Raw genomic sequence first — 72,089 nt, 5'->3', positions numbered from 1 at the left:
GTCTCACGTAAGTGTACGTGTAAGGTCGGTCTGGGCCGCTTCATCTCACAATACCGTCAAAACAAGATAGGACTAGTAACGGTAAGCATATTGAACAAAATCAACGCCCACAACTACTTATGTTCTACTCGTGCATAGAATCTACGCAATAGACCTAGCTCATGATGCCACTGTTGGGGAACGTAGCAGAAATTCAAAATTTTCTACGCATCACCAAGATCAATCTATGGAGTAACTAGCAACGAGAGAGAGAGGGGAGTGCATCTTCATACCCTTGAAGATCGCGATGCGGAAGCGTTGCAAGAACGCGGTCGGTGGAGTCGTTCACTAAGCGATTCAGATCGTGGCCGAATCAGATCTAAGCACCGAACAACGGTGCCTCCGCGTTCAACACACGTACAGCCCGGGGACGTCTCCTCCTTCTTGATCCAGCAATGGGAGAGGAGAAGTTGAGGGAGAGCTCCGGCAGCACGACGGCGTGGTGGTTCAGCTTGCAGTTCTCCGGCAGAGCTTCGCCAAGCACTACGGAGGAGGAGGAGGTGTTGGAGGAGGGAGAGGGCTGCGCCAGGGGAGAGGTGCGGCTGCCCTCCCACCCCTCCACTATATATAGGGGCAAGGGGAGAGGGGGAGGCGCCCTAGGGTTTCCCCTAGGGGGCGGCGGCCAAGCAGATTGGATCTCCCTAGCGAAAATCCTAGGGAGACTTGCCCCCAAGCCGAGCAGGTGGAGGATTGCCTCCCAAGCCAGGTGGAGGCCCCCACCTCCCCAACTAACGTGGGAAAGGGTGTGGGGGCGCATCACCCCTTAGTGGGCTGGTTTGCCCCTTCCCCTTTGGCCCATGAGGCCCTCCAACACTTGCCGGGGCTCCCGAAACACCTTTCGGTCATGCTGGCCATAGCCTGGTACCCCCGGAACACTTCCGGACTCCAATACCCTTCGTCCAATATACCGATCTTCACCTCCGGACCATTCCGGAGCTCCTCGTCATGTCCGGGATCTCATCCGGGACTCCGAACAACCTTCGGTAACCACATACTATTTCCCATAACAACTCTAGCGTCACCGAACCTTAAGTGTGTAGACCCTACGGGTTCGGGAACCATGCAGACATGACCGAGACGTTCTCCGGTCAATAACCAACAGTGGGATATGGATACCCATGTTGGCACCCACATGTTCCATGATAATCTCATCGGATGAACCACGATGTCAAGGATTCAAGCAATCCCGTATGCAATTCCCTTTGTCAATCGGTATGTTACTTGCCCGAGATTCGATAGTCGGTATCCCAATACCTCGTTCAATCTCTTTACCGGCAAGTCACTTTACTCGTTCCGTAATGCATGATCCCGTGACTAACTACTTAGTCACATTGAACTCATTATGATGATGCATTACCGAGTGGGCCCAGAGATACCTCTCCGTCTCACGGAGTGACAAATCCCAGTCTTGATTCGTGCCAACCCAACAGACACTTTTGGAGATACCCGTAGTGCACCTTTATAGCCACCCAGTTACGTTGTGACGTTTGGCACACCCAAAGAATTCCTACGGTATCCGGGAGTTGCACAATCTCATGGTCTAAGGAAATGATACTTGACATTAGAAAAGCTTTTAGCAAACGAACTACACGATCTTGTGCTATGCTTAGGATTGGGTCTTGTCCATCACATCATTCTCCTAATGATGTGATCCCGTTATCAATGACATCCAATGTCCATGGTCAGGAAACCATGACCATCTGTTGATCAACGAGCTAGTCAACTAGAGGCTCACTAGGGACATGTTGTGGTCTATGTATTCACACATGTACTGTGGTTTCCGGTCAATACAATTATAGCATGAATAATAGACGATTATCATGAACAAGGAAATACAATAATAACCATTTTATTATTGCCTCTAGGGCATATTTCCAACAGCAGTATGATAACATGGGCCAATAACAGGCCGCATTATGGCCGTAAACGGGCTACAGTTGGAATCGTCCGTTCATGGGCCGACCATAACGGGCCATCGTTAATAGGCCGTATTTCATGACGCTATGAAAACGGCCCAACGTATTAACGGACCACAAACGGGCCGACTGTAACCACGGGCTGAATTTGGCCCTCAAGCAGAAAATGACAGTAACGGGCCGTAAGTAAACGAATGCTGGAAATGAGCCCAAGAATAAATGGGCTCCGAGAAGGCCGAAAGATAACATGGGCTGGAAACGGCCCAACGGAATAACGGGTCGTTAATGGGTATAAAGTGATACACTGTTCATTACGGACCAGCTTCACCACCTGCCGTTAATGGGTGTAAAGTGATACACTGTTCATTACGGGCCAGTTTCACCACGGGCTGTTAATAGGCAAAGAGTTACATAGGGCCTCATATGGGCCGAAAGACGTCATGGGCCATACATGGGCCAGAAGTGAAAACGGGCTGGAATCATATTGGGTGGCCCAGATGACGCTACTGGGCCTAATTCGGATAGGGCGTAACGGGCCTTGGGTTAGCGGGCTGTAAATGGGCTATATGCGAACAGGCCGTTAACAGGCTTTCCATGGGCCGGCCCGCCACCTTTTGACCAAGTCAAACGGGCCGGCCTTTTCACAGGAATGGGCCTCTGTTGGGCCGTGCCACGTGTCGACGTATCATAGGCGCCTTCTGTCCAATGAGTGGATGACATCTGTCCCAACGATGAGCCGACACGTGTTTCCTCCAGCCAATGATGATTTTACACGTGGAAAATCCCCATTGGTCGAGGCTGTTAACGGGTTATCGGATCCAAAACCCGACCCGATAGCTTAGCGGCGTTCCGTTACGGTGGATGCCACGTGTCAGTCACCCTTGATGAAAGCACTTCTGTGACGCGGGATTTATCGTCATGGAAGTGGACAATTCTGTGATGATAATTTTGGTAATGTCATGGAACACTTCTACGACAGCACAGGTATGACTATCTTGATTCTGTCATAAAATCATCATGGATGTACATGCATGACAAAAAACACGACCTACTGTGACAAACACGTATCATCACGGAAGTGTATTTTTTTGTAGTGGTTGGATGAGATTTATCATGTAATCGAGTTAGTTTTGTTAGGGTTTGATCCCTAGTATCCACTATGTTCTGAGATTGATGTTGCTATGACTTTGCTATGCTTAATGCTTGTCACTAGGCCCGAGTGCCATGATTTCAGATCTGAACCTATTATGTTTTCATGAATATATGTGAGTTCTTGATCCTATCTTGCAAGCCATTAGTCACCTACTATGTGTTATGATCCGGCAACCCTGAAGTGACAATAATCGGGACCACTCCCGGCGATGACCGTAGTTTGAGGAGTTCATGTATTCACTAAGTGTTAATGCTTTGGTCCGGTACTCTATTAAAAGGAGGCCTTAATATCCCTTAGTTTCCAATAGGACCCCGCTGCCACGGAAGGGTAGGACAAAAGATGTCATGCAAGTTCTTTTCCATAAGCACGTATGACTATATTCGGAATACATGCCTACATTACATTGATGAATTGGAGCTAGTTTTGTGTCACCCGATGTTATAACTGTTGCATGAGCAATTGCATCCAACATAATTATCCATCACTAATCCAATGCCTACGAGCTTTTCACATATTGATCTTTGCTTAGTCACTTTTCCGTTGCCACTGTTACAATTACTACAAAACTGCTACTGTTACTTTTGCCACTATTACCGTTACTTCCATACTACTTTGCTACTAAATACCTTGGTGCAGATATTAACTTATCCAGGTGTGGTTGAATTGAAAACTCAACTGCTAATACTTGAGAATATTCTTTGGCTCTCCTTGTGTCGAATCAATAAATTTGGGTTTAATACTCTACCCTCAAAAACTATTGCGATCCCCTATACTTGTGGGTTATCAAGACTATTTTCTGGCGCCGTTGCCGGGGAGCATAGCTTTCTTCTTTGAGTCACTTGGGATTTATATCTGCTGGTCACTATGCGGAACTTGAAAGACGAAAAAACCAAGATTTATCCCTCAACTACGAGGGGAGGTAAGGAACTGCCATCTAGCTCTGCACTTGATTCACCTTCTGTTTTGAGTAAACTTGCGACACCTAAACCTGCTTCCGCTATTAATTCTGATATGTCGCATGTTATTGATGATGCCACTTCTACTTTGCATGATACTTATGATGAAACTACTTCTATGATTGATAATACTGTGCCACTAGGTGAATTTCTTGATGAACAACTTGCTAGGTCTAGAGAGAATGAAATTATTGAAACTGATAATAATTATGAAAGTGATGATGAAGATTCTCCCCCTAGATATGAATTTCCTATTGTGCCTGAGGGTTATGTTATGGATGAAGAAACCACTAGAGATTTTCTTGCTTGCAATGATAGATCCGATCTTAAAAATTTATTAGCTAAGCTGAAAGAAAAGTCTTTGAATGCTAGAATAAATATGACCCTACCTTTGCTACTTCACCTATCTGTATTACTGATAAGGATTATGATTTCTCTGTCGATCCTGAGATAATTACTTTGGTTGAATCTGATCCTTTTTATGTCTATGAATATGAAACTGTTGTGGCACATCTTACTAAATTGAATGATATAGCCAACCTATTCACTCATGAGGAAAAAATTCATACTACTATATCCTTAAGCTATTTCCGTTCTCATTAAAGGGTGATGCTAAAACATGGTTTAATTCTCTTGATCCTGGTTGTGTGCGTAGTCCCCAGGATATTTCCCTGCTCATAAGAAACAAGCTGCGTTAAGAGAAACATATAATTTTGTGCAAATTGAAGAAGAGAGTCTCCCACAAGCTTGGGGGAGGCTTCTCCAATTACTTAATTCTTTGTCTAATCATCCTCTCAAGAAAAATGAAATACTTGATATCTTTTATAATGGACTAACCGATGCTTCCAGAGACCACCTGGATAGTTGTGTTGGTTGTGTTTTCAGGGAAAGAACTGTTGATCAAGCTGAATTACTACTGAATAATATGTTGAGTAATGAAAATAATTGGACACTTCCTGAACCATCTCCTAAGCCAACTCCGAAGAAAAGGGGTATTCTATTTCTCAGTCCTGAAGATATGCAAGAGGCAAAGAAAACTATGAAAGAAAAAGGTATTAAAGCTGAAGATGTTAAGAATTTACCGCCTATCGAAGAAATACATGGTCTTGATAACGCGAAGCAGGTAGTAAAGGTAAATTCTCTCTATAGATATGATAAAGCTGAAATCCCGTCTACTAAGTTTGCTAGCCAATGCTTGGATGAATTTGATGACTTTATGGTTAAACAAGAAAACTTCAATGCTTATATCGGTAGACAATTGAAATGTAATGCTTATATGATTGAACACTTGAGTGATTATATGCCTAGAGTTAAAGGTGAACTTAAACTTATTAGTAAACATGCTTCTATGGTTACCACTCAAGTAGAACGAGTGCTTAAAGCACAAAATGATTTGCTCAATGAATTAAATAATAAAAAAATGATAATGATGTTAGAGTTATGACTAGAGGGGGTAAAATGACTTAGGAACCTTTGTATCCTAAGGGCCACCCTAAGAGAATTGAGAAAGATTCTCAAAGAACTAATGTTGATGCGCCTAGTCCTTCAAAGAGGAAGAAAAAGAAAAATGATAGGACTTTGCATGCTTCTAGTGAACTTGTTGTTGACACACCTGAGAATCCCAATGATATTTCTATTTCTGATGTTGAAACACAATCTGGTGATGAACATGAACCTAGTGATAAGGTTAATGATGATGTTCATGTTGATGCTCAACCTAGCGATAATAATGATGTAGAAATTGAACCTGCTGTTGATCTTGATAACCCACAATCAAAGATTCAACGTTATGATAAGAGAGACTTTGCAAATGCTTGCTAATTATACTTTTAAAGGTGGAATACCTAAGAAACTAGGAGATACATGAAAGATATTGTTACAAATAAAAGAAAGATACCGGAAGCTGAAATTTCCACCATGCTTGCTAATTATACTTTTAAAGGTGGAATACCTAAGAAACTAGGAGATCCAGGAGTACCAACTATACCATGCTCCATTAAAAGAAACTATGTTAAAACTGCTTTATGTGATCTTGGAGCCGGTGTTAGTGTTATGGCTCTCTCTTTATATCATAGACTTGATTTGAATAAGTTGACACCTACTGAACTATCTTTCCAAATGGCCGATAAATCAACCGCTATACATGTCAGTATTTGTGAGGATGTGCCTGTTGTGGTTGCAAACGTTACTATTTTAACGTACTTTGTTATTCTTGATATTCCCGAGGATGATAGTATGTCGATTATCCTTGGTAGACCCTTTTTGAATACTGCAGGGGCTGTTATTGATTGCAACAAAAGGCAATGTCACTTTTCATGTTAATGGTAATGAGCATATGGTACACTTTCGGAGGAAACAACCTCAAGTCCACAATATCAACTCTATTGGAAAAATTCCAACGATTATTATTGGAGGTTTTGAATTTCCTCTTCCTACTGTCAAGAAGAAATATGATATTCTTATTGTTGGGGACGTGCATATCCACGTTGAGGTAACCTAGTGCTATTTGAAAATTCTCCGGTTTCATGCGATTCGGAATGAGTTTGTTAACAAGACTTGATCAACCTTGTTAGTGGATTCCTTTTGATGAGCATGAGATGGATGAAGTTAGAAAGCACAACCCTCTGTACCCTCCTTTTACTTTCTGTTATTTAGATTAAATAAAGAAAAAATAGTATTTTCTGTCTGTTCTCTGGATGATCCGTGCAATAAAAAAATACCCCGAAAATAAAAGTTCTCCAAATGCCCTGAAATTGAAATATGATTTTTTGTGGAATATTTAAGAATATCTGGCACTAAGAACAGACCACAGGGAGCCACCACCTGGTCACGAGGGTCCAGGGCGCGCCCTACCCCCTGGGCACGCCCCCTGCCTCGTGGGCCCCACGTGGCCCCCTCCACTTATTCCTGCACCCAGACACTTCGTCTTCCTCCAGAAAAAATCACCATACAACTCAAACTCGTGTTCTAGCTCGTTTTGCTGCGATTTTCGATCTCCTTGCTCAAAGCTCCTCTCACAAAACTGCTTTGGGGGATTGTTCTTCGGTATGTGACTCCTCCAATGGTCCAATTAGTTTTTCTTCTAGACTTCTAGTGCTTTATTTATTGCAAATTTTTGCTACTTAGGTGACCATGTTCTTAAGCTTGCATGTCAAATTTATATGGTCCCAAGTAGTTCTAATGCATGATATAGTCTCTAGGCACTTGTGGGAGTAGTCTCTATCAATCTTGTTGAGTTTGGTTCGCTTTTATTTTGAGTTACTAAAGATTTCAGAAATTTTTCAGAGAAAGAAAATGATGAAGAGATTGTTGAGAGGCTCTTTGAGCCGAAGTTCGAAGGATAAGCAAAGTGAGGAGAATAAGAAGCCCAAATATAATCTCCCTCGCACTGTGGAGGTTCGGCCGTGTGAATGGCCTTGTGATGAGTTCCTGAAGGCAGCCGGGATTCATGATGATTTTTATTATTTGGCTGAGAATGCGGGCCTCACCGACTTCCTCCACGACCAGCATGAACTGTATCTCCTACTCACTAATATTTTCGTGTAAATTTTTTACTTTCATGCTAGGAAAATCACCACCAACGGTGGAGTTTCATTTATATGATGAGGTTAAGGAGATGCCACTTAGTGAATTTTGTCGGGTATGCAAGATACCCTTTGAGGGCAGCATAGAGGAACCACACCGTAATGATGTGGAGGGATTTGTTAATGAAATTGCTGTAGGGGAGACGAGGAAAGTTTCAGGTGCAAGAATTACTAGCATACATTTTCCTGTTCTACGCTACTTTGCAATATTTGCTAGTAGATGCTTGATTGGTCACGGGAACAGTGGAAATCTTAGTGCTCCTGATATTGTTATTTTGCGCCATGCTTTGTTTCATGATGCAACTTTCAGTTTGGGCGCTATTATTGCTAAACGGTTGAGTCTGAACCATACAAAGGGCCCCATTCTCGGTGGCATCTTTGCCTCGCGCCTTGCTCCACACTTTAATATACCTATTAGGCATTATGAGAAAGAAGAAAAGTTGTTGCCTCCTGTCTTTCTAGATTATAAGAGTATGATGGCACATGACTTTATTGTTAAAGATAAGAAGAAGATGCTTAAGTATAAACTGATGTTTGATAAACATTATTGTGAGATTATTACCTTGCATGCGCCCTCTTTGTTTAACATATTTTCAGGCACGTACCTCATCCTGCCGGAGGCTATTTATGCATACTGGAGCCTGACACCAGTTCCCGAGCCTAAGCCGGAGCCACCCCTGGACCCTTATCAACAGTCTGTTTATCAGTGGGATCCGGAGGAGCTCGGTAACCAGTGGCACCCCGAGGATCCTCCGCAGTACACTGGAGAGAACCACTTTGATCCTTGGGCATAAACCAACTTAGGCCAAAAGCCTAAGCTTGGGGGAGTACGTATTTCTCACTGACATTACATTCATGTTCACACACTCATTCTAGTTATCGGTGCTCATACTTTTTCATTGTACTTTCCATGCTAGTTTATTTTCCTTTTTCTTGCTTTCTTCTTGTGTGCTTGAAAAACCTTAAGAAAAACCAAAAAAATAGTCATAGCTTTTAGTTAGTTTACTTTCCATGCATGTAGTAGTAATTAAAAGAAAACCCAAAAAGATTTCTCGTTCTTCTTTTGCTTGCTGGGAGCTTTCCCGTGTAAATAGTTTTATTTCCTTTCTTTTCTTTGGGGGTCGAGAGGAGAAGACCATGATGAAAATGTTAAAGTGGCTTTTATATGCATTATTGTTGATTTAACCAAGAGCCCATATTACCTTGTCTTCTCCCTCGTATTAAATGCTTGCAGATTCCAGGTTAGTCCAATGCACGTGCACTATTATTATTATCCACACCGTTCGGTCGTGCAAGTGAAACGAAATAATGACGATATATGATGGACTGATTGAGATGGGAGAAGCTGGTATGAACTCGATCTATCTTGTTTTTGTAAATATGATTAGTTCATCATTCCTGATTCAGCCTATTATGAATGAAACATGTTTGCAATGAAAATTAGAGATTATAGTTGATCATGCCATGCTTAATTTGCTAGGAGTTTATAATGGCTTACCTTGCGTGCCAATATGCTATTAAAATGGTTGTGATGTGGTATGATAGGGTGGTATCCTCCTTTGAACGATTCGAGTGGCTTGACATGGCACATGTTCACGCATGTAGTTGAAACAAAATCAACATAGCCTCTACGATATTTACGTTCGTGGTGAATTATATCCTACTCATGCTTGCTCTCAGTGTTGATTAATTTTAATGCGTGTTCATGACTGTTGTCGCTCTCTAGTTGGTCGCTTCCCAGTCTTTTTCTAGCCATCACTTGTACTAAGCGGGAATACTGCTTGTACATCCACTTCCATAAACCCCAAAGTTATTCAATATGAGTCCACCATACCTTCCTATATGCGGTATCTACCTGCCGTTCCAAGTAAATTTTTATGTGCCAAACTGTAAACCTTCAAATGAAATTCTGTTTTGTATGCTCGAATAGCTCATGTATCAACTAGGGCTGTCTGTATCTTCCATGCTAGGGGGGTTATTCTCAAGAGGAGTGGACTCCGCTCCTCACTCACGAGAAAATGGCTAGTCACCGGGATGCCCAGTCCCATGCTCAAACCAAATCAAAATAATTGCAAACAAAACTCCCCCAAGACTATTGTTAGTTGGAGGCACCCGTTGTTTCGGGCAAGCCATGGATTGATGCTTGTCGGTGGTGGGGGAGTATAAACTTTACCATTCTACTTGGGAACCGCCTATAATGTGTGTAGCATGGAAGATATCGAGATCTCTCGGTTGTTATGTTGACAATGAAAGTATGCCGCTAAAAATATTATTTATCTCTATTTCAAAAATCGAGCTCTGGCACCTCTAAAAATCCCTGCTTCCCTATGCGAAGGGCCTATCTATTTACTTTTATGTTGAGTCATCATCCTCTTATTAAAAAGCACCAGTTAGAGAGCACCGCTGTCATTTGCATCCATTACTATTTTATATTGATTATGACTATGATTGGATCTCTTTTACCATGAATTACAATGTATAGTCAGTCCTTGATCCTCAAAGGTGCTCTGAATTTATGTTTTGCGGTCTCAAAAGGGCTAGTGAGATACCATCTTGTTATATCATATTATGACTGTTTTGAGAAAGTGCTGTCATCCGAGATTTATTATTATTGCTCGCTAGTTGGTTATGCCATTGATATGAGTAAATATGAGACCTAAATGTTATTGTGAATATGGTTAGTTCATAATCTTTCCTGAAAACTTGAATGCTGGCTTTACATATTTACAACAACAAGAGCAAACAGAGTTCATAAAAGTTTTTCTTTATCAGTTTCAGTTTGTCAACTGAATTGCTTGAGGACAAGCAAAGGTTTAAGCTTGGGGGACTTGATACGTCTCCATCGTATCTACTTTTCCAAACACTTTTGCCCTTGTTTTGGACTCTAACTTGCATGATTTGAATGGAACTAACCCGGACTGGCGTTGTTTTCAGCAGAATTGCCATGGTGTTATTTTTCTGCAGAAATAAAAGTTCTCGGAATGACCTGAAACTTCACGGAGAATATTTTTGGAATTTATAAAAAATACTGGTGAAAGAATCAAGACCAGGGGGCCCACACCCAGTCCACGAGGGTGGGGGGCGCGCCCCCCTGTCTCGTGGGCCCCCTGAGGCTCCACCGACGTCAACTCCAACTCTATATATTCACGTTCGGGGAGAAAAAAAATCAGAGAGAAGGATTCATCGCATTTTACGATACGGAGCCGCCGCCAAGCCCTAAACTCTCTTGGGAGGGCTGATCTGGAGTTCGTTCGGGGCTCCAGAGAGGGGAACCCGTCACCGTCGTCATCATCAACCTTCCTCCATCACCAATTTCATGATGCTCACCGCCGTGCGTGAGTAATTCCATCGTAGGCTTGCTGGACGGTGATGGGTTGGATGAAATTTATCATGTAATCGAGTTATTTTTGTTAGGTTTTGATCCCTAGTATCCACTATGTTCTGAGATTGATGTTGCTATGACTTTGCTATGCTTAATGCTTGTCACTAGGGCCCGAGTGCCATGATTTCAGATCTGAACCTATTATGTTTTCATGAATATATGTGAGTTCTTGATCCTATCTTGCAAGTCATTAGTCACCTACTATGTGTTATGATCCGGCAACCCCGAAGTGACAATAATCGAGACCACTCCCGGCGATGACCGTAGTTTGAGGAGTTCATGTATTCACTAAGTGCTAATGCTTTGGTCCGGTACTCTATTAAAAGGAGGCCTTAATATCCCTTAGTTTCCAATAGGACCCCGCTGCCACGGGAGGGTAGGACAAAAGATGTCACGCAAGTTCTTTTCCATAAGCACGTATGACTATATTCGGAATACATGCCAACATTACATTGATGAATTGGAGCTAGTTCTGTGTCACCCTATGTTATAATCGTTGCATGAGGAACCGCATCCGACATAATTATCCATCACTGATCCAATGCCTACGAGCTTTTCACATATTGATCTTTGCTTAGTTACTTTTCCGTTGCCACTGTTACAATTACTACAAAACTGCTACTGTTACTTTTGCCACTATTACCGTTACTTCCATACTACTTTGCTACTAAATACCTTGCTGTAGATATTAAGTTATCCAGGTGTGGTTGAATTGACAACTCAACTGCTAATACTTGAGAATATTCTTTGGCTCCCCTTGTGTCGAATCAATAAATTTGGGTTGAATACTCTACCCTCGAAAACTGTTGTGATCCCCTATACTTGTGGGTTATCATGCATGGTTGGAGATGCAACGGTGGAGTTGGAATGGTCCTGTCGGCGCAGTGCCCGCATGTCGAGCCACCTGCGGAGGCCAGTAGGTGAGCCGAGGACCTGGTGCTGGCTCCGAGCGCATGTCGAGGCAGTTGTACCAATCCAGACCGAGGAGCTAGCGCTGGCAATGGCGCGTGGTAGTTTCTCGCCGCCACAACCTCCATGGCCGCCATGGCGCTCAGGGTGTGGAGCTTTGAAAGCACAAGTGCTCCCTAGGTGGTTTTGGTAATTAATGTCAACATATCTCTTGTTGGACTAACACTTTTATCTAGTATGTTTCAGATAAGTTCAACAATGGAGTGGCATGGACTAAAGGATGTGGGAACTCCTTCAAGATGCTAAGGACAAAGGATTGGCTCAAGCTTCAAGCTCAAGACTCTTCATTTTACATTTTAGTGATCCAAGATCACATTGAGTCTATATGAAAAGCCAATACTATCAAGGAGGGATGAGGTGTTGCTTAATGAGCCCCTTGCTTCAAGTGCTTAGTGATATGCTCCAAATACCCTCAACTACTTTCCCATTTCCACACATATGTCCTAAACCTAAAGTCAAACTCGGCCCCACTGATTCTTTCTATCCGGCGCCACCGAGTTTTGATGTCTTAGCCACTGCCACAAACCCTAGGCAAATCGGTCTCACCGATAGGGATCTCGGTCTCACCGAGATGGGATTGTAATCTCTCTGTGTATGTCCATTATCAAAATCGGTCTCACCGAGTTTGAGCAATCGGTACTACCGAGATTACAATGCAAACTTTCTGGTTAACTTATTATCAAAATCGGTCCTACCGAGTTTGATAATCGGTTCAACCGAGTTTGCCTGACCAACTCTCTGGAAAGCTTATTACCAAAATCGGTCCCACCGAGTTTGTGTAATCGGTCCTACTGAGATTACGTTATGCCCTAACCCTAACCAAATCGGTCCTACCGAGTTGCATTCCGGTCCCACCGAAAATCCCTAACGGTCACATTGTTTACTAAATCGGTCCGACCGAGTTTAACGATCCGGTCCCACCGAGTTTGGTAGATTGTGTGTAACGGTTAGATTTTGTGTGGAGGCTATATATAGCCCTCCACCTCCTCTTCATTCGTAGAGAGAGCCATCAGACTAAACCTACACTTCCAACTTACCAGTTCTGAGAGAGAACCACCTACTCTTGTGTTGAGGCCAAGATATTCCATTCCTACCATATGAATCTTGATCTCTAGCCTTTCCCAAGTTGCTTTCCACTCAAACCCTCTTTCCACCAGATCCAAATCCTATGAGAGAGAGTTGAGTGTTGGGGAGACTATCATTTGAAGCACAAGAGCAAGGAGTTCATCATCAACACACCGTTTGTTACTTCTTGGAGAGTGGTGTCTCCTAGATTGGCTAGGTGTCACTTGGGAGCCTCCGACAAGATTGTGGAGTTGAACCAAGGAGTTTGTAAGGGAAGGAGATCGCCTACTTCGTGAAGATCTACCGCTAGTGAGGCAAGTCCTTCATGGGCAACGGCCATGGTGGGATAGACAAGGTTGCTTCTTCGTGGACCCTTCGTGGGTGGAGCCCTCCGTGGACTCGCGCAACCGTTACCCTTCGTGGGTTGAAGTCTCCATCAACGTGGATGTACGATAGCACCACCTATCGGAACCACGCCAAAAATATCCGTGTCTCCAATTGCGTTTGATTCCTCAAATCCCTTCCCTTTACATTCTTGCAAGTTGCATGCTTTACTTTCCGCTGCTCATATACACTTTGCATGCTTGCTTGCTATATGTTGTGAATGTTAAACTTGTACCTAAACTCCACTCAAACTTTAAAGAAACCTAAAAACTGTAACTTTGGCTCTTAGTGTCTAATCACCCCCCCCTCTAGACACCTCTTCTCAAGGTCCTACAAGTGGTATCAGAGCATTTGTCTCCATTGCTTTGGTTTAATCACCATTGGAGGAAGATGGATGAGTCTGCTTTGGGGAGTCTTAGACATAGAGTGCCTATTCTTGATGGAGAGTATTTTCATGAGTGGAAAAATGAGATGCTTGCAATTTTCAATCAATATCATTTGAACAAGTACATTGCTAGTCCTTGTGCACCTCATGTTGATCCTATGCATCCTACCCTTGATGAATCTATTGACATGACTAGAAATCTTAGAACTGTTAATCTCATCACTAGAGGCTTGCCTAGAAACTTGATTAGAATCTTGCCTACTTTTGAGTGTGCCTACACAATATGGAAATTTCTTGAAGAACGATTTCCTGATTATTCTTTGAAAAATCTTGATGAAATTCTCTATAAGTCTATTGCCTTGAGTAAGATGAATACTAGTGATCCTATGTTTGGTGATCGTCTATTTGAACTCACCGTCCTCATGCGTGCCAAAGGAGATGTTGGAATTATTAGTGATATTATTTCCGAAGCTATAAGAATTCATAAGCAAGATCATTGTCGAACTCACTCTAACGAATTACCCTCTCTAGCACTTGATCCACCACATGACGATGTTGAACACGGATACTATGATGAGGATGATGATAGTGACTTCGATCTTGACGATGCAATGAGACATTTTGGTCTTATGGCAAATCTTCGGGGATATATGTCAGGAGGAAAGGAATGGGTCCTTGACAGTGTATGTACTGATCACATGACCGGAGATAAAGACATGTTTCGTGAGCTTGCTGATAATGATAGTCCTCGAAAGTATGTCACTTTCGGTGACAACTCAAAGGGTAAGGTGGTTGGCCTTGGTAAGGTGGCCATCTCACATGATAGCTCCATACAAAATGTCATGCTCATTGAATCTCTTCGATACAACTTACTTTCAGTCTCTAGACTTGCTGATTTCGGTTTCAATGTCCTATTTACTGAAGTAGATTGCCAAGTGTTTCGTCGAGACAATCATAAAATGGTCTTTGCCGGTGTGCGTAGAGGTGATCTATACATTGTTGATTTCTCTAAAAAGGCACAACCTAAAACTTGCTTCATTGCTAAATCCTCAAAAGGTTGGTTATGGCATAGACGATTAGGTCACGTTGGCATGAGAAACCTTGACAAGCTTATTAAGGGAAATCATATCCTTGGAGTTAATGATGTCATATTTGATAAGGATAGACTTTGCAGTGCTTGTCAAGCAGGTAAACAGGTTGGAGGAGGGCATTCCATGAAGAACATCATGACCACGAAGTGGCCACTCTAGCTACTTCACATGGATCTCTTTGGTCCCAACTCTTACAAGAGTCTCGGTGGAAATTCTTTTGGTCTAGTTATAGTTGATGATTTTTCCAGATTTACGTGGGTGTTCTTTCTCGATGATAAATCGCAGGTTCAGAAGATCTTCAAAAACTTCGCTAGGAAGGCCCAAAACCAATTTGAAGTGAAGATCAAGAAGGTTCGCAGCGACAACGGAACGGAGTTCAAGAACGCAAATGTGGATACCTTTCTTGACAAAGAGGGGATTTCGCACAAGTTCTCGGCTACGTACACACCTCAACAAAATGGAGTTGTTGATAGGAAGAAATGGACGCTCATCGAAATGGCGAGAACGATGTTTGATGAGTACAAGACGCCAAAGCACTTTTTGGCAGAAGCGGTTGAGACAGCTTGTCATGCAACAAATCACTTGTATCTTCACAAGTTACTCTGCAAGACGGCATACGAGCTCCTCACCGGTAACAGACCCCAAGTTGGATACTTTCGAGTATTCGGCTCAAAGTGCTACATTCTTGATAAGCATCGTCGTTCTAAATTTGCTCCTAAGTCTCATGAAGGTTTCCTACTAGGTTATGGCTCAAACTCTCACACATACCGTGTCTACAACAATTTCACCCGAAAGGTTGAAGAGACGGTAGATGTGAAGTTTGATGAATCTAACGGCTCGCAAGTAGAGCAATTGCCAATTGATGTAGGAGACAAAGATCCTTCGGAAGCAATCCAAGACTTGTCTATTGGCAAGGTCCGTCCAACGGAGATGAAGGAGAGTACCTCGTCCGTCCAAGTGGAAGCTTCTACTTCACGACAAGGTGAACCAAGAGTTGATACGGAAGCATCCACAAGTGGGACACACCAAGATGAAGAAAACGAGGAAGTGCATCAAGATGAACGTCAACAACCTCCTTCTCCAACACGACAAGAGAACAACAACGCCAACAATGAAGAAGGCCAAGAAGAAGAACAAGATGAAGAAGATGTTCAACGAAGATCCAAGCAAAAGCTTTCACGAGTTCGAGCAAGAATTGCTAAAGACCATCCCGTCGAACAAATCTACAATGATATTCAAACCGGGAGAATCACTCGCTCTAATACTCGTTTAGAAAACTTTTGTGAAAACTATTCTTTCATCTCTAGCATTGAACCTATGAAGGTTGAAGAAGCATTGGAAGATCCGGATTGGATAAATGCTATGCATGAAGAGCTACACAACTTTGAGAGGAACCAAGTTTGGACATTGGTTGAGAAGCCCAACAACAACCACAACATCATCGGTACCAAATGGGTGTTTCGCAACAAGCAAGATGAAGATGGACAAGTAGTTCGCAACAAAGCACGTCTTGTCACCCAAGGCTACACACAAGTCGAAGGTATGGACTATGGTGAGACTTACGCCCCCGTTGCTAGACTTGGGTCTATTCGCATCTTACTTGCCTATGCTAATCACCATGATATCACCTTGTACCAAATGGACATTAAAACTGCTTTTCTAAATGGTGAAATAGAGGAGGAAGTTTATGTTAAACAACCTCCCGGCTTTGTCAATCCTAAGAAACCCAATCATGTTTACAAACTTCACAAAGCTCTTTATGGTCTTAAACAAGCTCCTAGAGCATGGTATAAATGCTTGACCAAGTTCCTTATTGAAAAAGGCTTTGAAATTGGGAAAAATTGATTCTACACTTTTTACTAAAAGGGTTAATGGTGAACTATTTGTGTGCCAAATTTATGTTGATGATATTATATTTGGTTCAACTAACCCTCATTTTAGTGAAATGTTTGGGAAGCTAATGTCGGAGAAGTTTGAGATGTCTATGATGAGTGAACTCAAATTCTTTCTTGGGTTGCAAATCAAGCAAACTAAGGAAGGTACTTTTGTCTCTCAAACGAAGTACACTAAGGACTTATTCAAGAAGTTCAATATGCAAGAATGCAAAGGTATGACTACACCCATGCCTACTAGTGGACATCTTGACTTAACCAAAGATGGTGAACCGGTTGATCAAAAGGTTTATCGCTCTATGATTGGTTCATTATTATATCTATGTGCTTCACGTCCCGATATTATGCTAAGTGTGTGCATGTGTGCACGATATCAAGCTGCTCCTAAAGAATGTCATCTCAAGGCCGTGAAAAGGATAGTGAGATACTTAATCCACACACCGAACTTTGGCATTTGGTATCCTAAGAGGGCCTCTTTCGATCTTGTTGGCTATTCCGACTCGGACTATGCCGGGACAAGGTTGATAGAAAGTCCACTTCGGGTACTTGTCAATTTCTTGGTAGATCTCTTGTGTCTTGGTCTTCCAAGAAGCAAAACTCTGTATCCTTATCCACCGCCGAAGCCGAATATATTGCTGCTGGATCATGTTGTGCTCAATTAATTTGGATGACCCAAACTCTTAAAGATTATGGGATATATGTGAGACATGTTCCATTGCTTTGTGATAATGAAAGTGCTATCAAAATTGGTCATAATCCTGTGCAACATTCTCGAACTAAGCATATTGAAGTTTGTCATCATTTCATTCGAGATCATGTTGCTAAGGGTGACATTGATCTTAAGCATGTTCGCACCGAAAAGCAATTAGCGAATATATTCACTAAACCTCTTGATGAGAAAGTGTTTTGCAGGTTAAGAGGAGAATTGAACATCATTGATGCTTCGAACTTGGAGTAAAAACTCCATTTGATACATGCAAGACATGAGCTTATGACTAATCCCTGATATTTCTCTTATGATGAAAAACTTATGTCTTGGATATATTTGTATCTTGCATGTTATCTAACCCATGTAGGTACTTGGTTGAATCAAATTTCATGAGATTGTAACCTACTCACATCCTGAGCATTCTCTACATCACCAAGTCTCTATATAAAGGTGGTTGAAGACAAGGAAGCACGAAACCATTCGAACATATCCTTTGACAAATTCTATGTTAAGTTTCATGATTGTCATTTTTGGATATACAAGTGCTCTTCCTTGCAAGAACTAACCCATGTAGGTAGATGGACTCAAATTCCAAGTGGTGCTCCAAATTCTTGATGAGCTACATCAACCTTGAGCAACTCACACAAGTTCAACTACATGGACAACACCACCAACCAAGGTATGTTAGTCCATCTTAGAGAAGCTTTACTCCGAGTCATGAGCTAAAGCAACTCGACAAGATGTGAATACATCAAGATGCTTAAATGAAAAATGGCAACCCCATTTTGAGCTTAAACGAAGAGTATGACCTATGATCAAGTGATCTCACTTGACTCCTAAGTCAATATACTCTAACATAGGTGACTTTGTCACCGACCATCTCTAGATGAAGTTCTCTTGTGTTTTCTTCTGTATTTTTGCATTTGTCTCATGCATAATTGTTTCCCCTTTCAAAAAAAAACTTCATCTAGATTTCTTTCTGTTTTCTCTGCATTTTCTGCATCTAATTCCTTGCATATCTTTCAGTTAATTCCTTGCAAATCTTTGTGAGTTCTTACTAGTCTAGTGAGCAGAGGTGACAAGTGTTTTCCCTGCGATGAACTCAGTTCCACCGATTTGTTATTTTCGGTTCAACCGAAAACTCTCGGTACCACCGAAGCATACCACTCGGTGCAACCGATTTCACAATAGGAAAAACAATTTGCCACTTATTCTGTGTTTCTTCTGATCCAGCTCCACTCAATGAATCCTGTCCTCTACAAGCATCACATTTTTATCATTGCTTTATGTTGTGACTCAAGGATCAAACCCATTCACGTCAAATTCCAGAGGGAGAAAGAGATTACATCTTTATCAAGCCCTTCTTGGAAATTGATGTCAAAGGGGGAGAGAGAGATCACATCAAAGCTTATCATTCAGAGAGAGAGAGAGATCACATCTCAGAGGGAGAGAGAGATCCTTCAGGGAGAGAAAGAGAGATCTCCAGGGGGAGAGAATACTAGTAGAAAGTATTTCTCAAGGATCCCAGATGCTTGGTGTTCAAGAGGAGAGATGTCACATGTCTTCTTGAGGGGAAAGACATGTTCATATGTGCTTACTTGCATTAGTTTACTTTAGCTCTGATCATCATTCATATTTTTCAGCTCTGTTTTCTTTCAGCTCTGGTTTTCTGTTCCCTATCTTCTCCCAGTATCCCATGTTAGATTCAGGGGGAGCAAGACATCTAAGGGAAAGAGATCATTTAAATTCATTGCATATCTTTACTCTTGGGGACATGTCTAATCCAATGTGGTACTCAGTACTCACTCTCTACATGTCATCCCAGTCTTGGTATTCTTTTGGTTTCTTTTGTTTGCTCTGGCTAGTAGATGCATCTGTGTTATCTAACCTTGTTTTCACAGGTTCATTCCATCCTAAGCCAACTCAAGACCACAAGGTAAGTATATGCATCACAATCATGTGTATGAGGAATTCTTGCTGATGTACATACTGTTTGCAAGAAGGACTCATGGGCATGAAGGTATTCTCTCTAATACTTTTTGCTCTGATGCATATAGCCAAGATACATGTAACACATTGCCTGCTCTATCATGGTTATGCTATCACATGCTTCTATATTTCATATTCACATGATTGCATACATGTAGGGGGAGCCTATGCTTGTTACATGTCTTTCCAAAGCTTTACTTGCTATTCTTTATATCTTTATCTAAATCTTTGATGTATGTTGCCATCAATTACCAAAAAGGGGGAGATTGAAAGCACAAGTGCTCCCTAGGTGGTTTTGGTAATTAATGTCAACATATCTCTTGTTGGACTAACACTTTTATCTAGTATGTTTCAGATAAGTTCAACAATGGAGTGGCATGGACTAAAGGATGTGGGAACTCCTTCAAGATGCTAAGGACAAAGGATTGGCTCAAGCTTCAAGCTCAAGACTCTTCATTTTACATTTTAGTGATCCAAGATCACATTGAGTCTATACGAAAAGCCAATACTATCAAGGAGGGATGAGGTGTTGCTTAATGAGCCCCTTGATTTAAGTGCTTAGTGATATGCTCCAAATACCCTCAACTACTTTCCCATTTCCACACATATGTCCTAAACCTAAAGTCAAACTCGGCCCCACTGATTCTTTCTATCCGGCGCCACCGAGTTCTGATGTCTTAGCCACTGCCACAAACCCTAGGCAAATCGGTCTCACCGATAGGGATCTCGGTCTCACCGAGATGGGATTGTAATCTCTCTGTGTATGTCCATTATCAAAATCGATCTCACCGAGTTTGAGCAATCGGTACTACCGAGATTACAATGCAAACTTTCTGGTTAACTTATTATCAAAATCGGTCCTACCGAGTTTGATAATCGGTTCAACCGAGTTTGCCTGACCAACTCTCTGGAAAGCTTATTACCAAAATCGGTCCCACCGAGTTTGTGTAATCGGTCCTACTGAGATTACGTTATGCCCTAACCCTAACCGAATCGGTCCTACCGAGTTGCATTCCGGTCCCACCGAAAATCCCTAATGGTCACATTGTTTACTAAATTGGTCCGGCCGAGTTTAACGATCCGGTCCCACCGAGTTTGGTAGATTGTGTGTAACGGTTAGATTTTGTGTGGAGGCTATATATACCCCTCCACCTCCTCTTCATTCGTGGAGAGAGCCATCAGACTAAACCTACACTTCCAACTTACCAGTTCTGAGAGAGAACCACCTACTCATGTGTTGAGGCCAAGATATTCCATTCCTACCATATGAATCTTGATCTCTAGCCTTTCCCAAGTTGCTTTCCACTCAAACCCTCTTTCCACCAGATCCAAATCCTATGAGAGAGAGTTGAGTGTTGGGGAGACTATCATTTGAAGCACAAGAGCAAGGAGTTCATCATCAACACACCGTTTGTTACTTCTTGGAGAGTGGTGTCTCCTAGATTGGCTAGGTGTCACTTGGGAGCCTCCGACAAGATTGTGGAGTTGAACCAAGGAGTTTGTAAGGGCAAGGAGATCGCCTACTTCGTGAAGATCTACCGCTAGTGAGGCAAGTCCTTCGTGGGCGACGGCCATGGTGGGATAGACAAGGTTGCTTCTTCGTGGACCCTTCGTGGGTGGAGCCCTCCGTGGACTTGCGCAACCTTTGCCCTTCGTGGGTTGAAGTCTCCATCAACGTGGATGTACGATAGCACCACCTATCGGAACCACGCCAAAAATATCCGTGTCTCCAATTGCGTTTGATTCCTCAAATCCCTTCCCTTTAAATTCTTGCAAGTTGCATTCTTTACTTTCCGCTGCTCATATACTCTTTGCATGCTTGCTTGCTATATGTTGTGAATGTTAAACTTGTGCCTAAAGTCCACTCAAACTTTAAAGAAACCTAAAAACTGCAACTTTGGCTCTTAGTGTGTAATCACCCACCCTCTAGACACCTCTTCTCAAGGTCCTACAAGATTCCCCGCCTCCCCTCACTGCTCTTCGTCGTCCATGGAGGGGAAGGGTGTTGGGCCACCGGCGTCGTCATCCGGCAGAGGTGGAGCACCATCGCGAGACCAGGGCGTGCCGGTGGCCTTGAGTTGCTTCCTCCGCCATCTCCTACTTCAACGGAAAAAATATGTGCTGACCGCACGCACCAGTGGTCTTGACGACGAAGAGCTTCAGGTCCAGGCCTAGGTTGAGGGGCATCCCTATCTCGCCAACGCCTAGCCCCATGCAAACGCAAACGCACGCATGCGGACAGCAAGGGAGCTTCACGTCCACGCACGGCCGTCGCTTTTTTAGATAAACAGGGAGGCTCCTCCCCGGCTCCATTACTTGAATGAAACCACCAACAGTTCTCTTACACCGTCTCACTAAGAGGAGTAGTTCATGAAGTCGATAGCTAGGGAAAACAAAGTACAAACTAGAGCTAAGGCACGCAGGCCCAGAAAAAGAACAACTAGTACACAACTAAAGATCCACACCGGTGCATCACACCATGGCCATCTCACTGGACCTCCTGAACTTGAACGGTGGCGCCGTAGTCGCTTGGAGTGGGGAGGGGGGATAGTCGCTTGGGGAGGGGGGCAGCAGACAGTCATGCTTGACAACAAGCTACTTGTTGTGTTCTTGTTCCCTGGATCGTTCTTCTTAATTGGAGATTGGAAGCTTTCGTCATCCTCTAAGATTTTGAGTTTGCCCCACTAATCAGCCGCCCCATCTTTGGTGGCCAGCCACTCGAGATCCGCAACGGTTGCTGGGAGAAGGCCGTCGGTGCGTTTAGGAAATCCTCCAATCTTGCCTTGCCACTCGCTGGAGACAAGATCGTCCGGAACTTAAGAGTTTTGAGGATCAACCTCCATACCTAGATAATAGATGTCCAAATGGTGTTGTTAAAAATCATAGAATTCCTATATTTTCACAAACACCACAGGACAGCTGAACTAATGGTATTTAAAGCAGAATTTTTCTTATTAGAGACCCCAAACCTAGCAACAGACTCAAAGTCTGTTCCTATGGGGATCTTCAAGTGGTTACAGACAAAGGACCAAACATTTTTTGCTATTGTGCAGCCAAAGAACAAATGGGAAGTTGATTCATCTTCAGCGCAAAAGACACAATCAAGGCACACCCGTCGGTTTCGTTAGCTTGTACGAAGAAGGCAAAAGGGGCGCGATGAGGATGGGCGAACGCGGCAGCCTGGACTCGCCGGCCGGGGAGAGGCACTGGAGTGGCCGGGTCGGGTGTGGGACCGAGCTGCTGCTGCTCGAGGGGTTGGGGTGCTCAGGATCCAAATCTGAAAAAATGAGGAAGGAGGAAGAAGAAGACCAAGTCAATTTGCCTACGTGGTATTTTGTCGGCCAACTCATCCTGACGGGTGGGCCCGGTCGATTAGTGATGTCACCAAAGTGCTTAGCATCTACAATTAGTGTTTTTTCCACTGTCAACGATAGCATTCGTTTCATTGTGCCATGAATGGTAAAGTAATGGTTTTTCGATAATCATGACACAAATGTGGTGGTTTTGTGTATTTAATTCTTGAGAGAGGAAGAGAGATAAGCAAAATATCGGGAGAAATCACCACCTACACAACGCAGGATGAAACGAACTAAACTCCAGAAAAATCGCAATGACCACACACATATCCTACACCTCGTCCTCCCCAAAATTAGACATGTAAATTTTAGGTAAATCTGTAAGCGGTAAAAAAATCCCCAAAAAGCGAGAAAAGGGGATCCGATCAAGGTATATGGTTTTATTTATATGAGCCGAATTCAGGCATCTCAACTTGTCATACACATCCACCTAGACAATCAAGAAAAAAAAGGAAGTGCATGGTTACCTCCTGCCCACACCTTTTTTTAACAAGTGACCACATCCTTTTAATCATGCATACTGAACTTACTGCCACAAGCAACTCGTGGGCTATGGCTGAAAGAGTCAACTGCTCAAGGTTGTAGTGATCTCGGTCACATTTGTGTGAACTATTTGATCAAAATCAGACTATCTGGTTTTCTTCCCTTTTTTATCTCCCTGTTGCAATCCTAGAAGGAACTATACGCCTCCTACTCGAAGTACCTCGCTGCCAAACTCGACTCCTTGTTGTCTTAGCGAGTAGAAGAAGCCCCTCCCCTGAAGTCATGATGTCGAACATTGTCGAGGTGCAATGTGAAGTAGGAGATTGATGTATGACACTTCTTGGGCTAAGGACCAACCAGTACAAAGTTAGTTCAACTACCATATTGACACGTCTTTCTTGGGCTAAGGACCAACTAGTACAAGGCGAGTTCAACTTCCATATTGACACGTCTTCTTGTGGCGAATGTTCACAATAGAAATTTGCATGGGAGTAAGTAGATGTGAGTGCAATATAGCCATTTTCTTACAAGTTGTGAGTGTGGAACTAGATATATATACTTTCCTTGATGCCTCTAATTTCACCATACACAAATGAAATGGATAAAGTATGCTCTCTCCTAGGTTTTTTATTGAGTATGATGTCCATTCAACATTCCATCTTATGTTTTGCATTCAGACATTTGATTAAATAAGAGAAGAGTCCTACAAATAAGGGTGAGTGGATATGGTTGAATAAATGGGCATGTGCTAAATCATTCGAGATGTCAGTAAAGGAAAAAAATCAAGAACAAAAAGTAATCTAAATCTTAAATAAAACTAATAAGTAGCTATAAACCAATTGTGACACTATCATTGTTGGGGAACGTTGCAGAAAATTAAATTTTTTTCTACGGTTTCACCAAGATCCATCTATGAGTTCATCTAGCAACGAGTCATGGGAGAGTGATTGCATCTACATACCACTTGTAGATCGCGTGCGGAAGCGTTCAATGGAACGGGGTTGATGGAGTCGTACTCGCCGTGATTCAGATCACCGATGACCTAGTGCCGAACGGACAGCACCTCCGCGTTCAACACACGTACGGAGTGGATGACGTCTCCTCCTTCTTGATCCAGCAAGGGGGAAGGAGAGGTTGATGATGATCCAGTAGCACGACGGCGTGGTGGTGAATGCAGCAGAACTCCGACAGGGCTTCGCTAAGCAACTACGGGAGGAGGAGGAGGTGTTGCAGGGAGGAGGGAGGCGCCAGGGCTTATGGGTGCGGCCACCCCTCCCTCCCCTCCCTTTATATAGGTGCAAGAGAGGGGGGAAGGGCGCAGCCTTGCCCCTTCCTCCAAGGAAGGGGTGCGGTCAAGGGGGGGAGGAGTCCATCCTCCCCAAGGCAACTAGGAGGTGCCTTCCCCTTTTAGGACTCTCCCCTCTCCCTCATCTCTTGGGGCATGGGCCCCTTGGGGCTGGTGCCCTTGGCCCATATAAGCCAAGGCGCACCCCCTTCAGCCCATGTGCCCCCCCGGGGCAGGTGGACCCCTGGTGGACCCCCGGACCCCTTTCGGCACTCCCGGTGCAACACCGATAACGCGCGAAATTTTTCCGGCGACCAAAATAAAACTTCCGATATATAAATCTTTACCTCCGGACCATTCCGGAACTCCTCGTGACGTGCAGGATCTCATTCGGGACTCCGAACAACTTTTGGTTTGCTGCATACTCATATTCATACAACCCTAGCGTCACCGAACCTTAAGTTTGTAGACCCTACGGGTTCGGGAGACATGCAGACATGACCGAGACGGCTCTCGGGCAATAACCAACAGCGGGATCTGGATACCCATGTTGGCTCCCACATGCTCCTCGATGATCTCATCAGTTGAACCACGATGTCGAGGATTCAAACAACCCTGTATACAATTCCCTTTGTCAATCGGTATTTTACTTGCCCGAGATTCGATCGTCGATATCCCAATACCTCGTTCAATCTCGTTACCGGCAAGTCACTTTACTCGTACCGTAATGCATGATCCCGTGACCAAACACTTGGTCACTTTGAGCTCATTATGATGATGCACTACCGAGTGGGCCCAGTGATACCTCTCCATCATATGGAGTGACAAATCCCAGTCTCGATCCGTGTCAACCCAACAGACACTTTCGGAGATACCTGTAATGCACCTTTATAGTCACCCAGTTACGTTGTGACGTTTGGTACACCCAAAGCACTCCTACGGTATCCAGGAGTTACACGATCTCATGGTCTAAGGAAGAGATACTTGACATTGTAAAAGCTCTAGCAAAACGAACTACACGATCTTGTGCTATGCTTAGGATTGGGTCTTGTCCATCACATCATTCTCCTAATGATGTGATCCCGTTATCAGCGACATCCAATGTCCATAGTCAGGAAACCATGACTATCTGTTGATCAACGAGCTAGTCAACTAGAGGCTCACTAGGGACATATTGTGGTCTATGTATTCACATGCGTATTACGATTTCCGGATAATACAATTATAGCATGAATAAAAGACAATTATCATGAACAAGGAAATATAATAATAATACTTTTATTATTGCCTCTAGGGCATATTTCCAATAGTCTCCCACTTGCACTAGAGTCAATAGTCTAGTTACATTGTGATGAATCGCACACCCATAGAGTTCTGGTGTTGATTATGTTTTGCTCGCGGAAGAGGTTTAGTCAATGGATCTGCGACATTCAGATCCGTATGCACTTTGCAAATTTCTATGTCCCCATCTTGAACATTTTCACGAATGGAGTTGAAGCGACGCTTGATGTGCCTGGTCTTCTTGTGAAACCTGGGTTCCTTGGCAAGTGCAATAGCTCCAGTGTTGTCACAGAAGAGTTTGATCGGTTCCAACGCATTGGGTATGACTCCTAGGTCGGTGATGAACTCCTTCACCCAAATTGCTTCATGTGCTGCCTCCGAGGCTGCCATGTACTCCGCTTCACATGTAGATCCCGCCACGACGCTCTGCTTGCAGCTGCACCAGCTTACTGCTCCACCATTCAACATATACACGTATCCGGTTTGTGACTTAGAGTCATCCAGATCTGTGTCGAAGCTAGCGTCGACGTAACCCTTTACGACGACCTCTTCGTCACCTCCATAAACGAGAAACATGTCCTTTGTCCTTTTCAGGTACTTCAGGATATTCTTGACCGCTGTCCAGTGTTCCTTGCCGGGATTACTTTGGTACCTTCCCACCAAACTTACGGCAAGGTTTACATTAGGTCTGGTACACAACATGGCATACATAATAGATCCTATGGCTGAGGCATAGGGGATGACACTCATCTCTTCTTTATCTTTTGCCGTGGTCGGGCATTGGGCTGAGCTCAATTTCACACCTTGCAAAACAGGCAAGAACCCTTTCTTGGACTGATCCATTTTGAACTTCTTCAAAATCTTATCAAGGTATGTGCTTTGTGAATGACCTATGAGGCGTCTCGATCTATCCCTATAGATTTTGATGCCTAATATGTAAGCAGCTTCTCCAAGGTCCTTCATTGAAAAACTCTTATTCAAGTATGCCTTAATGCTGTCCAAAAGTTCTATATCATTTCCCATCAAAAGTATGTCATCTACATATAATATGAGAAATGCTACAGAGATCCCACTCACTTTCTTGTAAACGCAGGCTTCTCCATAAGTCTGCATAAACCCAAACGCTTTGATCATCTCATCAAAGCGAATGTTCCAACTCCGAGATGCTTGCACCAGCCCATAAATGGATCGCTGGAGCTTGCATACCTTGTTAGCATTCTTAGGATCGACAAAACCTTCCGGCTGGATCATATACAGCTCTTCCTTAAGGTAACCGTTAAGGAATGCCGTTTTGACGTCCATCTGCCATATCTCATAATCATAGCATGCGGCAATTGCTAGCATGATTCGGACGGACTTAAGCTTCGCTACGGGAGAGAAAGTCTCATCGTAGTCAATCCCTTGAACTTGTCGATAACTCTTAGCGACAAGTCGAGCTTTATAGATGGTAACATTACCATCCGCGTCCGTCTTCTTCTTAAAGATCCATTTGTTTTCTATCGCTCGCCGATCATCGGGCAAGTCTGTCAAAGTCCATACTTTGTTCTCATACATGGATCCTATCTCGGATTGCATGGCTTCAAGCCATTTGTTGGAATCTGGGCCCACCATCGCTTCTTCATAGTTCGAAGGTTCACCGTTGTCTAACAACATGATTTCCAGGACAGGGTTGCCGTACCACTCTGGTGCGGAACGTGTCCTAGTGGACCTACGAAGTTCAGTAGCAACTTGATCCGAAGTACCTTGATCATCATCATTAATTTCCTCTCCAGTCGGTGTAGGCACCACAAGGACATTTTCCTGAGCTGTACTACTTTCCGGTTCAAGAGGTAGTACTTCATCGAGTTCTACTTTCCTCCCACTTACTCCTTTCGAGAGAAACTCTTTTTCCAGAAAGGATCCGTTCTTGGCAACAAAGATCTTGCCTTCGGATCTAAGGTAGAAGGTATGCCCAATGGTTTCCTTAGGGTATCCTATGAAGACGCATTTTTCTGACTTGGGTTCGAGCTTTTCAGGTTGAAGTTTCTTGACATAAGCATCGCATCCCCAAACTTTTAGAAATGACAGCTTAGGTTTCTTCCCAAACCATAATTCATACGGTGTCATCTCAACGGATTTAGATGGTGCCCTATTTAAAGTGAATGTAGCTGTCTCTAGAGCGTATCCCCAAAATGATAGCGGTAAATCAGTAAGAGACATCATAGATCGCACCATATCCAATAGAGTGCGATTACGACGCTCGGACACACTGTTATGCTGAGGTGTTCCAGGCGGCATGAGTTGTGAAACGATTCCACATTTCCTTAAGTGTGTACCAAATTCGTGACTTAAATATTCTCCTCCACGATCTGATCACAAGAATTTTATCTTTCGGTCACGTTGACTCTCTACTTCATTCTGAAATTCCTTGAACTTTTCAAAGGTCTCAGACTTGTGTTTCATCAAGTAGACATACCCATATCTACTCAAGTCATCAGTGAGAGTGAGAACATAACGATATCCTCCGCGAGCCTCAACACTCATTGGACCGCACACATCGGTATGTATGATTTCCAATAAGTTGGTTGCTCGCTCCATTGTTTCGGAGAACAGAGTCTTGGTCATCTTGCCCATGAAGCATGGTTCGCATGTGTCAAATGATTCATAATCGAGAGACTCTAAAAGTCCATCAGCATGGAGCTTCTTCATGCGCTTGACACCAATGTGACCAAGGCGGCAGTGCCACAAGTATGTGGGACTATCGTTATCAACTTTACATCTTTTGGTATTCACACTATGAACATGTGTAACATTACGTTCGAGATTCATTAAGAATAAACAGTTGACCATCGGAGCATGACCATAAAACAATTCTCTCATATAAATAGAACAACCATTATTCTCGGATTTAAATGAGTAGCCATCTCGTATTAAACGAGATCCTGATACAATGTTCATGCTCAAACTTGGTACTAAATAACAATTATTGAGGTTTAAAACTAATCCCGTAGGTAAATGTAGAGGTAGCGTGCCGACGGCGATCACATCGACCTTGGAACCATTCCCGACGCGCATCGTCACCTCGTCCTTCGCCAGTCTCCGTTTATTCCGCAGCTCCTGCTGTGAGTTACATATATGAGCAACGGCACCGGTATCAAATACCCAGGAGTTACTACGAGTACTGGTAAGGTACACATCAATTACATGTATATCAAATATACCTTTAGTGTTGCCGGCCTTCTTGTCTGCTAAGTATTTGGGGCAATTCTGCTTCCAGTGACCCTTCCCTTTGCAATAAAAGCACTCAGTCTCAGGCTTGGGTCCATTCTTTGACTTCTTCCTGGCAACTGGCTTACCAGGCACGGCAACATCCTTGCCGTCCTTCTTGAAGTTCTTCTTTCCCTTGCCCTTCTTGAACTTAGTGGTTTTATTGACCATCAACACTTGATGCTCCTTCTTGATTTCTACCTCTGCTGATTTCAGCATTGAAAATACTTCAGGAATAGTTTTCACCATCCCCTGCATATTGTAGTTCATCACAAAGCTCTTGTAGCTTGGTGGGAGCGACTGAAGGATTCTGTCAATGACCGCCTCGTCCGGGAGGTTAATGTCCAGCTGGGACAGGCGGTTGTGCAACCCAGACATTTTGAGTATGTGCTCACTGACATAACTATTTTCCTCCATCTTACAACTGTAGAACTTGTCGGAGACTTCATATCTCTCGACCCGGGCATGATCTTGGAAAACTAGTTTCAGCTCCTTGAACATCTCATATGCTCCGTGTCGCTCAAAATGCTTTTGGAGCCCCGGTTCTAAGCTGTAAAGCATGCCGCACTGAACGAGGGAGTAATCATCAGCACGAGACTGCCAAGCGTTCATAACGTCTTGGTTCTCTGGGATGGGTGCTTCACCTAGCGGTGCTTCTAGGACATATTGTTTCTTGGCAGCTATGAGGATGATCCTCGGGTTCCGGACCCAGTCCGAATAGTTGCTGCCATCATCTTTCAGCTTGGTTTTTTCTAGGAACGCGTTGAAGTTCATGGTGACATTAGCATTGGCCATTTGATCTACAAGACATTTTGCAAAGATTTTAGACTATTGTTCATGATAATAAAGTTCATCTAATCAAATTATTTAATGAACTCCCACTCAGATTTGACATCCCTCTAGTCATCTAAGTGATACATGATCCGAGTCGACTAGGCCGTGTCCGATCATCACGTGAGACGGACTAGTCATGGTCGGTGAACATCTCCATGTTGATCGTATCTTCCATACGACTCATGTTCGACCTTTCGGTCTCTTGTGTTCCGAGGCCATGTCTATACATGCTAGGCTCGTCAAGTTAACCTAAGTGTATTGCATGTGTAAAACTGTCTTACACCCGTTGTATGTGAACGTAAGGATCTATCACACCCGATCATCACGTGGTGCTTCGAAACGACGAACTTTAGCAACGGTGCATAGTTAGGGAGAACACTTTCTTGAAATTGTTATGAGGGATCATCTTATTTACTACCGTCATTCTAAGTAAATAAGATGCATAAACATAATAAACATCACATGCAATTATATATAGTAGTGACATGATATGGCCAATATCATATAGCTCCTTTGATCTCCATCTTCGGGGCTCCATGATCATCCTGTCACCGGCATGACACCATGATCTCCATCATCATGATCTCCATCATCGTGTCTTCATGAAGTTGTCACGCCAACGACTACTTCTACTTCTATGGCTAACGCGTTTAGCAATAAAGTAAAGTAATTTACATGGCGTTCTTCAATGACACGCAGGTCATACAAAAATAAAGACAACTCCTATGGCTCCTGCCGGTTGTCATACTCATCGACATGCAAGTCGTGATTCCTATTACAAGAACATGATCTCATACATCACATATATCATTCATCATTCATCACAACTTTGGCCATATCATATCAAAAACACTTGCTGCAAAAACAAGTTAGACGTCCTCTAATTGTTGTTGCAAGTTTTACGTGGCTGCAATAGGGTTCTAGCAAGAACGTTTTCTTACCTACGTGAAAGCCACAACGTGATTTGTCAACTTCTATTTACCCTTCATAAGGACCCTTTTCATCGAATCCGCTCCAACTAAAGTGGGAGAGACAGACACCCGCTAGCCACCTTATGCAACTACTGCATGTCAGTCGGTGGAACCAGTCTCACGTAAGCGTACGTGTAAGGTCGGTCCGGGCCGCTTCATCCCACAATACCGCTGAAGCAAGATAAGACTAGTAGCGGCAAGAAAGTTGACAACATCTACGCCCACAACAAATTGTGTTCTACTCGTGTAATAGAGAACTACGCATAGACCTAGCTCATGATGCCACTGTTGGGGAACGTTGCAGAACATTAAATTTTTTTCTACGGTTTCACCAAGATCCATCTATGAGTTCATCTAGCAACGAGTCATGGGAGAGTGATTGCATCTACATACCACTTGTAGATCGCGTGCGGAAGCGTTCAATGGAACGGGGTTGATGGAGTCGTACTCGCCGTGATTCAGATCACCGATGACCTAGTGCCGAACGGACAGCACCTCCGCGTTCAACACACGTACGGAGCGGATGACGTCTCCTCCTTCTTGATCCAGCAAGGGGGAAGGAGAGGTTGATGATGATCCAGCAGCACGACGGCGTGGTGGTGGATGCAGCAGAACTCCGGCAGGGCTTCGCTAAGCAACTACGGGAGGAGGAGGAGGTGTTGCAGGGAGGAGGGAGGCGCCAGGGCTTATGGGTGCGGCCACCCCTCCCTCCCCTCCCTTTATATAGGTGCAAGAGAGGGGGGAAGGGCGCAGCCTTGCCCCTTCCTCCAAGGAAGGGGTGCGGCCAAGGGGGGGGAGGAGTCCATCCTCCCTAAGGCACCTAGGAGGTGCCTTCCCCTTTTAGGACTCTCCCCTCTCCCTCATCTCTTGGGGCATGGGCCTCTTGGGGCTGGTGCCCTTGGCCCATATAGGCCAAGGCGCACCCCCTTCAGCCCATGTGCCCCCCCCCCGGGCCGGTGGACCCCTGGTGGACCCCCGGACCCCTTTCGGCACTCCCGGTACAATACCGATAACGCGCGAAACTTTTCCGGTGACCAAAATAAAACTTCCCATATATAAATCTTTACCTCCGGACCATTCCGGAACTCCTCGTGACGTCCGGGATCTCATCCGGGACTCCGAACAACTTTCGGTTTGCTGCATACTCATATTCATACAACCCTAGCGTCACCGAACCTTAAGTGTGTAGACCCTACGGGTTCGGGAGACATGCAGACATGACCGAGACGGCTCTCGGGCAATAACCAACAGCGGGATCTGGATACCCATGTTGGCTCCCACATGCTCCTCGATGATCTCATCGGTTGAACCACGATGTCGAGGATTCAAACAACCCCGTATACAATTCCCTTTGTCAATCGGTATTTTACTTGCCCGAGATTCGACCATCGGTATCCCAATACCTCGTTCAATCTCGTTACCGGCAAGTCACTTTACTCGTACCGTAATGCATGATCCCGTGACCAAACACTTGGTCACTTTGAGCTCATTATGATGATGCACTACCGAGTGGGCCCAATGATACCTCTCCGTCATACGGAGTGACAAATCCCAGTCTCGATCCGTGTCAACCCAACAGACACTTTCGGAGATACCTGTAATGCACCTTTATAGTCACCCAGTTACGTTGTGACGTTTGGTACACCCAAAGCACTCCTACGGTATCCGGGAGTTACACGATCTCATGGTCTAAGGAAGAGATACTTGACATTGTAAAAGCTCTAGCAAAACGAACTACACGATCTTGTGCTATGCTTAGGATTGGGTCTTGTCCATCACATCATTCTCCTAATGATGTGATCCCGTTATCAGCGACATCCAATGTCCATAGTCAGGAAACCATGACTATCTGTTGATCAACGAGCTAGTCAACTAGAGGCTCACTAGGGACATATTGTGGTCTATGTATTCACACGCGTATTACGATTTCCGGATAATACAATTATAGCATGAATAAAAGACAATTATCATGAACAAGGAAATATAATAATAATACTTTTATTATTGCCTCTAGGGCATATTTCCAACAATCATTTACCATGTCTAAGTCTCGAAGCGACGACCTATAGGTTCCTATTATGCTTAATTAAATGGGTGAATACCTTTGTCACTGGAAAGTATCTCAATGCTTTCTAAGCCATTGACCAAGGTTGTATTCCCTACATTTTACTGGAAAAAGGTTTTGAATTACCTCTATGCTATTTTGTTGACCTCCCCTTAGTATGTGTAAAAATATGTTCTTACCCTTGTAGTGAACTTGTAATACAAGTTCATCTATGACATTCTTGCAAAGAGCATGATCAATGAACTTATTTTGCCGGTACCAAGATAACTTAGGTCGGTATGAAGTTAGATTTGACACTGCTAGAGGGGTGTCGTATTTTGGGAGGAGTACATGTTGCAAAGAAATTACTACTTAACTCTCCAACGACGTGGCAGTCCTGTAGGCTGGGTACAAGATCTTCACATTGTTCATGTTCTAATGCTTCCCTTTGTTTACTTAGTATCCCTGTAGTGACCCTCTGTTTAGTATCCCTTTAATGACACTCTTATTGCAGTCTCAACTTGGTAACTGATATGAAATCAAGAACTTTGTGGTTCAAGAACATGCTTTCCTTTTGCACAACTCCAATGATGTGCTCCCAGTTGTTGCATCCACGCATGTTGGGAGAGGACAGTCGAGGGTTTAGGAAATACCAAATGTTAGTCTTAAGGAGTTACAAGAGTTTTAGTTCCTTTTTTAGTGAGTACGAGGTAGTTTGAATCGACCAAGAATTTAGGAATTAAACACAAATTAAATATTTTAGACAGTGTGAACATTAGTGGGTACAATTTTTCGTATTGATGTGATGACAATTCTTATCCCAGATCTAACATACACACATATCACTGTGCATGGTCTACTTACCAGGGTAAGAACTAACAATGGTAGCAAGATGCCAAGTAGCATCTGACATGGTTGATGGTAGCCCAACCAAGATGATTCCACGTACCTGACAAGTATCACCTTTGTCTTACTTCCTATGACTACATCTTTGCTCTTTGGTCGTAAAACTAACTCCCGGACTTCTAAAATTGTAGTTCTTGATGCCTCCTACTTGCATATGAACAAAGAAGCTCGGGTTGGTAATTTATTAAAAGATAAATGAAGATTGTACTCTTCCTCTAACTAGTGATGGAGGGGCAGTATCCCCCAAATCACAATACTCGTAGGTGTTCCTTCTTGGTTACCTTTTCTCTTTTGTTGCATCATGCGCATTAGGAAGTTTATATGGATATGAAGGTGCAAGAAATGTGGAAAAGGGTATGAGCTACAATGATGAGGCCAACTCATGGCACCAGCAAGGTGGAGATTTTAGGGGACAAAAATAAACATCAAATAGATGATAGGAATGAATGCTTGGATGCTACGTACATCGATTGTTAGTGATATGTGTCCAATAGTCCACCTAATATTTGAGTTGCATATGTACAATGATGCATTGCATGTGATTTTTTTATGTATCCTTTGGCACATTTGCACGACACCACCGATTTAGGCACTTTCATCTGAACACTATTTAGCCAAATCTCTATAGGAATCTATTGATTGCACCCATAGTCCAGGCTTAACTTACGATCTGGACAGTACATGAATGGAGAGACATACCAACAAGATTATAGCTTATGAAGTACATGGTTTTGATTTGCTTCCCCTTTCTAATTAAGGGTCACTGAATAATATATATCTTGAACTTTTGTTTTACATTGACCCTTGCAATTTGAAACTTCGAAGAATCAATGAATCAAATAACAACAATTGGACAATAATCAGACTCTAGCTACTTTGTTATTGCCTCTAGGAATAAAGTTACTACAGTTTGCATCACATTGTTATCATCGACCATTTTAGAGAACATAACCCTCAAAACATCTTTATGTTATCCCACATTTTTCTTACTCAATGTAATCCAACCTACCGGACAGCCATATCGAGCACAACATGTATAACCAAAGTGCCATCACATAGCTGAAGTGGTGATTCCAATGAGATCACTGACACAACATGCTAAAACTTATATTTTTTCATAGCAGTGCTAGCAAGCAAGTATGCAACACCACATCACCCATTTCATATATACAAAGTAACTTGTACGAGTCAGTACATGTCGAACCGCTCTCAATGTTTGTAACCTCATAAACTACTGTAACAAGGTGATAATGCTACTAGATTAAATTAGGCATGATATGTATTGAGTTAATGGATTTGGGGCTTTGTCTGCCTAAATCTTTCATCTTATTCAAGCATGCAGATTGGTACAAACAACATAACAAGGCTCCAGAGGAACCAAAGCAACCCAAGGAAAATCTAATGTTGCACCTTTTGAGAGTGTTCAACCCATCCTCAAGATCTGGACTTCACTATTTGGAGAGTAGCATTTTTTTTCTCGTTTGCCTTTTTCATGATGAAGTTGTCACTTCATAGTTGAGGAGGCAAACGGTTTTCAAAGACTCATTCTCTTGCGCGCCAAGGTGATGATGCATCCCAGATAGTACGTGGACTTTGGGCCACCTCGTGGTTACCATGCTCCATCGTCCATTGTGACTATACCTCGTGGGCATGGCATCATCAGTATAGCTTATGAAGCACATGTTTTTGATGTCCAATGAACACCATATATCTTGAAGTTTTTGCTTTGCATTGGCCCGTGAATCAAATACCAAAAGTATTGGACAATACCCAAACTCTATCTAGTTTACCATTGCCTCTTAAAACAAACTCACTACAATGTGCATCTAGTTGTCATCGTCACCCATTTCATATATATACACACTGACTCGTACGACTCGGTGCATGTCAAACCGCTCTCAATGTTTGTAACCTCATAAACTATTATAACGAGGTGATAATGCTAGTAGATTAAATTAGGCATAATATGTATCTAGTCAATGGAGTTGCCGCTCTAGTTGCCTTCCTCTTTCATATTATTCAATAGGAACGCTCACACTTCTAGCAAGCAGATTGGTACAAACAACTAAACAAGGCTCCGGAGGAGCCAAGGCAATCCCAACATAAATCTAGTGTTGCACATTTTTTAAGCATCGGCCTTGCTCAAGGTCTGAGCTTCGCTGTATGGAGATTGGCATTTTTACTCCTTTGTTCTATTGATGATGAAAGTTGCCACTCTACAGCTGAGGAGGCAGACAATTTTGTTGATCGTGCGATATAAGTTCTTTGGTTTCTGCCCGCCAGCTTTGATAGTCATATATGTGATTTGTCCTACAGTTTGCTTAATATTCCTGAAACAGGCACATGCGAGGATGTCAAGCAACTTGATGTGGAGTGTGTTGTATGCTATAATATGGTTAAAAGGTTTTTTCTTCTCAAGAAGGATACTTAGCATACTAAATTTATGAGAGAAGATGGTAATATAGATGATTACTTATGGATCTGACAATCTTCCCAACATCTCTTTCTACTAATACCTCCTATTCCCAAAGACATAGAATTAAGATAGTGAAAATGGCAAGAGATAGTATACTCTCCAATGCTATATGGTTCTCTTTCACTTTAACACATCCTTGCTTTTTGGCTGTGTGTGCTTCTGTTTGTTTCACATTTCGAAGTCTATATGTAATGGGCATAATCAAGAAGGGGACAAGTGGTAGGTGTTGTATTTAAAGTTGGCCCCTGCTAGTCTATAGTGTCAGACACTCATAAACACCACTGAATATTTCAAGATTCAACTCCCACCCATTGTGCTCTACATATTTCTACCTTTCCAGAACCGAAATCCTTTCTAATCAATTGATGAAAACAAATCTCCGCCAGTCTAGTATTTCCTTCCAATCTTCAGCAAACACCTCTCTCATATCAAGCATCAACTCCACAATCTCCTAGCCCCAATGCATTATCCCTTGCTACAATCCTATTTCCATCATGTCCACACGCCATCCAACACCGCGTGAGGAAGCATGTAAGACAACCCTCCTAGAACTCCCAAGGTCAATCATTGTGGACAAGGATAATATAAATGAGAAAGACCAAGCAAAACCAAGACATATTGTGCATCAAAAACTTGCAATTGCTCAAAAAATAGTGAACACACAACTAGATGTGTCCCACCATAGTCTCTACCCATATAACCAGGAGACATACATATGTGAGAACTACATAAATAGTCGAGCATATAGACATGAGATAAATAGAAGAACAAAATGCTAAGGGTGATAAGCTTGGGCATATGATCAACTCCCAATAGGATCTAGAATCAATTTTCACCAATTGATGCCTAAATGGGATATAGTCTTGAGATATTTGACACGAACCAAGAATGAAGACATAGCAGTCACATCAACTACATCATGCGCAATGTGTGGAACTAAAGGAACTGATGCATCTTCAATGTCACAAGAATTATATATATCGAGGTAGCCCTCCCCGCCTTTGATGACATCATCCAGAGGGGCATAATCATTAACTAAAGATAATGTCATCCAAATTTAGGAGTAATCTGCACCCTTTCCTGTCTAATTATTTTCGACATGTCCTCTATCAAACTATGACCACTTTGTACAAATTATAATTTCTTCTTCTTATTGAAAGGGTAACACTCATGTTGTTTGCGGCCAATATTAAGCATAGTTTTTTGCCTAATCAACGTTCAACTAATGGATATAGGCAGACTACAATGGTGAAAATGGTCAGGACCAAGGTGGTGACTTGAGACTATATATATCACACTTCTAAAGATTAATCAATTTGATTAATCCAAGTAGCAGTTTAGTATCATATTGATTTTTTAACTGACCAATGCTAATTGTAACTCTCCTAAATCAAAGATATCATATGATTTAGCCTCAACTGAAGCCATTGATATACCACTTACTGATATGCTATTTATTAATGAATGCATTTTTCTTCTACTTTGCCTATTTATGGTTCTCTGCTAGACTATGCATATTTGTGTTAGTGGCAATATAGTTTAACTATATCATATAACACTAGTCATCAGTAGAAGGAGGTCGCTAGTGGCAAAGAGCGAAACAAGAGGATAAGGCCATTAGGGTCAACCCCATTCTATGGTGTAATTTTCAATGACGAGCAATAACAAAGACTTAATTAGTGAATCATTTATGAATGATATTGTGTGATCACTTGAACTCAACAGTTGTATGCTATATTCATCCACCTTAGTGGTTGGCGTGGGATGTTGTTGGAGGCGGATAAAAGTGATAGTAGTGAGGATGTCATAGGGAGCGCACACAGAAACGCTGGAAGTTGACCAAAAATGTTTAAACCAAGACGGAGCAGAAAAGGCCCATGCTTAGCGCAAACTAAACCTGATCATACCCTGGTCGGGCTGTGTTTCGGGCCGGGCTTGAAAAAGCCCGAAGTGAAAATCCCAAGCTCGAGCCCGGCTCGGAAGCCCGAAAATATGTGCACTCCCAAGCCCGAGCCTGGCCCGAATGCAAGCCTGAAGCACGAAAGCTTGGCCTGAATGCAGTTTTTCAGTTTACACACGTGTATGCCTGGCCCGAAGCCCGAAAGCCTGGCCTGAAAATGTGAGAAATGGAATCCCGAGCCCAGCCAGAACATTGTTTTGAGTTGTAAAATGAAGCCCGAGCCCACCCTGAGAGACAAGATGACCGGGCTCTGGCCAGATTGTCAGGCCGGGCTTCCCATGAACAGGTTTACCACAAACCACGAGGACATTATAACTCTAAAGGTGGGGCATGTATCTCACATTCATTACTTTTTACACTGATGTTAAGGACACAACTGTAGGCAAAACACGTTATTACCACAACACGAATATTGTAGCTAGTTTGCTAAATATTACTATGTTCTTTCTACCTATTTTGGCCAATCTGATACTATCATTAGAGCATCTCTAGCAGATCCTGTAAAATGTCGTACCATAAATTTCAGTTAAGAGATCTGGCGGCTCCTTCTCATGGGATGACATCTCACGGCGGGATTTGGGAAGGTAGCCGGAGCCACGACCCTGATTTGTGCCTGCGATGGCGTTTCAGGGTGCGACGGGTCTGGGGAAGTTCTGGGGTTTCCCGTGCTTCGATTCAACGCTGAATCCTTCAGACCTTATCGTGGCGGCATCAATGGCCTCTTGAGCTGCAGTTTGCGGTGATCACCGAACTGTCTTCATGAGGGTTTCTCTCCAGATTTGATGGCCATTGCCGGCAACTCAAACTGGTGTGATTGTGGGATGAGTCGGAATGCCTGTTGTGGGTTTGACGGTTCCCACTTCAATCGGTTTGCTTTGGACAGTGATGAGAGCCAATCTGTGGATGATGACTTGACGCAAAAGATATGATTGTGCAGCACAGACGATGGGAATTTGCCCATGACATGTAGCCGCTCGGGCAGTGGAAAAGTGGCGGCGACAACATAGGTTTGACTTTGATTTGGTGGTGCTTCTTGAGTACCCGGTCTCGAGCTCCGGGGTGAAAACCCTAGGTATGACACGAATTGGTTATACCTGACAATGACGATGTATTTCTGTTGTTACCTTGTTGAAGGCATTGCTCGGAATTGCTTGGATCTGTTTCTTCAGGGTGAAAACCTAAAATCTAGCCTATAGTGGTTTGATTCGATGATGGCGGCGCTTAGGCGTCGTTCCCTTCCTGAAGGCATTGCTGTTGAAGAACATCGTTGTCCTTGTGGTGTCAAAAGATGGTTGGTGCGGATAAGGTCGTTGATGTAGTTTGTTGATCGTTGTTTTGATCGCTTCGAGTTATTTTCTTTTTTCGTCGCATGGGCATAGCTTTGGTCTTATATGACTTTGCCTTTTTTCAGCGTGTTCATTACTGTGTGACTTGATGTTGGATGTGTGCATCTTTGTTATGCAGAGGCCGGATGTGTGCTCATCGTGTTTGTATCCACTTGATGCTTCATTTTGAGTTAATAAAATCCACCCTTTGTAAAAAAAATTTAAGAGATCCTCTAAAATGAATATGCGGTACCGCGGAACGCACGGCAGAACAGATCTGGTATATGATACTGCATAATTTAAACTTCAACTTCGCACCACCATAGTTCACCGGAGTTCATCTCACACACTACACACAAACTTAAAAACATACTCCCTCCGTCCCATAATGTAAGAGTCTTACATTATGGGACGGAGGGAGTAGTAGATAAACTTAAACCTAAACCTAAAACTACCAGCATCTACTCCTCGCCTGATTCGTCGTCATCGCTGTTGTCGCCCTCGTCGCCGGAGATGGCCTCACGGGGCGGGGGCTCGTTGTCGTGCAGCGTGTGGTAGATCAGCGTGCCGGAGAGGGTTTATTGGAGCTGATACTCATCCCGGAGCGCCGGTAACTGCGTGGTTGCAACCGCATCTCCGGCAGCGGCGGCGGCCTTCGCCTCCTAGCACACACGCTCGGTCGCCCGGAGGTGCTCGATGGCTAGGTCGGAAACTCACCCACGTCCGCGAGCCGGCGCTGCGGGACTTCGCGCCGCGGGTGCGCGCCTGCTCCCTGCGCTTCTCCGACATGGAGGGCCGAGGGAGGAGCTGGAGGCCTTGTCATCGTTGCGCCGCTTGTGACCGACGAACCCACCACGGCCGCCGAACCCCCCGCGGCACCCGAACCCACCGCGCCCGCCGAACACCGTCGCCGCCACGCCTTGCACCCGCGACGCCATCACCGCCAAGATCCGGTGGCCGGAGGCGCCGTAAATCGCTGCTAGAGAGGTGAATTTTGCGGCGAAGATGGATGCGGGGAATGACGGATAGGAACCCTAAATGACCACACGCCCGCATATATATATATATATCAAAAAGCTGGTCGGTTCACGGGCCGCTCCTCAATTGCAGGATCTGCGCAGGCCTTTTTTTGGCTGTCCCGTATAACGTCTGAGAAAACACAGTTCGCCGTGGTCATACATGATCTGCTACAGATGCTCTTAAATGTATTGACAACCTCGTGCAAGAGATGTCATCTGAGTTGAAGATAAGGTGCTACGTCGCATGGGCCATAGAGGATACGCAAAGCACCGGTAAGTGAGAGGAGAAAGATGAAGGATGAGCCGTAATAAAATTATGAAATTTTCTCATTCTTTTACGAAAAATTATAAATATGAATATTTCATAGTTTGCAGTTTTTAAAAATTATGAACGCACGAAGCCGCCGTACTACATTATATTCCAAAATTACTAGGTACAAATCATCTAACTTTTTGGTATTTTGAAGAATATGAATGGTCTGTTATACGTACTAGTTTTTGTTTTTGAGATGCTGTTACTAGTTCTTTGATATACTTGTCGATCATACAAATTCGCCCCTAACGTTCCCACGTCCCACCGTCCCGTTCCCGTTCCCGTACCACCATTTCCTCTTCCTCGCCTGAGCCGTTCCGTTCCGCCGACGCTTCAGTCTCCTTCCCTCCCCCCACCCGCGTCGCCGCCGTCGCCGCCATCACCGTCCCCGTTCCTCCTCGCCGCGCCCCTGCCGTCTCCGCCCGCCCGCCCGCCCGCAGTCTCTGGATTCGAGGTACGATGCTGTTCTCGTCCAGCCATGACCATGCCCTCAGCTAAATCCGACGGATCTTCGCCATCTCCGATCTAGACCCGCCCCGATTCCGCTCCCCTGCCGCCCCTGGGGCAGCCGCAGCGCTTACCTTGTGATGAGGCGCCTTAAACCCTAGTTCCTAAACTGAACCCCCCATCTTCCTACCACAGGGCCCGATTCGGGAGATGAACGACAATCCATTGTTTAGTTGTTACTCCCTCTGTAAACTAATATAAGAGCGTTTAGATCACTACTTTAGTATTCTAAATGCTCTTATATTAGTTTATGGAGGGAGTATGTTTTTCAGTTTCAGCGCTGTTCATTATGAATGGAAAACCTGCAGATGCTCTTGCACAACATTTGCTGCGCTCCAGCAGTGAAATCTCAGCCATTTTAAGCCACTGTTGCAACTTACTGCCTTGCAGGGCTTGGCGCTCCCATGGCGAATCCCGACGAACATGTTGAGAGTATGATAGGAATCTTGGAGCTCTCATAAGCAGCAATCCACTGTTGTTAGTTGTTATGTTTTTCAGTTTCAGCGCTGTTCGTTATAAATGGAAAACCTTGCAGATGCTCCTGCACAACATTTGCCGCGCTGCCACAGTGAAATCTCAGCCATTTTGAGCCACCATTGCAATTTACTGCCTTGCAGGACTCGGCGCCCCCATGGCGAATCCGGACGAACATGACGAGAATATGATGGGAGAGCATGCTGAGAAGGAGTATGCCGATTTCGAGGCGAGGGTCAAGAGGACGATATACATCGACCACCTCTCCCCTGTGGTTACTAGGCAGGTTATCAGAGCAGCTCTTTCCCAGTGTGCGAATGTTGTCAGCGTGGAGTTCGTTGAGAACTACACGATCCCGTACGACATCCCTGCGGCCGCGCTGGTGGAATTGGACGACGAGTCGCAGGCCAAGTCTGCTGTGGACTTGATGCGAGACTTCCCCTTCATAATTGGCGGAATGCCCAGGCCTGTCCGGGCTAGCTTGGCAAGGCCCGAGATGTTTCCTGATCGTCCGAGCCCGCCTGGCTCGAAGATGGAGTTCCTTTGGCTGAAACAAGGAGATCCGGAGTATGATGGGATGAGCAAGCTCAAGAGCCTTGCAAAGAGGCAGGAAGCAGAGAACATGGCGCTCATCAAGGTGAAGTACTAGTTGATTTATGACTGATCTCTATTATGTACTTATTATAGGAACAAACCATTGCTCCGGAATGTACTAGAATGTAGGACCTAATTAATTAATAGGGCGTATGCAATCGCGACCAGACATGTCAACGCATACTTTTAGCATTCGTTATCATGCTCGCACCATTTGGATGTAACTTACCTACATTATACACTTCACTTTGTGGATTTTGACCATGATCTTGCTGTTCTTTAAAACACAATGCAGTTGCTTTCATCCTTCTTGGTTGCAACTTGTGTTTTGAGGAGCCGTAGCTCATTGAGCTTTTTTTCTTCCTTCAGAATATACTGGAGGAGGAGAAGGAGCTGGCGGCTCAGCAGCAGATAATGCTTGACGCCAACTACCACAAATACGACTTGCTTGAGAACATCGTGCAAAACGGGACCATCAAGAACCTTGCTGGCCACTATAGGGTCAACTTGTTCGACGGCTGATCATTTTTGACAGTCTATGAAATGGCTTCAGAGATTGCAGTCCCTGGTGCAAGCTAGTTCCATTCCACTCGTAAAAAATGTGTGATAGTGACAACCGTTGACTAGTTTGATGCAGCCGCGCTCTACTTGTGGCCAGCTGCGTCTTCTTCTGTGTAAAAGTGGGTCCTTATGTAGTGTGACGGCTTAGATTATCACGTAATCTTCGTATGATGTCAGTTTAACATCGCGTCAAGATAATGCAATGATGTCTTATATTGTCTCTTGTATTATGTGAAACTTGCATATCAGGGGTGTCGGTGCCATGGTGTGGTCTTGTCTGCAGTCTTGTGGCTAGCTTGAGATATATGTCGGTCCTGATTATATTCAAGCAGGAGGGAAGTGTTGATCGCAGGAATGGACTCATTATCACAGCAGTTTTATGATATAGTAGTTAATTCAAGAGCATTCCAAACAGAAACTACAGGTAATTCGTTCATCAAATCTCCACACTGTCACTCCCATGTGGTTGTTTTTCTTCGGATATATAGACAACAGAAGTGATTTTTTCCCATGCCTTTTTAATCATTTGTTCTGGTCTAAGTGGAGACAGCATCAGTGCATGAAATGACCCCTAAAAGCCTGGATCTTTCAGTACAGCTTTTAATAACATTTACCTGTAGGATCCAATCTTGCTTTGCAAACATAACACATAATCTAGCATTTCTTCCGGTCTAAACTAACTCAGTAAGTCTGCATATCCTATTCCTCATGTTTGTCACTAGTATAGTACTACTACTACAGTTTGTTGGCCTAACCAAGCCAAGCCAATTATAGATTGCAATCTCTGTATCCTTAATTTCATGGAAGTCAAATGCATTTAGTGGTCTGTTGTCCTTGGAAGTTGGAAACTACCATCCTCCGTTTGCCAAAAGCTGGTCACCACTAAATGCTGTTATGATCATCATGTCCACGTTATTGCAAGTACAGCGGCACTATGTCGATTCAGTGAACCCAGAGGTCATTTTGCAACAAGGAACTGGTGGGATACTGCTCTATACAGCAAGTACAGTAGTACCACTATGTTGATTCAGTGAACCGACACAACAATTTGCAGTATATGTACCAAATTGTAATAAGAAAATTTTATAAAAGAGTATATTTAGGGTGATCTTTGTAAGGGTGAAAATTACTTCAAGTAATTCGTAGCACATTAGTTTCAATTATTCAAAGATGAAACACACCTTCATAATTGATCCCTGAGATTGACACCAATTGAAGTATTATAGTATACGTATTTTAGGTAGTGTAGATAACTAGATATAGTGGGTACATCAGTGAAACATGAAGCTTTGCGTATCAAGGAGGAAATTAAAGAAAAGAGTGATGAACTGAGAAGCGCTAGAACGAGGATGGGTGATAACCGACTGCTAGATTTGTGAGAGGATCAGCAAAAAGTTTGATGAAGTCAGTGGTAGATCCCAAAGGACATGTACGCCTGAAGAACACAGCAACTTGACCAGTACAAGTGTATAACAGTAGGATGTCCACATGCTGGCTTTGTACAGGTGTACTACTGCTTGGTACCTCTGTTCTTTTTGTTCTCCAAGGGTTGCATTAGCCTAAGCAAAACTGGCGTCAGCTGGTAACTGCGAGGATCGAAATCAAGTTCACAGTATCACCCAGGCGTGGGCTGCAACTACGCGCCCGAGGCCTGTCTCAAAGGTAAGATGGCCTCAAATCCAATGGATTTGTTGCGGATGATAAGTTTTTGTTGCGCAGGTTTGGTTCTGCTGTTTCTAATGTGGGTGATTGTTTGTCTAACATCCCTGGAAGAAGTGAGTGTGCAGGAGTAAGTCAAGGAGCCTCATATACATAAAGTGGCGCCGAATGCTGAATTTCTGGAAGAAAATGATAACATGGATTGTTGCTTACATTTTCCAGGGGTTGCCCTGCATTGCTTTCTCATGATGCCTCCCATGCTCATGGACATAGAAATCGAGCAAGTGAAAATGTGAAGAAACAATGGCTCCAATGCTAGCACTCTCTTTCACTTATCATTGCCTTTGGCCCTTTCTATCCCCTTTCTTTTGTTTCGCACTTTCAAGTTTATATAATGGGGGTGGAAAGAATCAACAAGGGGGGCGAGGTTGGTGGTCGAGTCAGTAGAGTAGATGGTACATTGTTGCGCATTGATGCGAGTCACAGAAGTAGGTGGTACATTGTTGCTTGAGCTCACCTCCCTCTCTTGTATTTTTTTCTTGTGCTTATCAGTATATCTACCTACCTATATAAACCATTCATTGGTTCATTTCCATGTGTACTTCAGCTTTCCATTGTTGTTGTCTTTGCAAAATGATTGAAGTGCTGGACTTGTCCAAACTCAAATTTCTTAAAGTTTGACCAAATCTCTACACTGTCACTGCCATGTGGTTGTTTTTCTTTGGATATATAAACAACAGAAGTGATTTTTTCCCTTATGCCTTTTTAATCATCTGTTCTGGTCTAAGTGGAGACAACATCAGTGCATCAAATGACCCCTAAAAGCCTGGATCTTCCTGTACAGCTTTTAGTAACATTTACCTCTAGGCTCCAATCTTGCTTTGCAAACATAACACATAATCTAGCATTTCTGCTGGTCTAAACTAACTCAGTAAGTCTGCATATCCTATTCCTCATGTTTGTCATTAGTATCACTACTATTATTTGTTGGCCTAAGTTCCTAACCAAGCCAAGCCAATTATAGATTGCAACCTATGTCATTAGTTTCAGGAAAGCCAAATGCATGTAGCGATCTGTTGTCCATGGAAGTTGGAACCTACCATCCACCATTTTCCAAAAGCTATTCACCACTAAATGTTGTTATGATCATGTCCATGTTATCGCAAGTGCATTGGTACTATGTCGATTCAGTGAACCAAGAGGTTATTTAGCAACAAGGAACTGGTGGAATATTGGACGTGGAGTATGTGAGCTCGGGCACACAGGCTCTCGGTATCGCGCACGTCCATAATAGCTATGAGACTCGGAGAATTCAATGCGGCATTCTGTCAGGTGGGGCACGCGTGGTGTGGGAAATTGGAATATACGTCGCTATACCCACCCGACAGATGGGCCATGAATCGACGGAGGGGTGGACGCCGTCGAGGGACATAGCCTGAGCCGTGGCTCGATGTTTGGTCGCCGTCCCGATCCGTGGATCAGGCCTGGAGGTTTCCACTAGCCTCCGGCAGGACATGCAGTTAATGCGGCTATCTGGCTGTGCGGTGGTAGGTGGGCTGAAGGTTGATTTCTCTAGGATCCCAGTTTAGGGGGAGGTCGAGAGATTAACTGCGGCGCCGAGCTTCGTTTGTCCGACGACCTAGCAGGCGACCTCGCACGCGCTCCGCCGACCATGGAGTTCTTGCTTCAGACGATAAACATGTAAGGATCTGCTCCATTCACCATTGTGTATCAATTGCTTTGACTAGGGATTTGGGGATCGGTGGGGGGTGGGGTTGGGGCTGATCTAGATTCTGCCGCTGACAAATTTCTGTCAACAAACTAGAACGCTGCTTGAGGAGGTGAACGATAACAACGGCACAATGGAACCTGTGACGTTCCCCGTCACCGCGCCGGCGGAGCTTGCGCTTCCACTACCTGCCGCTTCATGTGCGGACGCACAGATCTATTGGGCGGAGACAGAAGCTGCTGACGTGCGTTAGTCCTCCGAGCACTCAATTCAGCAAGTCGACCCTAAAGCGCCAGGCTGGACTCAAAGGTACTGCAGATATGACACTTCAATTGCATTAGCTATTGTTACTGAAGTTCTATAAGCAGTATTTGTGATTCACTTAGTAAGAAGTACGGGTGGAGCTTAGTAAGGAGAAAAATGAAAAACCCAATCGCAAACTCGCATGGACATGTAGTTACATAGGTATATATGTGTGCTCAAAATTGTGACAGTATGTAATTAGTGGGAGTCTGTGGTTGGAGAGGAAATACGTGATGCAGAGATATGATTTAGTCTGTGGTTGTATATGCATGCGGTGTCACAGTAATATAGGTTATGATGACCGTAAAATTAACAAGTTGACTGACTCTTGTGCACCATGTGGCTGTCTACTCTGTTCTGGAAACAGAGTCCGTTTGGGAGCCGCCGCTGAAGGCAGGGCCCCTTGCTCGGACAGGGTGACAGCATTGGAGAAGACTGTGAGGGAATTTGCCGAGCATCCAGGGGACATAGTGATGATCAAGCCAAAAATCGGAACAACCTTCGACAGTCTGGGTGAAGCTTATGACTTTTACAATTTGTATTCATGGGAGAAAGGATTTGGAATTAGATACGGGAAGAGCAGACTAAATGTGAACAGGACAAAATGCATCCAAGAGATCGTGTGTGGATGCGCGGTACAGCTAATACTTCATCAGATTTTGACAATTCATCTTTCACATCTTTCGTGCGTTTTAACTGATGATGGTACTCTGTTAATGTCACCAGGGGAAGCCGATAGTTGAAAATACTCGTTCTTGTCGCTGTGAATGCCCGGCACTAGTGATATTACTGCGGTCCAAGGACAATGGGTGGTACATAGCTGAGCATCGAGATGGGCACAACCATTCTCTGTCGCAGACTTACGACCAAACAATACACTGGCCGTCACATAAGCATATCAATGTGTACAGCATGGACCTGGTGAAGCAGCTGCGGCAAAACAATGTTAACCTAGCAAAGGTGTACAACATTATCGGGAGCTCCTTCGGTAAGATGGAGAATGTATCGTTCACGAAAAGAGCACTGAGAACTTTGTGTGGCAAGATAAGCCGTGAGCAGTCCGAAGATGATGTGAGGAAGACAATGGAAGTTTTCCAGGAGCTGTGTTCAAAGGATCAACAATTTACATATCGGGTACAAGCTGACAATGAGGGCAGAATAAGCAACCTGATGTGGGCTACGGGAAACAGCAGGCTGCAGTACAATTTCTTTGGTGATGTAGTTACATTCGACACAACCTACCGTACCAACCTGTACGACATTCCCTTTGGTTTATTTGTTGGGGTTAACAACCATTTCTAGAGCATCATTCTAGCAGGTGTGCTTGTTAGGCAAGAGACAGATAGAAACATTTGAATGGGTTTTCTCGGAGTTTGTTAGATAATGGGTGGTAGGGCGCCAGAAACAATTCTGACTGGTAAGGGAGTGTGCTTATTGGGTAAATGAATTTGAAAATACCTTGTTCATTGGTAGACATTTAGAACTAATGCTGGGCTTATTCGTAAAATGCAGACCAAAACAGAGCAATGGAAGTTGCAATAAGGAATGTGATGCCAGACACAGCTCACCGCTGGTGCAAATGGCATGTTCTTAAGAAGGCAAAGGAGTCGCTTGGGCCATTGTACTAAAAAAAACAGTGATTTCCGACCAGAGTTCCACAAGGTTGTCAACCACATGCTAACCATAGATGAGTTTGAAGAAGGTTGGAAGTACCTTGTTGATAAGTACAACTTGAAAAGTCACGATTACATGACTAATTTGTACGAGATACAGCACAAGTGGGCAAAGCCGTACTTCAAGGGTGTGTTCTGCACCAAAATGACTAGTACTCAACGGAGTGAAAGCGCGAACCACATGTTGAAGAACTACGTGCCACCCAGTTGCCCAATGCACATCTTTGTGAGGAAGTATATGAGTTTGATTTTTGACAGGGAGTCAGAGGAAAATTACGAGGAGAAGCAGACAGCAATTGTAAGAAGATTTGATAATTGAAATGTCATGCTAGTAGAGAGACGTAGGTAAGTTGAATTATGAAAGTACTCACTTGTGTTTTGTATTGCAGGGGAGGCCACTTATGCGTGCAAACATGGCAACAGAAAGACATGCTGGTCAGATATACACTAGAGCTATGTTCGAACAGTTTGGGCATATACTTTACGAGTCTGGTGCATATCAAGTGGAAGAGATCGAAAAGGGTAAAGAGTATGTTGCAATACATACAGACGCTGCACGGAGGGAGAAATGGTGCAGAACTTCATACAAGGTGACTGTGCTCGAAGGAGGGGGGAGTTTGATTGTGAGTGTGGTCAGATTGCACACATGGGGCTGCTATGTAGCCATATCCTGAAGGCCAGAATGGGTGACCAAGCGGCACAGTCCGTTTATTCCCATCTGACCCGCCACCTAGCTAACTGACGGAATTACCTGGCAAGTGGGCCAACCGCTATTTTGTGAAATAACAGCGCGGGCCATATACGACCTCATATACCTATTCCCGCCCAGATCACGAGGGGAATAAATGGCACAGATAACAGGAGCCTGTGAGCCCGGGCTCACAACAGCATTTTCGTGGAATATTGCTCTATACAGCAAGTACAGTCGTACTACTATGTTGATTCAGTGAACCAACAAGACATTTTGCACTATATGTACCAAATTGTAATGAGCAAAATGAAAATAAAAGTATATTTTCGGTGATCTTTGTAGCGATGAAATGTTCTTCGAGCAATTCATAGCACATTAGTTCCCAATATTCAAAGATGAAGCACACCTTCATAATTGATCCCTGAGATTGACACCAATTAAAGTATTATCGTAGGGACATTTTAGATAGTGTAGATAACAAGATATAGTAGGTACATCAGTGAAACATGAAGCTTTGCATGTTAAGGAGGAAATTAAACAGAAGAGTGATAGGCATAGAAGCTAGAACGAGGATGGGTGATAACTGACAGCTAGGTTTGTGAGGGGGTCAGCAAAAAGTTTTGACGAAGTCAGTGGGAGATCCCAAAGGACATGTACGCATGAAGAACACAGCAACTTGATCAGTACAAGTGTATAACAGTAGGAAGTCCACAGGCTACCTTTGTTCAGGTGTACTACTACTTGGTTGTCCTGCTCTATTTGTTCTCCGCGGTTGCATCAGCCTAAGAAAAACTTGCGCCACCTGGTAACTGCTAGGATCTAAATCAAATTCTCAACACAGGAGGGGCGCCCTGAGCAACTACGGCGCTGGAGCTTGTACCAGAGGTAGGATGGCAATGATCAAGCTGCATAGATTTTGTGGGTGGACAGGCTACTCAAAGTTGAACAATAACCAATACGTCCATTCATCGCCAACTCATGTCATCTCAAAAATTCCCCTAAATAAAAGAAGAGACGTATCATCTTACAAACAAGAATCATCACAAGCTGGTGATAGCAATCGGGAGAAACATGCACACAGTGATGTACACTTTGACCCGGAAACAAATAGATTTGCATCTTTCTTTCAGACATAGCAACACAACAAACTATATATATGAGCCAAACTGATACATCTTAATTCTGAAACCAAGCATTTCATCTCATCTCCCGAACATCGATGAAGGTTGTTTGGCTGATATCCATATCTCCATAATAAGATAAAAAATAATGAAAAGCAGAAATACAAAAATGTATACACCATCCCATGTATGAAAAAAAGAGCTCCGAGGGGCAAAAACTATACGGCCAAGCAGAAACATTATACTACAGTAGCACAAGATTGCACTTAAGTTCACAACAAACTTCACTCATGCCAGTGACCAATTAATTAGGGATTTCCCCCTATTTTCGCTGGACACCCGAGATCCTCACACACGGATGGTCCAAGTGTCGAGCCACTCCTACTTGACAACAGTCTCCATGTGGCTCTTGAGCATATCGAGTTCCCTCGACCTGCAACAACCACGACTCCCGGGTTTTTTGCCCCGTCCGTCGGCTATGATCTCCTATAATATTCAAAGAATGGGTTAGGTCTTCCTCTAATGAGCACAACAACAAGACATGAAAAAGATGATGCCAAATTAAGTAAGAAGAGGTTCATGGATCTAACAAGGACCCATTAGTCGGAAATAGCATATTGCTCAAAACTTCTACAACACAGTCCAACGAGGACCACACTTCGGTTTGAACATTGACAAATTGCTCTCAACTAGACCTATAAATCACTGCCAAGTCACAAATATATACAACTTCGCTAAAATAGCAGATTGCTCAAATATAGACCTTGCTTCATACAAGTAGACCACGTAAAACATAAAATTCATCAAACGACGTCGATGCTAAATCCATTGAAGCGGTGACAGTAAATGTACTAACAGAGTCACGATGAGCACTGCCCAAAACCATATAAATTGTAATGGAGTGATTGCCAGTACATAATTTACCACGACTATTGATGTGGACACGTGGAAAATGAGAGAGTGCAGGGCAGAGGAATCTGTGGTTTACCTATGCCAGAGTCGGAGTGAGCGCCGACACAGGCCGACAGACTCGCTGGAAAAAATTCATGAACGAAGGGTTGAACTCTTGTGCTGCACCTTCATGAACATTAGCACTGCTCCTTGCTGATAGTGCTCCTTTGCCCACTTTGGGCGTAGCTTTTCGCATTCAGTTGCATCCTCATAAGCCCTTTGTCCATCACACATGAGAAGTCAGCGAATATTCAAGTTTGATAACAACTTAGCATCGAAGTTATCCATCTTCAAAGCCTGCAGCACACAAAACAGTGAAAAGGTTATCTAATTGCTACATTCCAGAAACTTTGACCACCACCAGTATACACCAATAGGGGGTCATTTTTCCCACAAGTGCATGCTTAACATCTGTTTTCATCCAATCATGAAAAACAGGACATAGAAACACCTATACATGAATTTGTTGGTTTCTCTAACAACACAATACAAGATCTTGACGACAACATTTGGGTCTGTTATACCTAGTGGCAGGATTCCTGAGTGGAGACAACACCACCAGTGCATGAAATGATCCCTAAAAGCCTGGATCTTCTAGTACACCTTTTAATAACATTTACCTATAGGCTCCAATCTCTTGCGTTGCAAACATAACACATAATCTAGCATTTCTGCCGGTCTAAACTAACTCAGTAAGTCTGCATATCTTATTCATCATGTTTGTCATTAGTATCACTACTATTATTTGTTGGCCTAAGTTCCTAACCAAGCCAAGCCAATTATAGATTGCAATCTATGTCACTAGTTTCATGAAAGCCAAATGCATGTAGCGATCTGTTGTCCATGGAAGTTGGAACCTACCATCCACCATTTGCCAAAAGCTAGTCACCACTAAATGCTGTTATGATCATGTCCATGTTATTGCAAGTACATTGGTATTATGTCGATTCAGTGAACCATGAGGTTATTTAGCAACAAGGAACTGGTGGAATATTACTCTATACAGCAAGTACAGTCGTACTACTATGTTGATTCAGTGAACCAACAAGACATTTTGCATTATATGTACCAAATTGTAATGAGCAAAATGAAAATAAAAGTATATTTTCGGTGATCTTTGTAGCGATGAAATGTTCTTCCAGCAATTCATAGCACATTAGTTCCCAATATTCAAAGATGAAGCACACCTTCATAATTGATCCCTGAGATTGAAACCAATTAAAGTATTATCGTAGGGACATTTTAGATAGTGTAGATAACAAGATATAGTAGGTACATCAGTAAAACATGAAGCTTTGCATGTTAAGGAGGAAATTAATAAGAAGAGTGATAGGCATAGAAGCTAGAACGAGGATGGGTGATAACTGACAGCTAGGTTTGTGAGGGGGTCAGCAAAAAGTTTTGATGAAGTCAGTGGGAGATCCCAAAGGACATGTACGCATGAAGAACACAGCAACTTGATCAGTACAAGTGTATAACAGTAGGAAGTCCACAGGCTACCTTTGTTCAGGTGTAATACTACTTGGTCGTCCTGCTCTGTTTGTTCTCCGCGGGTTGCATCAGCCTAAGAAAAACTTGCGCCACCTGGTAACTGCTAGGATCTAAATCAAATTCGCAACACAGGAGGGGCGCCCTGAGCAACTACGGCGCTGGAGCTTGTACCAAAGGTAGGATGGCCCTGGATCCTGTGGAATTCTTGCGGGTGTTAAGTTTGTGTTGGGCAGGTTTAGTCCCGTTGTTTCTCATATGGGTGATTGTGTGTCTAAAATCCCTGAAAGAAGTGATTGCGATAGGAGTAAGTTAAGCAGCCTCATATATATAAAGTGGCGCTGAATGCTGAATTGCTCATATACTCCCTCCTTTCCACGGAATAGAAAGGGCCAAAGGCAAGGGTACGTGGTAGGGACTAGTAGCACCGGAGTGTCCATTGTTTCTTTGCATTTTGCAGTTCCCGGTTTCTATCTCCATGAGCATGGGAGACATCAGGAGAAGGCAATGCAGGACAACCTCTAGAAAACGTAAGTAACCATCCATGTTATCTTTTGTTCCAGAAACTTACTATGTTGCATGCTCTCCTAGTTCCAAGTTTTTCTGGCATTTATTTTCTCTTGCCCTAGAGCATGAAACATACTAAGTTTCTGGAACAAAAGATAATATGGATGGTTACTTATGTTTTCTATAGGTTGTCCTGCATTGCTTTCTCCTGATGTCTCCCATGCTCATGGAGATAGAAACCGGGAATTGGAAAATGCAAAGATACAATGGACACTCTGGTGCTACTAGTCCGTATCACGTACCCTTGCCTTTGGCCCTTTCTATTCCCTTTTTGTTTTGCACTCTCAAGTTTATATAATGGGGATGGAAAGAATCAAGAAGGGGGGAGTGGCAGGTGATCGATTAGAGTAGGTGGTACATTGTTGCGCATTGATCAGCTTAACTGAAGTTGTCATGATTCAAGGAGGACAGAAAACAAGCAGAAAATTTATATGTGTAAAGAGTGTCCTTTTATACTCATGGCCTTCTCACAAATGAGTCTACTCATGATGCGCTCACCAACTGGAATTGCAAATTACCGAAAGATCTCCTAAAATGGACAACATATTGAGCTTTATAGAGAAGATGATAGAGTATAGCATCAGCTCAAGAACAACGATAGAAAAAAAACATTTATTAGTACTAGACACTCAATGATCGAAAGTGTCCTTCTAACCCCCAGCTCAAATGCTTCGGCTATGAACAGTAAAATCCAAAACAAAAAGAAAATAATTTCAAATAGTTCTGAATTTGCTTGGTTCTCTTCCTGCGTTCAAATTTTTGTAATGAAACGACATTCGTTCGAGAGCGGCGTTTTGGCTCCTAGGTGCATATGCACCCATTGTGGAAATACACATTTCGAAAAGTTGAAAAATTCAAAACAAAAATTCCACGTGTATATCCGGACATTTTATGTGCGTTCACAAGGTTTCGGTGAAAAACGACGTTTTTTGTGGCTTGTGTAAAAAAGATAAAGAAATGCCTCGTGAATAGTTAGAATGAAGCATCAGAAATTGTCTTTTTTTACACAAGCCACAAAAAATGTCGTTTTTCACTGAAACCTTGTGCACGCACATAAAATGTCCGGATATACACGCGGGATTTTTGTTCCGAATTTTTCAACTTTTCGAAATGTGTATTTCGACAATGGGTGCATATACACCTAGGAGCCAAAGGCAATTACCGCATTCGTGGAAGTGTGAGAAAAAAATAACAAAACCATCACTCAGAAATACTTTCAAAAATAGTCTTTTTGGAACAACAAATTTGTTTTCTCTCGTTCAGAGCATTTCAAATGTTTTTTCTTTATTTTTTACTATTTTTTATTTTACTATTCATTCGAGTGCATTTGAGCTCGAGTGACAAACTCCATGTCCCTCAAAGATGCTATTCCTTGGCATCCACATATTTTGCTAATCTTCGGAAATGAAAAATCCTGAACCAACAAGGGTTGAGCATGTAGGGTTTCCTTTGTCGGGCTGAAGTGCATCATCATATATAGCGTGTACAGTCTGAACACTTGCATGTTTCATCAAGTCATCACTAATCTGAATAGACTGATATATCTTTAATATCTGGATGCATCTCATCCTTACGCGCACAAGAGTTTAGAAGTGCAAATTGCGTTGAGCACTAGACCAATTTTCGCATAGCTTTGATTCTGACAAAAGTATTAGGTTCAGTGAAGTTAGACTTCTCCATGAGGCCAACCTGGACCTAATAGCCATGTTCGCCCGAGAAATATTTTGTCACCACAATGTCAAATCTAAATTAAGAATATGTGCAGAGGATAAGGAGATCCAAGGGGAAGCAATGGTAGGAAGAAGCATGCAAAGAAGGAAGCAAGCCATTGGAAGCAGGTTTTTTCCATGGCCAGCATGCCTGAGCTCACCTCCCTCTCATGTATTTTTCCTTGCGTTCTTATCACACTATATCTACCTACCTATATAAAGTTTTAAACCTATGCATTGGTTCATTGCCATGCACAGTACTTCAGCTTTCCATCGTTGTTGTCACATTGAAATTTGCAAAGGAAAATGGGTAAGGTCCCAAGGGGGGGCAGGGGGTGCTCTGCTTCTGGCTCTGGATTTGGCTCTCGTTTGCTTCTTCTCAGGTGCTCTTCACCTACTCCCAGTCACTTGACCACACCATCGCTTTCTGCTTCGACAGGTACTGATCAACTGAGTGATTCCTCTCACTGGCCTCCAACTTTGAATGATAATACAAAAAACAAAGCTGCAGCAATCATACTAGTAGCATTATCTTTCATATATTGTCGTTCTGATTTCACATCGCGTCGGTTTACATGACACTTCTTTGTATATATAAAAAGCAGAAGTGAATGTTTTTTCCCCTCTGCCATTTAATCATCTACTTCGGCGCCGGTGGAGACAGCATCAATTCATGAAATGGCCCCTAAAAGCCTGGATCTTTCAGTACACCTTCTAATAACACTTACCTGTAGGCTCTAATTATTCTTTCTATGCAACCAGGACACATATTCTAGCATTTGTGCAGGTGTAGACTACCTTAGTATGTCTGCATATCCTATTCCTCATGTTTTCATTAGTACTACTATTATTTGTTTGCCTAAGTTCCTTGCCAAGCCTGAATATTGAGTAATTTGTGGCACATTAGTTCCCAGTATTCAAAGATGAAGCACACCTTCATAATTGATTTATGAGATCTGACACTAATTAAAGTATTATAGTAGGGATATTTTAGATAGTGTTGATATAGTAGGTACATCGTTGAAACATGAAGCTTGGCATATTGAGGAAATTAAAGACAAGAGTGATGAGCAGAGAAGCTAGAATGAGGATGGGTGATAACTGACAGCTAGATTTGTGAGAGGGTCAGCAAATTTTACGATCAAGTCAGTGGGACGTGGGAGATTACAGGGATAGGTAGGTCTGACGAACATAATAGGAACTTGACCAGTACAACAGTAGGAAGTCCACAGGTGTACTACTACTTGGTAACTTTGTGCAGTTTGTTCTCCAAGTGTTGCATCAGCCTAAACAAAACTTGCGCCACCTGGTAATTGTGAGGATCTAAATCAAATTCACAGCACAACAGAAAGGTTTTGTTCAACTACGCACCCGAGGTTTGTCCCAAAGGTGGGATGGCCTCAGATCCAGTGGGTTTTTGTTGTGCAGTTTTGGTTCTGCAGTCTCTCATGTGGTGATTGTTTGTCTAACATCCCTGAAAGAAGTGAGTGCACATGAGCAAGCCAAGGAGCCTCATATATATATCTAAAGTGGCCTCATATGCAACTTACTAAATTTCTGGAAGAAAGGACAACATGGATGATTTCTTACGTTTTCCAGGGCTTGTCCTGCACTGCTTTCTCCTGATGCCTCCCATGCTCATGGACATAAAACTGGGAAAGTGAAAATGCGAAGAAACAATGGACACTCCAATGCTACTGGTCTCTTTCACTTACCCTTGCATTTGGCCCTTTCTATGCCCTTTCTTTTGTTTCACACTTTCAAGTTTATATAACGGGGATGTAAAGAATCAAGAAGGGTGGAGAGGTAGTTGGTCCATTCAGTAGAGTATAGGTGGTGCATTGTTGTGCATTGATCAGAGTCAAAGATGTCATGATCCATCGGCAGCCGCAGCCACCTTGTCATCTTCTTTAGAGGACGGATCATCCTCATCAAATCGGTACCAACGGTCTTTAGCTGTGTGGCCAGGTTTCTCGCAGATCCGGCAATGGACGGCGTCGGGGCGAGACCGACCAGATCCATTACGCCGCCCCTTGTTGTTGGTGGAGATGGGACGGCCAGAGCATGATCTGGAGCCGTTGGTGTTGCCGGAGCCGCCTTGCTTGCCCTTGGGACGAGGAGGACCACGGTGGCGAGATGAGTAACCACCACGCCCGCGGGTAGCCGCGTTCGCAGAGGACTTGAAAACGCCGGCGGAGTTCTGGAAGTGAGCCACGCGCTAGTCGAAGTTGTTGAGCATGGCGAAGAGCTCGTCGAGGGTGATGGGGGTGACGTGGGCGTCGAGCGTGGAGGCGAGGGGCTGGTACTCCATGTCCAGCCCATGAAGGATGTAGGAGATGAGCTCGTCGTCCTGGATGGGTTTGCCCGCCACGGCGAGTTCATCGGCGAGGCCGCGCATGACGGCAAAGTAGGCGGCGACGGATTGGTTTCCCTTCTGAGCGTTGATGAGGGCGGTGCGGATGTTGTTGACGCGGCTCAAAGACTGCAACAAAAACATGCCCCCCAGCGCCGACCAGAGGCCGGGCGCGGTGGTGATCGCGGTCACTATGATCAGCACCTCCTTGGAGAGATTGCTGAGTAGGTAGCCGAGCACCTGCTGGTCCTCCTTGACCCAGATGGGGTGGAGAGGGTTGGGCTCGGAAGATTCCTTCCCGTCCTTGTCCTTGGTGACGAGAAGGCGCGCTGGTTCTGGCATGGTGACATCGGCATAGCCGAAGAGACCTGCCCCTCTCAGCTGAGGCGTGATCTGTGTACGCCAGAGCACATAATTCGTGCGTGAGAGTTTCTCCGGAACCTGGCCATTGAGGCTTGAGTGGGAGGTGGCAGAGGAAGACATGGAGGCTAGCGCTACTGGAGTTTTTTTGGAACGCTAGATGAGATTGGAAGAGGAGGCTCTGATTACCATGTGCGACTAGGCTGAAGCGTCTTACCCGATGTGGGGGACGCGTTACGTGTTATATTGAGCAGGGGCGCACCTCCCTGTAGATAGCGTATACATGCGGTTGGAGATCTTCTAGGAAGATAAGAGATTACATCTTGGGAAGGAAGAGATAAGAGAGGTTACACAATATGAGATAAACATCTAAACAGTTTAGTCTATCTATCTCAACCATGCGCCGGTGCAAGGCTCCAGAGTGACATGTTTAACATTCTAGAGGTTGTCTTGCATTCCTTTATCCTGATGCCTCCCATGCTCATGGACATAGAAACCGGGAAAGGGAAAATGCGAAGAAACAATGGACACTCCGGTTCTACTAGTCTCTTTCACTTACCCTTGCCTTTTTGTTTCGTGCTTTCAAGTTTATATAATGGGGATGGAAGGTAGGTCATCGCTAGAGTAGGTGGTGCATTGTTGCGCATTGGTCAGAGTCGCTGGAAAGGACAGAAAACAAGCAAAACAAATTGATGTATAAAGATTGTCGGCCTCCTCACAAATGAGTCTTACTTATGATCCGCTCACCAACTGCAATTGCAAATTCCGAAAAGATCTCCTAAAACGGACAACATATTGAGCTTTCGAGAGAAGATGATAGAGTGTAGCATGAGCTCCAGAACACCAATAGAGAAAACACCTCATGTAACTAGACACTCAAAGGTCGAAAGTTTTCTTCTAATCCCCAGCTCAAATGCTCCGTCTATGAACAGTAAAATCCAAAAAATAGAAAATAATTTTGACAACAAACATTCCTTAGTTTTCTTCCTGCATCCAAATTTTCGTAATGAAATGACATTTGCGGAAGTCTAAGAAAATAAACAACAAAATCAGCACTCAAAAATAGTCTTTTTGGAGCATCAAATTTGATTTTCCTTGTCCAAAGCATTTTGAATATTTTTTCTTCACAAAAATTTGCACGTATGTAGAAAATTCAATAATGTTTGTTACCAAAAAGAAAAAAAATGATATTTTTTACTAGTTTTTTGATTTTTACTATTCATGAGAGTGCATTTGAGCTCGACTGTACAAACTCCATGTCCCTCAAAGATGCTATTCCTTGGCGTTGGGCATATCAGGGGCATTGGTGCCATGGTGTAGCTTGAGATATTTGTTGGTCATGAAGATGTGTTGTCGATTCAAGTTGGAGCAAGTCTTGTGATCCCAGGACTGGACTCGTTGGCATGGCGGTTTCTATGGAATAGCGGCAACACAACATTACACGTGCCATGCTTGCAAATCTTGGAACAGAGGACAAGGAATGAGAGCCAGGCTTACTGACTGGAGAATCTGAGGAAGAAATGGTATGAAGAAGCAAACAAAGAAGGAAGCGATGGAAAGCGGGTTCCATGCACAATACTTCAGCTTTTCATTGTTGTTGTTATCACATTGGATACATGTTCGGATACTAGCAATTCTCTCACCATATACTGTCATCCTGATTTCACATTGTGTCAGTGGAGATGACACTTCTTTGAGTGCCACTTCAATCTGTTACTAGCACACCATACATGTATTTTTCAGCATGTGGCGTGCTTGAATCTTCAAGAGTTCAGGGAGAGAATTTCTGCTGAAACTTATGCATGGCATCGTTCATCAAACTGCATATTTTTGACTTGATCCATGTATAGCAAATTGTCAACTCAATTGTTCGATCAAGTGAACGATATATATATGTATCTGAACTCTGAAGCTTCTCTAGTATTCTACAGGCCACCGATTTTTTAATGATGTATGACTCTCACGTATACTTTTCTAGACCAACTATTTGGTGATCGAATGGGATATCTAGATTTGTAGAATAAACACTGACAAAATTCATGGCCAGGCCTTACTCAGTTTCTAATGTGGGCGATTGTCTGTCTAAGATACCTGGAAGTAGTGGGAGTGCAAGTCAAGGAGATTCATATCTATAAAGTGGTGTTGAATGCTCGATTGCTCATCTATTTCTAAGTTTTTTTTGTTTCGTTAGCCTAGAGTATGTAAAATACTGAATTGCTGGAAGAAAAGTTTTTTTTTTGTTTGTGAAAATGATCCAGATCAATTATCAAAGTTCAGTGAAAGTACAGAGCATCTCGAACATAAATAAAATTACATTAAGATTCCAAGACCCACAAACAACCACTATTGCCGCCAGAATGATCCGCTGACGCGCTGATGTCGCCGCTCCCCTACCGAAGTTGGCCTGACCTTGTCGATGACAGCTGCTACGTCTTGAGCTTGCGTTGGTTTTCCTTGAAGAGGAAAGGGTGATGCAGCAATAATAGCGTAAGTATTTCCCTCGGTTTTTGAGAACCAAGGTATCAATCCAGTAGGAGGCTCCTCAGAAGTCCCACGCACCTACACAAACAATAAGAACTCGCAACCAACGCAATGAAGGGGTTGTCAATCCCTTCACGGCCACTTGCGAAAGTGAGATCTGATATAGATAATATGATAAGATAAATATATTTCTGGTATTTTATAATATAGATAAGAAAAGTAAAGATGCAAATGAAAGTAGATTGAAAGCTTATATGGTAAAAGATAGACCCGGGGGCCATAGGTTTCACTAGTGGCTTCTCTCAAGATAGCATAAGTGTTACGGTGGGTGAACAAATTACTGTCGAGCAATTGATAGAAAAGCGAATAATTATGAGATTATATAGGCATGATCATGTATATAGGCATCGCGTCCATGACAAGTAGACCGACTCCTGACTGCATCTACTACTATTACTCCACACATCGACCGCTATCCAGAATGCATCTAGAGTATTAAGTTCATAAAGAACAGAGTAATGCATTAAGAAAGATGACATGGTGTAGAGGGATAAACTCATGCAATATGATATAAACCCCATCTTTTTATCCTCGATGGCAACAATACCATACGTGCCTTGCTGCTCCTGCTGTCACTGGGAAAGGACACCACAAGATTGAACCCAAAGCTAAGCACTTCTCCCATTGCAAGAAAGATCAATCTAGTAGGCCAAACCAAACTGATAATTCTAAGAGACTTGCAAAGATAACTTAATCACACATAAAAGAATTCAGAGGAGATTCAAATATTTCTCATAGATAAACTTGATCATAAACCCACAATTCATTGGATCTCGACAAACACACCGCAAAAAGAGTTACATCGAATAGATCTCCAAGAAGATCGAGGAGAACTTTGTATTGAGATTCAAAGAGAGAGAAGAAGCCATCTAGCTAATAACTATGGACCCGAAGGTCTGTGGTAAACTACTCACAACTCATCGGAGAGGCCTTGGAGATGATGTAGAGGCCCTCCGTGGTCGATTCCCCCTCCGGCGGAGCGCCGGCGAAGGCTCCAAGATGGGATCTCGCGGATACAGAAGGTTACGACAGTGGAATTAGGTTTTCGTGGTCGCTTCTGATGTTTTCGGGGTACATGGGTATATGTAGGAGGAAGAAGTAGGTCGGTGGACGCCCGAGGGGCCCACGAGGGTGGGGGGCGCGCCGGGCACCCTCGTGGCCGCCTCCTTTGTTTCTTGACTTCCACTCCAAGTCCTCTGGATCACGTTTGTTCCAAAAAGATCGCTCCCGAAGGTTTCATTCCGTTTGGACTCCGTTTGATATTCCTTTTCTTTGGAACACTGAAATAGGCAAAAAACCAGCAATTCGGGCTGGGCCTCCGGTTAGTAGGTTAGTCCCAAAAATAATATAAAAGTGTAAAGTAAAGCCCATAAACATCCAAAACGGGTAATATAATAGCATGGAACAATAAAAAGTTATAGATACATTGGAGACGTATCGACAGCCAAGAAGTCTTCATGCACGTGCCCCTAAGGACCAATGCCCTGGACCCACAGTCATCGCCCTTGAACCCGTGCATAGATCTGAAGCATCTGATAGCAAACCTTGCCACAAGACGAGAAACCCTAACCTCACCGCCCCAAAGAGATGGCAGGAATATACACCGGAGCTCCATCGACTATGTCCATATAGACGTACCCGAGGAGGATCAGAGCCCGGAAAAAAACTCGAAGAAGTAGCGCCACCATCCGCCTGAGCACCACACCTACGAGGACAAAAAAAACTAACCTAAACTACTGACCGGGGCGGAGGGACCGGCATTCCCCTACCCGCCATTGGTCGCCAAAGCGACAGGCAGAGGGGAGGCAAATCCACGGGCTCACCGGTGAAGTTTGGAGAGAAGAGTTCGCCCTAGCCGCCTAGGGTTAGGGGAAAAACAAGAAGAAGTCTCGGTATAATTCAAGATCGTGACTATTTACATTGTCCATGAACTGCACTTCATTGCTTCCCCCTGATGCCTCCCATACTCATAAAATTGCTTAATTGCAATTTCCATGAGCTTCGTGCTCACTATGAGAAGCAGTACAGTTTGCAACATGAACTCATCGAGAAGGTAAGATGACATCGGATCTAGTACAATGCTAGCTAATGACATTTTGTTATATTTTTCTTGGCCAACCTCGATCAAGCACGCTCTCTCGTGGATGCTTGTCTGCCTAGCATACCTTAAAGAAGAAGTGAGAGCCTAGGAGTAACTTAAGGAGATTCAATTGCGCATATAGTTCTAAGTTTGTCTTAGCTGAAGAATATCAAGTATCTAAGTTTCAGGAAGAAAAGGATTATATGGATGATTGCTTACATATCCCCATCGGTGTGCTGCATTGCTTTCTCCTGATGCTTCCCATGCTCATGGACATAGAAAGTGAGAAAGTGTAAATGTGAAGAAACAAGGACACTCCAATGATGGTAGTCTCTTTCACTTATCCATGCCTTTGGTTCTTTCTATCCTTTGTTTTGTTTCACACATCCAAGTCTATATCATGGGGATGAAAATAATTGAGAAGGGAGGAGAGTTGGGGTGGTGGTGGTGGTTGTGGGGAATTTAGAAGAGTAGGGGGTACAAGGTTGTAAAATTAATCAAAGTCACTGGAGATGTCATGATTCTGGAAAGGCACAAAACAAGCGAAATGTGTTTTTACCTCATAAAGTACCTCTTTGTTCAATAGAAAGCAGGGTTGAATCATTAACTAAAAGCTGGTACAATATAGGGCGGGGTGCTCATCAAGCCAGATCAAAGTGTTCTGAAATTCTACCAGTTGGCTAGTGCATGAGCAACTGAGTTTGCTTCTCTGTTGGAGTGATCATATTGCACCTTCGCAAACTCATGTTCCAAGGAATAGATTTCATGGGAACTTGACGTATAAAGAATGTCATTTTATACTATGACATCCTCATGAACGAGTGCGCGTATGATGTGTTCACTAACTGCACTTGCAAATTATTTACAGAGAACATGACAGACTAAGAGGTGCACTAAGAGAGGTAATGGTGCTAAAACTCTATTATGGGAGGATGCGTGGTGATTGATTCCCCTTTGGCTTCTTAGTTTCCCAAGTTATATAGATATGATTACTTTCTCAAGGCAAATACCTATTAGATGAGTTAAATAATCTAATTGGGACAATGTCCTTTCCAGAAGAACCTTATGGGGTAAGACAGCAAAACAATGGAAAGAACTGAGAAAGGTTGTTAATGTGGTGGAACTGAATGAAGATGAAGATAGAGTTTGTTGGACAATTGGAGATGCGAATTGGTTCAATTTCGGATCACTATTCCTACTGGTTTATGTGGGAACTGAAATGTTTTCTCAAGATCGAAATCTTCTTATGGTTGTTTCTTAGGAATAGCATCTTCCTCAAGTGGGGGTGGAGAGGAAATGATCAATCACCTGTTTCAATCAACAAGACCTAAGTGATCCTGTTGTAGTGATTTTGAGCCTTTGTAGCAACCTTGATTCATATGCTATTTCACAGAAAGAGCAAAGCATGCCACAAACTATAATCTTCAAGATTTTGGGGAGACATTTTCTGCCCAAACTTATGCATGATCAGTTCATGACTTTCGTTCCTCGAACTACATGTTTATGGTTTGATTCATACATAGCATATTGTCAATTTAATTGTCTATCAAGTGAAAGATATATACCTATATCTAATCTCTGAAGCTTCTCTACATGACATCACCTTTTTTTAATGACGAGTGATACATGTAAATTTTTTTACATGACCAATATCCAGAAGCTTCAGATTTGTAGTATGTTTCTCTAGTATTCTACATGTTCTTAATCAACCATGAAGATTGTTAACTTTTTAATAATATAATGTGGATATCCATATTTGTAGAACGATGCCTAACAAAAGTCATGGCCAGGCATCAGACTCCAGGCCCGACTAGCTTTATTCCATGCGGAGCTTGCATCGAACTAGAAATTTACGTTAACAGATTGATCAAAGCTCACCTTGTACAATTGAACTTACTAGGGTTGTATCAGCCTACACAATGCTTGAACCAACTGGTAACTGTGAGGATTTACACGCCTAAGGATCTACACAAGTCACAGCACAACACAAGCTCGTGGAGCAACTACGCGCCCGAGGCTTATCCAGGATGGCCTTAGGTCAAGTGGAATTGCAGTTGATGTTACGTTTTTGTTGGGAAGATTTGGTTATGTTGTCTCTCATATGCGTGATTGTCTGTATAAATGTCCTTGAAAAAAGTGAGCATGCTAGAGTTAGTCAAGGAGCACCATATATTTAAAGTGCCACGGAATGTTGAATTGCTCATATAGTTCAGTCATTTTGGCTTTTTTTCTTGCGCTAGAGTATGCAACATACTGAATTTGTGGAAGAAAATGATAATATGGTTGGTTGCTTACATTCTCAAGGGGTTGTGTTGCATTGCTTTCTCCTGGTGCCTCCTGTCAGTGTCAAAACCGGCGGATCTCGGGTAGGGGGTCCCGAACTGTGCGTCTAGGCGGATGGTAACAGGAGACGAGGGACACAATGTTTTACCCAGGTTCGGGACCTCTTGATGGAGGTAAAACCCTACGTCCTGCTTGATTAATATTGATGATGTGTGTTACAAGAGTAGATCTACCACGAGATCAAGGAGGCTAAACCCTAGAAGCTAGCCTATGGTATGATTGTTGTTCGTCCTACGGACTAAAGCCATCCAGTTTATATAGACACCGGAGAGGGCTAGGGTTACACAGAGTCGGTTACAATGGTAGGAGATCTACATATCCGTATCGCCAAGCTTGCCTTCCACGCCAAGGAAAGTCCCATCCGGACACGGGACGAAGTCTTCAATCTTGTATCTTCATAGTCTTGGAGTCTGGCCGATGATGATAGTCCGGCTATCCGGACACCCCCTAGTCCAGGACTCCCTCAGTAGCCCCTGAACCAGGCTTCAATGACGACGAGTCCGGCGCGCATATTGTCTTCGGCATTGCAAGGCGGGTTCCTTCTCCGAATAATTCATAGAAGATTGTGAACACCAGGATAGTGTCCGGTTCTGCAAAAATAATTTCCACATACCACCGTAGAGAGAATAATATTTACACAAGTCCAATCTGCTGACGTATTTGATGGTGTGACGTCACACCACTACCAAGCCTTTACTTAAATCGTTTTTATTGTACCACCTCAGCGCGTTTAGCGAAGCGGTTTCCTTGGCACGTCTTGTCGAAGCAGAGATTGTGTTCCCCTTATTCCGGGATTCCCATCAATACGGACGTGGATAACCCAACCGCGCCATTGATTGCGGCGCTTGGGGGATAAGCGAGTTTTACCAGGCCGGTGGGGACGCATGTTTTCGTCCGCCCATATAAGGGGATAAAGATCCAACCCTATTACCTGCGCTTTCTTCCTCCTTGGCTTATCCATCTCTGCGAACCCGAGCTCCAGCGCCCAAGCCCGCACATCTCACCTCAACCTTCTCCAACTATGTCCGGAGCAGGAGGCAAGTAGATGGCCTCCTCCGTTACGGAGGGGCAGATCCAGAAGCTGCGCAACACCGGATACTTGTCCAGCGACATCGCGCACCGGCTCCCAACGAGGGAGAGCTCATCCCCACCCCCAAGCCCCATGAGAGGGTAGCATTCCTTCCCCATTTCCTCCGCGGACTGGGCTTCCCACTCCATCCCTTTGTCCGGGGGCTCATGTTCTACTACGGCCTGGATTTCCATGATCTGGCCCCGAATTTCATCCTCAACATCTCGGCGTTTATCGTCGTGTGCGAGGCCTTCCTCTGCATCCAGCCCCACTTCGGCTTATGGCTCAAGACCTTCAGTGTCAAGCCGAAGGTTGTAAAGGGCAGTCAAGCGGAGTGCGGAGGCGCCATGGTGGGCAGGATGTCCCATGTTACCTCGCTCGAGGGCACTTTCGTGGAAACCATCAAGGGGTGGCAATCGGGGAGGTTCTATATCACCGAGCCGCGTGACCCCGAATGGGCAGCGGCCCCCGAATTCAGATCCGGCATCCCCACACGGCTCACCTCCTGGAAAGAGAGCGGCCGGACATGGGGTGATTCGGAGGAGCTGACCGGACTCCAAGCTTGCATCCAAAATCTAGTGGACAAGAAGCTCAAGCTTGTCAACGTAGTCCAGGTCATGCTCATCCACCAGATTCTCCCGTGCCAACGACGGGGCTTCAACATGTGGGAGTTCGATCCGGAGCAGCACCAGACTTTGAATGGGCTCTTCGACACTACGTACGAAGATGTCTGGAAGGTGCTGTTCAAAGGCGCCGAGGCTCCCGCATCCGCTACCGAAGATCGCGGATTCAGCTCGGAGCGTCCAGCTGACGACGTAAGTGATTTTTCCCTTCAAGGGACGCTTGTTTTCCATAGTTTGACTCTATGCGGGATCTAAACTCCCTTTCCTTTGACAGGACTGGCTGAAGAAGGCCGAACAGGCTATCTGTCCGGCCCCATTGCCAGAGGACCCAGCGGATGCCCGTTTAACGGGGCTGCTGGCTCCGGCACCCCACGTGGTGCCGGAGAAGAAGGCCAAGAAGAAGGCCACGGGGACTTAGAAGAGTTCCCATTTTCAGGTGCTATCGGATGACGACTCCGAGGCCGACTCCTCTCACCAAGGTGAGGAGGAGAAGAAGAAAGCCTCTTCCCCAGCGGGGGTAGAGAAGAAAAGGAAGGCCTCCCCAACGAGGGAGGCTGAAGGGTCCAAGAAGGGAAAAACTCTTCCCCTGGACTGCTCTGCCAACGCCAGTGATGATGACGAGGACTGGCCTCCAAGGGCCAAGCCCCTAGCGAGATCGTGAGTATCCGGACTCCCGAATAAATTCATGGTTTATCTCTTTTGCCATGCAATGTTTTTCTAATGCCGCATACAACCCTACAGTCCGCCCAAGGACGATCTCCCCACTTCGTCGAGCGGGTTCTTAGGTGCGTCGGATATGGATTCTCTTCCGACCACCTCCACCCCCCGTGACACGGACGACGCCGAGGTGGGATCCCGGGAAGGGACCCGCCAGGAGGAGGAGGCCCCGGAGGTGTCGCAGGACAACCTCCCGGACTTTGCACCGGACTCGGCTCTGGATCCCATAGTGGCTCCGGAGTCCGGCGGGCGGCCCCTTCGTAAGAAGGGCAAGACCATGACACCGGCAGCCTCCGTCCAACCGGAGGCGCCGGATAGCTTGCTAGAGGCGCTCAATAGCGCCTCCATCAAAGAGGAACACCGCACTGTTATGAGTGCGGTGATTCAGAAGGTGCAGCTCGCCAAGAGCGGGCTGACCGAAGCCTGTAGCAGCCTTCTAACAGGCTTTGAGGTCAGATTTTTGATATATGTAAAATAGTACCGCATAGACAGTAGCCCCTAATGCTCGGTTCGGTGTTCGGAAAGAAAAGTCGGACTGAGGATCTAAGAAGATATACGCAGGAGTCATAAAAAATATGTCGATATGGGATTGCAGGCTGCGCTGCTGACCTCTGCCGCACTGACTGCGGAGGTCAATACTTTGAAGGAAGGCCTCGAGAGGTCCAAGAACGAGCTCGGCCATGCCAAGAAGCAGCTCGAGGACAAGGAAGGTGAGTAACACCTTATTAAAATTGTACCTTACAGAAAAGGATTTTGGTTGCAAAATGAAAGACAAGGATAACGTGGGTATTGCAGGGGCCACTAACGAGGTGGCGACCCTGAAGGAGGCGGTGGCCGCGGCCGAACGCAATGCGGCCGCGGAGCGCACCGAGCGAGAGAAGTAGGAGGCGCGGGTGGCGGAGGTACAGCAAGAGCTCCAGGATCTCGTGAAAAAACATGAGAGCCTGGAGCGTGACTCGAAGACTCGAGAGTCTGAGCTTGCAACGGCTCTTGAGAGTGCCAAAGCCGCTAAGGCCGAAGCCTACAAGGCCCTCCAGGAAATCGAGGCATTGAAGAAAATAGCAGCGGGTAAGGCATTTTTCATGCAAAGTAAGCATGTGAGTGTTAATTACCTGTTGCTTACCCGAATTCGGAGCTCTCCAGGAGCGTTCGCAGATCTTCCTCGCAGCGTGTCCGATGCTGCCGTGTTCTACCGGGCCTAGGAGGGGAGCTCGACGGAGAAGGTCTTCTAGTCTCAGTATGCTGAGGCCAGACATCCGGTGCCCCTTAGCGACCAGCTAAAGCAGCTGGTCGAGCTCCACAAGGTGGCCGAACAGGCCATGAAGGGCCTCATAGTTCGGCTGTGGCCTAAGGAGGCCATGCCTGGGAGCTACTTCGGCCTGGTGCGGCGGCTAGTGGATGCGTGCCCGTGGGTCGAAGTCATCAAGCACTCCGCCTGTATTGAAGGTGCCCGTCGGGCCCTTGCCCGCGCAAAGGTGCACTGGGGCAAGATGGATGCCCAGAAGCTCGTGACGGACCCACCACCGGAGGGCAAGGAGCATCGCACGCCCGAGATGTATTATAAGAGTGTGCTGAAGGGCGCCTGCACTATTGCGGGTGAGTGCTCCAAAGATGTAATATTTGAGTAGACTCGCATTTTGTTATCCTGTGCGCTGAAAACTTAGTTCATTTGTGCTAAGCAACACGTTTTGATTTAAAATATTACCTTCTGTGCGGTTGTTTATCAAATCTGAGAGATGGCAAGTCGTCGGCTTCAGCCCCCATGCCACGAGTGCTGGGGTGTTCGGGATAAACTTGAGCACTCTTGTTCCCATATTTGGGTCCATCGAGGGAGGCGCTCAACACAACGAACAAGGCAACCGGACTTATAATGCTTGAACACTCTCACTTAGCCATAGAATTCTATAATTTTAAATTTTGGCGAAGCCCCTAATCTTCGGAAGGCCAAATTTGGGGCGCTATCCACACCTTGGTCGGACAAAAACCAGCTCCTCGCTCTAAGCGACATAAGTCTTTAGGGACTCGCAAAAAACCTCTCGAACAGCGACCAGCTCTCGCCTCATCATGACGGTCAGTTTTAGCTTTCTCCACTGAGGCGTTAACCCAGCTCAACTGGGGCGCAATCGCAGTGGTTCTCCCAGTGCCACCTTAACCGATACAACGGAACGTAAGGTACCAAAACGTGGGAGCCGGGCAAACCCAACTATTGACCCAAGACATGATTCGGAGCTGATGCATATAATGCTATAAGTTCGGGGCGCCGCACTTGTGAAAGTGTTCGGACTTATCACACCATGATGCGGGAAACATAAGCCCCTGGTGTATGTAGCCGTACCAAAACGTACGGATGCGTAATGTCACAAATGAACATATGTATAATAATAATAAAAAGAAATGCAATTGCAAGCAAAAAGGTGTTGCATTACTTATTCAAGAAAAACTGCTGTAAGTGCAGAACGATACAAATGGTGCGATAAGCAAGGGATGGGACTATTAAACATGTCCCCCTCCAGGGGTAGGCTGCGGAATGGTGCATAAAATAGATTTAATGCTCGTAATGGAGACCACCTGGATATTCGTTGTAGCCTTTCTTCTTCCCTGGCTGTTGCATCGTGAGTTTGGCAGGTCTACTGCCGGACAGGCCCTCTGATGAACGGAGTCCTGTGGGTAAAAATAAAAAAAGGAAAAATAAAAAAAAGAACGACACACTGGAGAGCCCCTGGTGTGGTTGAGCCGCAGTCTGGGCCTATCGTGGTCGTGCCCCTCTCCCCATGCCCATGGTATCTTCAGAGCGTAATGGTGTATGCGAAGTACCTGTCTTGACGTTTTACAGAGGCTGGGGTTGGGGCCGCACTGCTACGCGTGCTTGGCACGTGCCAGGTGGTCTTGTTGTAGGTTACTCCGGGCGCGCTTAGCTGTGTCCGACCGCTTAACGGCCGGACTCGAGAATTGCCTTAAGAGGATGCATTGTACTTCTGCCGCGAGAGCCGCTGTATGTTCCTCCGTGCGGAGAGAGCGTTCAGTGTTTCTGTTGACCGTGATGACTCCTCGAGGGCCTGGCATCTTGAGCTTGAGGTATGCGTAGTGCGGCACCGCGTTGAACTTTGCGAATGCGGTACGTCCGAGCAGAGCATGATAGCCGCTGCGGAACGGAACTATGTCGAAGATTAACTCCTCGCTCCGGAAGTTATCCGGGGATCCGAAGACCACTTCCAGTGTAACTGAGCCTGTACAATTGGCTTCTACACCTGGTATGACGCCTTTAAAGGTCGTATTGGTAGGTTTAATCCTTGAGGGGTTTATGCCCATTTTGCGCACTGTGTCCTGATAAAGCAGGTTCAGGCTGCTGCCGCTGTCCATCAGGACTCTGGTGAGGTGAAATCCATCGACGATTGGGTCTAGAACCAATGCGGTGAATCCGCCATGGCGGATGCTAGTGTGGTGGTCTCTCCGGTCAAAAGTGATCGGGTAGGAGGACCATGGATTAAACTTCGGGGCCACTGGCTCCATCGCGTATACATCCCTGAGTGCACGCTTCCGCTCCCTTTTGGGTATGTGTGTTGCGTATATCATATTCACCGTCCGCACCTGTGGGAGGAAACCCTTCTGTCCTCTATTGTTCGGCGGTCGGGTCTCTTCCTCGTCATCGCTATGCAGCCCCTTGTCATTGTTTTCAGCAATTAACTTGCCTGCCTGCTTGAATACCCAACAGTCCCTGTTGGTGTGGTTAGCTGGCTTTTCGGGGGTGCCATGTATCTGGCACAAGCGGTCGAGTATTCGGTCCGAATTGGACGGACCCGGAGTAGTTCTTTTGAATGGCTTTTTCCGCTGACCTGGTTTAGAGCCTCTGAATCCGGCATTGACTGCCGTATCCTCACTGTTGTCGCCGTTAATGCGGCGTTTTTTTTGTTACGACGCGACCTGCCATTACGGTCCTTGATATCCGGACTGCCAGAATTTTTGCTGAGGTTGTTGCTGCATGCTAGCCAGCTGTCCTCACCCGCGCAGAAGCGGGTCATGAGTGATGTGAGGGCTGCCATGGATTTTGGGTTTTCCTGTCCCAGGTGCCGGGCAAGCCACTCGTCTCGGATATTATGCTTGAAGGCCGCTAGGGCCTCCGCATCCCGACAGTCGACGATTTGGTTTTTCTTGGTTAAGAACCGTGTCCCGAATTATCTGGCCGATTCGTCTGGCTGCTGAATTATGTGGCTGAGGTCGTCAGCGTCTGGTGGTCGCACATACGTGCCTTGGAAGTTATCGAGGAATGCGGCTTCCAGGTCTTTCCAACTCCCGATTGACTCTGCTGGCAAGCTGTTAAGCCAATGCCGGGCTGGTCCTTTAAGCTTGGGGGGAGATATTTGATGGCGTGAAGATCGTCACCGCGGGCCATGTGGATGTGAAGGAGATAGTCTTCGATCCAAACCGCGGGGTCTGTTGTGCCGTCCTAAGATTCGATATTCACGGGTTTAAACCCTTCGGGGATTTGATGATCCATTACTTCATCTGTGAAGCATAGTGGGTCTGTTGTGCCGTCCGGACTTACTGTGTCCGGCGCGACGGTTGTCGTCACGTATCATGGGGCGCCCACGCGATCCATAGATCGATCTTGATTGTCTTGCCCTATCCTCCAATATATCTCGCAAGTCCGGAGCGTTCCCCTGTGGCCTTGTGCTTTTCGAGCGATGCCGGGGTACGGGTCTAGTGAAGGGCCTGGAGGCCTCTCTATGACGACCACAGGGTGGTCGATCGCCCGTATTGTCTCCTGGTGATGCGGGTTCATACGCCTCCTCTTCTAATCGGGGGAGCAGCTTGCGTTTGGGGTAGCTTTTGGAGGGGCGTTCGAGCTCATGCTCTTTGGCCGCGAGGACTTCAGTCCATCTGTCGGCTAGCAGATCTTGATCAGCTCTAAGTTGTTGCTGCTTTTTCTTGAGGCTGTTCGCCGTGGTCATAAGCCTGTGTTTGA

The 72,089-nt window shown here is 44.5% G+C and overlaps 1 protein-coding gene across 2 annotated transcripts; it reads left to right on the top strand.

Moving 5' to 3' along the window:
• Positions 1-41,276: 41,276 nt before the first annotated feature.
• Positions 41,277-49,424, top strand: LOC119294692. 2 transcript variants are annotated; one of them, XM_037572932.1, is made up of 9 exons: positions 41,277-41,467; positions 41,911-41,952; positions 42,138-42,631; positions 42,958-46,509; positions 46,634-46,846; positions 47,208-47,475; positions 47,567-48,257; positions 48,353-48,811; positions 48,903-49,424. In XM_037572932.1, exons 2-4 carry the CDS (start codon positions 41,925-41,927, stop codon positions 43,108-43,110), a joined length of 675 nt encoding a protein of 224 aa, XP_037428829.1. In that variant the 5' UTR covers positions 41,277-41,467; positions 41,911-41,924; the 3' UTR covers positions 43,111-46,509; positions 46,634-46,846; positions 47,208-47,475; positions 47,567-48,257; positions 48,353-48,811; positions 48,903-49,424. The 2 variants fall into 2 exon arrangements, with proteins under 2 accessions (XP_037428829.1, XP_037428830.1); XM_037572933.1 differs by having other exon boundaries at positions 41,429-41,467; positions 41,911-41,997.
• Positions 49,425-72,089: the final 22,665 nt, after the last annotated feature.

The sequence above is a fragment of the Triticum dicoccoides genome, chromosome 4B, assembly GCF_002162155.2.
Source record: "Triticum dicoccoides isolate Atlit2015 ecotype Zavitan chromosome 4B, WEW_v2.0, whole genome shotgun sequence".
NCBI lineage: Eukaryota > Viridiplantae > Streptophyta > Magnoliopsida > Poales > Poaceae > Triticum > Triticum dicoccoides.
This window is presented reverse-complemented; position numbering and strand designations above follow the sequence as displayed.

Bases quoted from the DNA above. Each gene is read 5' to 3' on its own strand.
- LOC119294692 (XM_037572932.1), top strand. From the start codon at position 41,925: ATGGCGAATCCCGACGAACATGTTGAGA. The intron at 41,953-42,137 runs GTATGATAGGAA...ACTGCCTTGCAG, and splicing joins TCCCGACGAACATGTTGAGA to GACTCGGCGCCCCCATGGCG. The intron at 42,632-42,957 runs GTGAAGTACTAG...TTCTTCCTTCAG, and splicing joins AGAACATGGCGCTCATCAAG to AATATACTGGAGGAGGAGAA.